This window comes from Choloepus didactylus (assembly GCF_015220235.1).
Source record: "Choloepus didactylus isolate mChoDid1 chromosome 11 unlocalized genomic scaffold, mChoDid1.pri SUPER_11_unloc1, whole genome shotgun sequence".
Classification (NCBI taxonomy): domain Eukaryota; kingdom Metazoa; phylum Chordata; class Mammalia; order Pilosa; family Megalonychidae; genus Choloepus; species Choloepus didactylus.
Window position 1 is genome coordinate 4,170,631 of NW_023637577.1, and position 64,478 is coordinate 4,235,108.

At 36.3% G+C, this 64,478-nt stretch overlaps 3 protein-coding genes across 4 annotated transcripts; all 3 read left to right on the forward strand.

Moving 5' to 3' along the window:
* Nucleotides 1-15,965: 15,965 nt before the first annotated feature.
* LOC119524404 (olfactory receptor 2T27-like) lies at nt 15,966-16,604 on the forward strand. The gene has a single exon (XM_037823028.1). It carries the CDS (start codon nt 15,966-15,968, stop codon nt 16,602-16,604), a length of 639 nt encoding a protein of 212 aa, XP_037678956.1.
* A 20,222-nt stretch (nt 16,605-36,826) lies between these two features.
* On the forward strand, nt 36,827-39,165 carry LOC119524433 (cyclin-dependent kinase 14-like). Of its 2 annotated transcripts, XM_037823099.1 has the most exons (2): nt 37,104-37,187; nt 37,277-39,165. In XM_037823099.1, the coding sequence occupies exons 1-2, from the start codon at nt 37,104-37,106 to the stop codon at nt 38,219-38,221; spliced, it is 1,029 nt and encodes a 342-aa protein (XP_037679027.1). In that variant the 3' UTR covers nt 38,222-39,165. The 2 variants fall into 2 exon arrangements, with proteins under 2 accessions (XP_037679026.1, XP_037679027.1); XM_037823098.1 differs by having other exon boundaries at nt 36,827-39,165.
* Nucleotides 39,166-56,610: 17,445 nt separating this feature from the next.
* LOC119524435 (magnesium transporter NIPA2-like) lies at nt 56,611-58,802 on the forward strand. Its single transcript, XM_037823102.1, has one exon. The coding sequence runs from the start codon at nt 56,839-56,841 to the stop codon at nt 57,916-57,918; it is 1,080 nt and encodes a 359-aa protein (XP_037679030.1). The 5' UTR covers nt 56,611-56,838; the 3' UTR covers nt 57,919-58,802.
* The last annotated feature ends 5,676 nt before the right edge of the window (nt 58,803-64,478 follow it).

Genomic DNA, 64,478 nt, shown 5'->3' on the forward strand with positions numbered 1-64,478 from the left:
TGCGATTTCCACTCATGTCTGGAGCACAAAATTCAACCTCAGATTTCTTTTGGAAAATTATGGGATTTTTTACCAAACAGGGAAGAAGATACATCATGAATGTTCAATACTGACTTTCCTAAAATGAGCACATTTGAATAATCCAATTGTGAAAGCTCTAATGAACTTATTGTCTTTTGCCCATCCTCCCTGTGTTCTGTTACTAGTGGATTATTTTTAAGTGTAGCTTATGCAAACAGTCTGAGAATCGGAGCACTGATATCTATGAGCATACGAGCATTCTCTCTTAAAAATATTATATCACAAGTAACTGCAGAAAGAGATCATGGGCTCACTCTTCTTGGCTGATTCAATATCTAATTGATACTAGACAAATCAGGCAAATTATTTTTCTATCATAGTTTATCATTTGGTTTTTTAAGTTATGGAGTTACAGTTATCTTAACTAAATAAAAATCATTAAAATTACTACATGGGTCAAATTTATTTTCACCCAATTAAATATTTACAATGATTTAAACTATTTTCATCAGTAGTATTTCATAATGTACTGCATTATTTCTTCTAAAATTGATAAATTAAGGCATGTGTTCCATTACTGAAAAGTTTCATGAATGGGAAAACTGGTAATTGTAATCCAAATCATGACATTTTCATATCTCCAAGTGTTATTATGTTACTTAATGATTACACCTTACCCAGAATATTCCTCAGAGCCTCTCCCAACTCCTTATTCCTTAGGCTGTATACAATGAAGTTAAATACAGGTTTGGGGATGGCTTAGAATACAGAGAATTTCATCTAGCTCTGACTTGTGCAAGGTTCTAGGAATATTATAGAGGAACATTGTTGGACCAAAGTAGAGAAACGCCATCATATAAAAGAATAGGCGGCCAGAGATTTACTCCACCCCTTGGAAGAATGTACATGGAGAGCAATATGAACAATGAGAATGTAGGAAGTAAGAATGAGGCCAAAGGGGATGAGGATAAATAAAATTCCCAGCACTAGCTCTACTCTCTTGTAATCTGAATGTCGTCATGTGACAGCTTCTGCTTGGAGCTCATGGAAGGAACAGTGGACTTCTCATGAGATACATCTGGGAAAATGGGTGGTATATGTGGTTTGGACTCAGGAATTCAGTATCTCTCCAAACCCAGGACACAATGACCATCTGCAGGCAAACTTCAGGATTCATAATGACCATGTAACCCAAGGGGCTACAAATAGCCACATATGAGTCTTAGGCCATCAGAGAGAGCAGAGTACATTACTTGCCTACAAAGGAAGAATGGAAATGTATTTGAGCCCTGCAGCCAGAGCAGGAAATGTCTGATGTCCCAAGAATAAGTTGGTTCACTTCTTGGGGTTAGCCATGGAAATGAGAGAGATGTCCAAGGGGGTAGTGCTGGCTGAGCAGGAAGTACATGGGGCTGTGGTACAAGGAACCCAGAGAGAGGGGGAGACAAGGACAGTGTCTCCCTGGTGGCAACAACATATCCAAGGTGAATGGTGCATATGAGCAAACCAAAGTGTCTCATTCCTGGGAAATGTGTATGGAGGGTAAGACCCATCACAGAGTTCTCATTTTCTCTCCTCATGTTTATTTTGATCTAAGGCAAGAAAGATGAGAAACATATGAATTCTGTGTATTAAAATTATTTATTAAAACAATGTCAGAAATAATGAAAAGGGAATTTTGGCTTGATTGAGAAGAAAGGGAAGGCTGACATGAAAATAGATCATACATAATTCAAATAATCAAGGAATTGGAATTCTCTTGATTGAAGTTTAATTGGAATAATTTCTATAGTGAGAGAAACATGGTGGGAAAACAATGGTGATATAAGAGTCTGTGATCAGGATGGAATATCTTTGTCTTTTTGAATTTCAGATTTCCTGAGTGATAAGATAACAACATCCACTTTATATGCATGAGTTTCTTTTTCCTTCATCTGATCATACCGATAGTTTGAAAATGTCCTTTTGAAAACAAACACCCAGACTCTAATTATATTTGTCTCACAACACTTAAAGTTATTTGTTATTATTTGCTATGATTTGGGATTTTGTGTATATTACATAATTAATAAGAAAAATGAGGTTTTACAGTTAGCACAACTCTCACAAGCATTCTTCAATATCAGTTGTCATTTCTCACAGTTCTCACCTTACTTTTGGGAAATAAGGTAATTCTGTCTAACACTGAAGCAGTTTTTTTTCCAGCACAGTCCTTGTATTCTGATTATGTTAAAAAAAACCCAGCCAATTAAAACCCCATCAGAAGCTGCTGACACATTTCCCAGATTGTGTTCTCTCCTAAAATTGCAATAACGAAAACTAGAATTCCTAATTCCACACCTTTCTAGTCAACAGACCTTACCATAACTTCAGCATTTAGTTTAGCATGTTCTAAAATATGTTTTATTTCTGTGGTTTTAAGATAATGTTGGATAAATCAATAACTGACAGCAATAAAAAGCCATAAACAATGTAGAATTAACATCTTATATTTTGTTAATTCTTAGTGATGAGAATTAGATCTCATTTGGGCATGTTCCCTTTAACTGTTCTTACAAACACTTTCCTGTAGTGCCTGCTGTTTGATCTGGGTGAAATAGAAACGAAACTAAATCATCCTGCCCAGGGTTTTCAGTGAAATTTGCTCTGATGCAATCAGTGCCTCAGTTATGCTGATAGGGATTCCTGGATAATGATTAATGGGCAGATTCAGGATGAATGTACCCACATGCAATATTCTACACTGAATCATGGCAGAGTTGATCAGCTTCTGACCAGCAAGTGCATTGCCTGGGTGCTTAAAATTATAGTGAGTGGGCACAAAGTCTATGAAGAAGTTCTTTGAACCAGGACCAAATAAACATCACAAGAAATATGTGAATGGAGAACATGAACAGGGCATCTGACATGAATGACCAATGCCAGGTTTATCCTCCAAGGAAAGTAACAGTCCTGCAGCCCACATGGCTTGGCCGTAAATGATCACGGACTGTGGTGTGGGAAGGTTTGTGCCAGCACCTCAGTCAGCCACATGGTTTTCATTTGGCACTGGAGAATTTCTTTTCAACTTCCTCATTAGTAAAATAGGAATAATTATGCATATGTAATACAACTTTTTTAAGAAAAAGCAATTTTCTGAGATGTGGTCAATAAACACAGGATAATAATACAAAATGGGTAACTACAGCATTCCCAATAAAACCAAGGGACAATTACAATGCCATTTATCATGTTGCAAACACATGTAGTATCATTCTTATGTAAATTACCAAAGTATAGATATATTAATGTAATATATGAGAATTGAGATAGGGAGATAAACACAGTGATACTTTTAGCTGATGGAATACTGTATAAAATAAAAGAAGGCATTTAATTAATAAGTTAATTCAGCATTTGGATAAATAAATGAACAAACCTCAATATTGATTTTGAGATATTAAATGTGTGGAAATGTTAAGTGGGGCACCCACCCATTATCCAAGTATAATACATTAAGGAATACAAAAATAAATTTGTTGGAAATGCCATATATCTATATATATCACCACAAAATTTTAATAAATAGCTGAAAATCCATGAATAACTGGAGAGATATATTACATCCGATGATTTGGAGCAAATTCTAATGTAAGTTCAGTATTTTAGAGATAATTACCATCTAAATTATCCTAACACATTACACATCATTTTGAAAGATAAGATTGGATAAAGTTTGATCTTTATGGTTTGGCTGTACATTTAATATCAATAATAGGCAATGATTACTTGAAGTACGGAACTGGGAAGACAAATCATATAATAGGAAAATCATCAAAGGTCATATAAAGGTATTGTGAAAAGAAATAACAGTAGATAATCAACATTGAAAAATACTCTAATTCTTTAGTTTATATAGAAGCACAATTAAAATAATGATAACCTATAGGTTTAGTTTCATATTTTCATTCTTATATTAGACAAAAATAGAAAAGAAACTTGGTAGAAAATTGCAAGCTTCACAGTGAAAATGACACTCAAATAAGCTAAAGTAATATATGATATTCACAGAATATTAAGTTCTTATGAAATGTATGAGAAATATTATCTGCCATGCAGGAATTGTAACACAGTAATATAAAAAACTGTACAGAATCTCAATTTCCATCAATGTCTAATATATTAAACTACCTCTATTATGTGGAATTTCATGCATATATTCAACAAAGTACTTAGATATGTGACACTGACATGTATTTTGTTCATTAATATTGCTGAATGAAAATTAAATCTATACAATACTAAGTAGAACAGTATCCTTTGGTGTATTGTGTGCTTTGTGGGCATGTGTGTGTCTGTGTGTGCATGTATATTAAGATGCTACAGTGGACTTTAATTTTGTCTTCTAGATTAATTCAGGCCACAAAATTGATGAAATAGAAGGCAAGACATCTGCCAACAGAAACACACACATGTATATACATAGACCTTCAGAAATATCCCCAGAATATTTCTGGTCAACAATTACTCAGCAATACTGCTGATGCCTCAATGTGTATGAGAGAAAACTAGAGCGATTTTTAAGTCATTGGATTCTCAGGTGAGCAATATTCTTGTTGAAAATGACTCTCTTCCATCCCAGCCTAGTAAGTGATGGGGGGTTGCACCACACACATGGAAAGAGGAGGTTCTAAGAAATTGATCACACATTTACTAAAAAAATATTGATTTTATCCTGGATATGTGCCTGACTCTGTGCTAAAGAGTGGTGATAGTTGATATGTATCCAATTCACATGAAGATTACAAACAATTTCTAGTGTACAGACAAAAGTTTAATACAAAATCTTTTGACAACAAAGAGGATAGAATAGCTGATACCACTTTAGGCATCTAAAATGATTCTGAATATAGTTCTGAGCAGATGTGACAGTTGAGATGTCTTTTTGTAAATTAATTATTTTTCATTGTGGTAAAATATACATAACATAAAAATCACTTTAATCCTTTTAAGTGGACATTTCTTTGGCATTGTGTACATTGACAATACTGTGCAACTTTCATCAGTATCTATTTCCAGACTATTCCACCATCCCAAACCCAAACTCATACTCATTTAGCAATACCTCCCTGTTCCCCACTTCCTTCACTCCTAATAGTCAGCCCACTATTCTGCTTTCTGTATCTATGAAGTTGTTTATTCTAAGAAATTCATGTAAGAGATATCATACACTATTTGTCCTTTTGTGTCTAGTTTATTTCACAGGATAACATCTCCAAGGTTCATCCATATTGTAACATGTACCAGCTTTTGGTATCACATTTGCACTTCATCCAGGAAAACTGCTGTGCATCTTGGGGTACTGTGTGAACAGGATGAAATTAGCCAAAATTTCTTTTAGCAATACCTGGAACACAGTGATGCCTATTCTAATGATTCTATTAGTTCCCAATTTCTGCATTTACTTAGTAAATAATATGGCACATTTTTGTACAAATTCCTCTAAATGACAAAGAGATGTCCCAAGACTCCATTGGTGAACAGTTATGGAAAGTATCAAGATATGTGACAAAGAAAAATTTATGGTGAAATGTTGTCAGTCCAGGAGATTCCAATAATGTGAGCACCAAAAATAAAACAAGCAGCCTATGCCCAATTAAAATCAAGGAAACACAACTTTAGAATAGTAGGAAAAGCTCATGACATGCTTGTTGCCCTTCAAACACATCCTCCCTGGCTCCATGTGGTGCTGCATGTACTTCCAGTATGGATCTCTGGCACATTCTGAGGAGACAGAGTAAGTCCTGTGTGTTACTGCTTTGCATGTAGTTCTGTGACAATCTAGGTTGTTTAAAAATGAAGGATTGAACCAGGACACTCATATGTAGCTTGCCATCCCAGAGCTTGATCTACACTCAGAAGTAGCTTGTGGACAACTAAATCAGTGTTAGAATCAATCTAATAGGAGTAAGATGTAAAGGATCCCTGTCTTCATGATGAGATCTCAAGACTGGAAAGCAGAGCTCCTAGCACTGGAAAGACAGTTTCACTGGGAGAAGAGGGGCATTCAGATCCCTGTAAATGGGGGAACTCCTAAGGAAATAAATGCATGCCCAGGATGAGACAGAAAAGCCCAGAGAGGCCCCTGGAATGTTTGCTGCTGGATGATCTTCTTTGTAGGATGGCTGAGATCCAAAAGGAATAACCTGCCCACACTTTGAAATTTGCAAGGATTGTAAAAGATGTTCTTTGTATTGGTATGTCGGTTTTGTTAGACTGTGTACCTCAAGAAAATCACTAGCAGGACATAAACTTAAGGAACAGAAGGCTGAGGGACTAACTTCCAGAGTTAACATATTAAAATATTACAATATATGGTGTTCAATAAAATATTACAATAAAAATGAAGAAATATTATATGATGGCTCATGCAAAGCAAGACATTAAGGCATCAGAAACAAATGAGTAAGAACAGACTTTGGACATATGAGGAAAAGACTAAAATAATCAAGTTAAATATTCTTAAAAAGCTAAAGAAAAACATGGAGAAAGAAATAAACGCTATCAGGAAAATGATATATAAACAAAAGGGTGTATCATAAAAGAGAGAAAAGCTATTAAAAGCAACCAAACAGCACTGAAGACCAAAATGACTCAAATTAAAAATTCCCTAAAAGGATTCAATAACAGATTAGAGCTGGCAAAATAAATAATCAGTGACCTCAAAGATAAGAAAATTATTATGGTTCAGGCTGAGAAGCAGGTAAGAAAAAAATGAAGAAAATGAACAGAGCCTAAAAAACCTGTGGGGAACCATTAAATATACCATCAAATATACATGTTGTGGCCATCTTAGAAGGAGGAGAAAGAGAGAAGGACAGAAGGATTACTGATTACTGGAGTCCTTTATAAGCACAGGGAAAGTCAGACAGCAAGAGACACCACAGGGAGCAGTCAGAAGACAAAATCAACTGAATCCATGGCAGAAATATGAAGGCACTGCCATGTGCATTGACAAGTCACAGAAAAGCCAGGAGTCCCAGATTGCCAGCCGGTCAGAAGATACTAACCCTGGGAGGAAGCTAGCATTCTAGCTTCTATGACTGTGAGCAAATACATTCTGGTTGTTAAGGCAACCCATTTTTTGGCATTTGTTTCAGCATCTAGGAAACCAAAACAATATCAATTCTACGCAAAGTGATTTACAGATAGAACACAATCCCAATCAAAATTCCAACAGCCTTTTTTGTGGAAACTAAAAATTCAAACATTACACGTATGCAGAAGGGCAAGGGGACTCCAAAGCCAAGATCAACATGAAAAAGAAGAATGAAGCTGGAGAACTCACACTTCCTGCTTTTAAAACTTACTTCAAAGCTACAGTAATCAAAACAGCATGGTAGTAGCATGATATTTAAAATACACATTTCTACAAAGAAGTTATACCAATAGCTAAGAATTATATTTATGTGCTGAAAAGACACTCAACATCATTAGACATTATGGCACTGAAAATCACAACCAGAATTAGATACCATTTCGCACTTACTAGAATGGCTACTAAAAAAAAGGAAAACAATGAGAATTAGACAGGATGTGGGAAAATTGTTAATGGACATGGAAAATGGTGCAGATGCTGTGGAAAAAGTTTGGCAGTATGGCTTTTGCTAAGAAAATGAAGTACAGAATTTCTGTATGACTTGGTAATCCCATATGTACGTTTATCACCAAAGGAATGAAAGTAGGGCTTTGAAGAGACATTTGCACACCAATGTTGACAGTGACATTATTCAAAATTACCAAAAGAAGGAAGCAACCAAAGTTTCCATCAACAGATGAAAGGATCAACAAATTGTGGTGTATATATGCAATGGTTTATTGCTCAGTCATAAAAAAGAATGCGTTTCTAATACAAGAACAATCTGGATGAACTTTGAAGATATCATGTTGAATGAAATAAGTGAGACATAAAATACACATATGGTATGAATTCACTAAAATGAAATAACTAGAATAAGCAAATTTTCAGAATCAGAAAAAGAAAACAAGTTACTAATTGCTGGAGAGGGGTTTACAAACGGAATTAATGACAAAATGTTCATAAAAGAGAAAGCTTTTTGTTTATTTGTTTGTAACACTAGACTATTTTGCCACATCTATTAACAAAAACTGCATCCAATTTGAATTCACATATTTATCCACAGCATCAAGAGTTCCCTAGTCTACATTCTGCACCAGAGTACAGAGAGCATCCCTCAGGGCAGCATACAAAATTTACATTTCTAGTCTCAATTTAGGAATGCCGTCATGTAAAATTAAACAGAAAAAAATAAACATAGTAATTTACAGTACCATGTATACTGGTTACATATTAAAAACAACTTTTTACAAATTGTATTATTTTATCTACACAAAAATGTTGATGAGTTAGTATTCAAGTATCTTACACATAAAGATCAATAAAATCTAGACAATCAAATATTGCGTGAGAATAGGCCAAAGAGGAAAGGGTCCCAGAAAGTCAGAGATAACAAGATAGACTGGAATGACAGCAGTCCTCATGCCTTCGGGTGCAGGAAACAGGAAATAGCCCAAGACCTGGGAATGTTTGTGAATAAAATGACTTCTGAGAAAGATTCAGAGAGGAAATCACAGCTGGTCCTCCTGCCCACCCGCTGTGCCTGTTCCAGGAAGCTGGACTGAGAGCAGGAGGGTCCTGAAGCTCACACATTGGCACCACGTCCCAAAGCCAAGAATTGGACTCTGTCTCCACGTGGGCTATCAGAGGACTGGTCCTGGGGTCTGGTTCACTCTCTTTCATGCCCCTCAAGAAACACAGTGAGATTTACTCCTAAACAGAAAACAGATTCATCACCACTCCCATATAATGGGAAGTGTGCTGCTTAGATTCATGTGTCAACTTGGCCAGGTGATGTTGCCCAGGTGTCTGGTCAAGTAAATAATGGCCTAATTCATTACTGCAAGGACATTTTGTGGCTGGTTAATGAACCAGAAGACCAGTTGATTAAAATATCAGTCAATTGATTGCATTTGGGGCTGATTACATCTACAATCAATTAGGGAGTATCTTCTGCAGTGAGAGAATCTAATCAGTTGGATTTAATCCAATCAGCTGAAAACCATAAGTGAGCCAGGAGAAGCCAGGAGACATAATTTAGAGTTTTCCCACAGGACAAGCAAGGAGAACAGTAGCTGAGAGTGCTCAGGGATGCTTGGAGATGCGGACAGAAGGAGGTTTGGAGATGCTAAGCTAATAGATGAAGGCCAGAGTTTGCCCCAGAGGCTAGGCAAAATCACACAGGTGCTTAAAGAGACAGCCACTGGAATAGAAGCTTAAAACTATGCAACCCAGGAGCAAAGGACCAGCAGACACCAGCCATATGCCTTCTTAGCTGACAGAGATGTTCTCGATGCCATTGGCCTTTCATTAGTGAAGGTATCCTTTTGTTAATGCCTTGGTTTGGAGACTTTTATGGCCTGAGAACTGTACATTTATGAATTAATAAATCCCTTTCATAAAAGCCAATCTATTTCTGGTGTGTTTCACTACCAGAAGCCTTAGCAAACCAGAACAGGAAGTTAAAGCAGGCAACAAGTGGACTCTCAGCAAGTTGGTTGAAGCTTTTATGTTTTAAAGGACCAGATAAGGAAGGAAGCAAAATAAAGAAAGTTCATGGATCACTTGGTGAAACAGTTATAGCACAAAGAAAACTCTGAACCTAAACTGTTCTCAGATTAAGTAAGAGGAAGGTGTAATAACAAACAAGAAAAGATTTAACAGAGGTCTATGATTACTGAAAGTTTATATATATATATATATATATTATATATTAGATGCTGGGGTGTTGGACTAGCTGGAAAGAGGTAAATGACATGGAGGAACTCTAACCTATAACATCCTTTGAAATTTGCTCTATAGCTGCTCTGAATTGTGCTTTGAAAGTCTTCACCTATATTGCATAATAAAGAGAGAACTGAAACTGTGCAATGGTAACCCACAACAATTTTTGAAATTACCTGTAACTGCTTGTTGAGCTGTACATTGAATGATAACATCTTTCTGTATGTATGTTATACTTTACAATAATGGGAATAGCTTCCAATGTGGAACTGTGACCCATGACCCATGACACTCTTTGAAATTTACTTTTTAACTAGTTGTTAACATTTATTTTGAAAGTTATCACTGTTCTGTATATATGTTAAAGTTCACAATAAAAATGCATTAAAAAATCCTCTCTAAGAATTCTCTTTGGAGTACTTTTGGAGTTGTTACATTTTAAGCACAATTTTTTTCTGGCCAAAAGGGGCACCCCTTACCTTGCTTCATTCACCAGAATTTAGTATCAAATTACCTTTGGTGATACCAAAAGTCCAAATCCACTCTCATGGGATGCAATTTTGCCATCACTAAGACAAAAAAAATCACAGAGTATTTGGAACTAACTTTGGTTCTTGATTGGGGAACTTGTGGTTTGGAGACTGGCTCTGAAAAGGCTTTTTTTGTGTGTTTGGTTGGTTGGTTGTTTTTGTTTTTGTTGTTGTTATTCATTTGTTTGTTTTTTACTTCTTAGCATAAAGAATACAGCAGGCATTTTCAGTTGTCAACAATGCACCAGGCAAGTGTGGAGTTAAGGAATATCTGATGAATAAATTAAATAGATGAAGGAGTTAATACCCCGAATAGAGAATCTTCCTGAAGAAAGGAAGGGGGAGGTCCCAGCACAGGTGGCAGCCCTCATTCATAGAATTCAGACCCCAGGGACTGAAAAATTGAAACAGTTTAAGTCCCCTTCCACCTCAGTATCCATCTCAAATGTGCCCCCAGCTGGGGGGAGTCTGCTGAGAAATAAAGGCACCCTAACACTTCATGCTGGTGGGAGATGTGTGTTGACAAGCACCACCTGCTGGGCAGGACAGGAAAAATGCAGAATGAAAAGTCTTCACAGGAAAGCCTGTCAATCTGCTGGGTCTCATCTCAGGGAAACTTGATACTGATTACACTCTCTTCCTGCATCCTGGGCCTCTCTTTCTTGGGAAAATCTGATTGGGATTGATCCTATCTGGGGAGGCACTCCTCACAAATTACTTCCATACAGGCAGGACAAGAACCAGAAAAACAAAAACTGAAAAATTCTAATCAGTTAAACAGAAGCTATGTCACAAGTCTAGAATAAGTTGAATGAGTGTCAAAGAACAGATAGAGAACAAGCCCAGCAAACAGGAAAACCCTTGCTAAAACAGAGAAAACAACCTCCAGCATAAACAGATCAGGGAAATCAGATGCCTAGACACCAGAAAAAACAAACACGATTCATACCAGTAAGCATGAAGATATGGCTTAGTCAAAGGAACAAATTAATGCTCAAAATGATATACAGGAGTTGAAACAATTAATTTAAAAAGGTTCAAGCAAATCTTCTAAATCAAATCCATGAGTTGAAGGAAAATGTGGCAAAAAAGAAGAATATAAAGAAGACACTGAGTTACCACACAGAAGAACTCAAAAGCTTGAATAAACAGAATTTATGGGAATGAAAGGCATAGTAGAAGAGATGAAAAACACAATGGAGACAAAAAAGCAGATCTGAAGAAGCAGAAGAAAGGATTCGTGAACTAGAGGATATTACATCTGAAATCCTACAAACAAAAGAACAGATAGGTAAAGAGCAGAAAAATATGAACAGGGACCTGGAATTTAATGACAACATGAAGCACACAAATATACATGTTATGGGTTGTACAGAAGTTATGTTCTCTGTAGCATGCTTTCTAATAAAACCTGTGCAGTCAGTCCATTTAAACAACATGGTTGCATGGAACCTAGAATGGGAAATGACATCTTGTTATTCTGTAAAGGTTAATATGATACCCCAATGTACCCCAGCATTGGGCAGAAAACAATAAAGTACTTCAAAAGTCCCCTTTAAGGGTCCGGGTAAAAAGTGGAAATTTTAAACCTCCTCACCTGGGGAACCCTGATATTCCCACAAGCATTAGAGAATCCCAATTTACTAAGTCAAACCCTTGATGTTGGGGCTTCCCCTTAGAATCTTATCCCTGCAAAGGAGAAGTTAAGAGTCACCCCCAGAGAATTTCTTTTGTTTCTCAGATGTGATATCTTTCTCTCAGCCAACTCTGCAAATAAACTCACCAGGTTCCCCCCTTCATGGGACAGCACTCCCAGGGGTGTAAGTCTCCCTGAAAATGAGGGACAGGGCTCCCAGCAATGGGCCTGGCCCTGTCATCATGGGATTGAGAATGCCTTCTTGATCAAAAGGGGGAAAGAAATGAAATAAAATATAGCTTCAGTGCCAGAGAGATCTCAAATACGGTTGAGAGATCAATCTGGAGGTTATTCTTATGCATTATATGGGTACTCCTTTTTAGTTTTTAGTGTATTTGAATAGCTAGAAGGAAATACCTGAATCTATTGAACAGTAATCCAGAAGACTTGATTATTTATGATAATTGTATAACTATATAGCTTTAATTGTGTGACCATGTGATAATAAAAACCTAGTGACAGACTCTCCCTTTACACAGTGTATGGGAAGATGAGTAATAAAGTAATGACAGAAATATATTAATAGCAGTGGGGATAAGGGGTATGGGATGGTTTGGGTGTTTTTTCATTTAATTTTTTATTGATATATTTTTTCTATATTTTGGAATAATTAAAAGGTTTGAAACTTTATCATGGTGATGAATGCACAATTATTTGATGATGCTATGAGCTACTGATTATATACTTCGGATGAATTATATGGAGTGTGAGTAATCTCAATAAAATTGCATTTAAAAATAAGAATTAGGGCTCAGACAACAGTTGCAAATTTTGCTGCAGGATGGAGTCAGTTCAGGTGTTTGTCATTATGCTTACACTGCTGTGTAAGGGCAGGGAGTCTGACTTCACTAGGAAGAACAAATAGGAAAGGAAGAGATGGAAACACCAACTGTGAATAATTCTTTTGAGAAGTCTTTCTAAGAATAGAGAGGGCCAGCAGTCAAGGGATATATTTTATTTTAAGACATGTGACATAAGAGATTTTGGGGAACCATTAAACAGAGAGAAGACATAATTGCCACAGAGGGAGAATCCAGAAGCAACATCTTTGAAGAGGTGAAAAAGGCTGGGACATAGAACTAAACTACAGGCTGTTGTGGGAGTCATTATAACTTTCCACCTCCTACCACACTACATGATTTACTTATCAAAGATGTTTCTTGTTTCTTGTCTACTCCCAATGGTACATTAAATGACTGAAACTATAATACTTTCAAAAAATTCTGGAGGTCTAGGATCAGGTTACCATTTTTATGGTTGGTTTGTCTGACAAGAATGAACATAATTCTAAAAAAGTCTATCTGTTTTTAAAATCATATTCCAGAATAGTACACCTTTTATGAACCATGTGAACTTGAAGTGATTCAATGGAGGGATTAAGATGAGCATGTCTAAAGATTTGACCACTGTCCAGTTACACATTTCCATGAATAGATGTTTGTCAAGTAGTGTAAATGAGACACTGGTTTACATTATCTGAGCATGTAAATTCAATAGAATCCCCTGCTAAAGGTGAAACAAATCATTTTTTTCCTAAGTCTCCTCAAAATTCATCTAGTTCCACTACTCAGCAAATGCTTATGTCACCACCTATAATATTCACTTTATTTGTCTGCTTTTGCTTATAACCAGACATTTCCAATAGAAAGGGAGTCAACATAATTACATTCTCTTACACTTTGAAATATTCTTTTACAAATATTATTTATTTTGAGGGTGAAAACTTTCTATAATTATCACTCTGTGGACTTAGTTTTATCTCATTTGACTCCATTTCTCATAAGAGTTTTCAGATATTTCAAGACAAATGCCAAGTTCTGAGAAATTTTAACATTTCCCCATATAAGGGGCACCCAAACAATCATTTTAGTTTAACAACTGGGATTCCTTTCTTTTTTTTTTTTATTCCAAAGCATGACTATTGAAGAGAAGCACAGGATAGTGATTTGCAATCTATTATGTAATGTAAAAATAATAAAGTATCTTTCCAAACAAGAACAAGTTGCTCATTTCTATCTCCACTTTGCTAAGGTAAATAATGTAAAAAATTTCTGGATCATAGAGATTATTGGTTTCCTTCATACCACTGAAATAGTAATTTAAAATGAATACATTAATAAATTACAGTAATTGTGAGACAACAGCTATATGAGTCAAGGAGAAAGTCTTTGGTTACTAGGAAAGAGGAGTGTGGGGAATGAGTCAAAAAAAACAAAAAAACAAATGGGAAAATGTGCATTTATCAAGAATCCTATGAGATAAACTAATCAATATTATCTAAAGACTTTGGGAGAGGAGGAAAAGTAGTTATACTATGAAATCATATTAATTAAAGTCAAGGACTGAATTCCCTTAAGATTGACCCATTATTCTTTTGGCCCTTGTGTGCCTGCATGTTTGTTTCTACATTCATGTCCTTTCCCATATTTAACCTCCAAAATATTGAAAATACAAATCACAGTTAAATCAGCTGTTATTCAGTTGAGAGAAGAAATATTACAACATAACAGCTTCTACATAAGGAAATTAGTAAGGCATAGAAGATATCCAGTGAATACCTGTGTGAAGAGCTATAGTATTCTGGGGAAAAGGCAAGAGAAAAACATTTCAAAGAAGAAGAAACTGGGCAGGAAAAATATCATTCTATCATATGGTAACAGGCTCCTGGAGAAATAACAGTATTTTCCTTCAAAAAATTGATGACAATGCATGGTTCACTCATATTTGTCTCATTTCAAATTAACAGTGAAATAAATAATGCAGTGATTTAGTTCATCCCAGAAGCAGAATCATTCCATGTAGGAAATTGTCACAATTATAGTTTTTCTCAGTTATAAATGTTCATAAGCAATGATGATTTTCAAGGCATAAATTGTTCAAATGTGGTCAGAACAAATATTTAATTTTAAGTTTAACCAATTAAAGAATTAATCAATGAATGATTTTATATCATAGAAAAATAAAAATGATTTAAATTTTTCTCAGAATGGCAATTCATTATATTTCTCTAAGGAGTGATATGTCTGAGAAATGATTATTTTCAGCAATATTTATTGAGCATCTGTGATGTGTAAGGCAACATTACAGATGAATTCTTGGGGAATGCAAAATTGAATAGAAAGTTGATCCTAAATTTAGAGAAATCACCAAATTAATTGGAAGAGAAGAACCATAGGTTGCATTTATTATGAGCTAGGCAAAGAGCTGTAGGAGAAGGGGAAAGAATATAATGTTTACTTTGACTTACTATGATGTAGTCACTGCACTGTCTCAATATGTGAACCTTATTATTACCATCATTTTAAAGACAAAGTAACTGAGAATTGAAGAAATTAAATAATTTGCTCAAGAACACAGAACTAGATTTGGTGAAACTTGGTCTAATCTGATTCAAATCCTTGATCTTTGTAATGCAAGATCTAAGCTAATTTTTAATACCTGGACTTGACACAGTCATGTAGTAGGTTTGATAAACTGATCTAGGGAGAATATCCACTAAGAAATGTCCATCACTCACACTCTAATTTGTTTCCCCAGACTATCTCAGCATTAACAGCATAATGAGCAGAGGAAATGAAACAGCAGTCATAGATTTCATTTTCCTTGGACTGTTTCCCAATTTCAGATATGTCAGCTTCCTTACCTACACCATTTTCCTGAGTTGTTTGATCACTGTCACAGGAAACTTCATCCTGATCCTCCTAATTTGTGTGGATTCCCAACTCCACACTCCCATGTACTTGCTCCTCAGTCATCTTTCTGCTATGGACTTAATTCTCATCTCCACCACCATCCCCAAGATGGTCACTGACTTCTGGGTGCAGAGGAGAACCATCTCACAGATTGGCTGTGGATACAGATGCTGCTGCATTCAGCCATGACAGGTTCTGAATGTCTCCTCTTGACCCTGATGTCCTACGATCGCTGTATCGCCATCTGCAACCCACTGAGGTACCCGGTCATCATGAATCCCAGAGTCTGTCTACAGATGACTACTCTCTCCTGGGTGGTGGGGCTCCTAAATTCCTTGTTCCCTACTGTCTATATCACACACTTTCCATTCTGTGACTCCAAGGAGATTCAGCACTTTTTCTGTGAAGTCTCAGCTATCCTGAAGCTCTCCTGTGAGGATACCTCTACCTATGAAATGATTTTGTTTGTCACGGGAATTGTGTTCCTCCTCATCCCCTTTGGATTCATTTTCACCTCCTATGGCATCATTTTCTTAACAGTCTTTCGTATGAGATCCCCGGAGGGACGGAGCAAAGCCCGCGCCACCTGCCCCTCCCACCTCACAGTGGTGAGCCTCTATTTGGGTTCGGGTGTCTTTCTGGTTATGATACCTCCAACCCGGTATTCAGCACAGCAAAGCCAGGCTGTCTCCCTTTTCTACAACACCCTCACCCCCATGTTGAAACCTGTTATTTACAGCCTGCAGAATAAAGAAGTGCTGGGGGCTCTGAGGAACACACTGAGGATGGGTGTCTGTTCTCAAATTGCAGCCAGAAGACTTTAGAATTGTGGCAGGACATTTTACCCCAGTTTTTCACACATAGGTTTGATAAAATAATAGAATACTTAGTTAAACTTTTATCTAAAACCCTGCAAATCATTGGCTCCAAAAGTGGGGAGTAAAATGATAGATACAGGATACTGTTGTTTTCAATAACCAGCAAATGTTTGACTCACAAGAACACTTAGCTAACAAATGGCGTAGTCACGGCACTAAGTCTCAAGGATTTCCTCTCTATTTTGAAATTCAGTTATGTCATGACATTTTAAGTTTATCTAGTTTACAAACCAATTGGATAGATATATATTTAGGACACATAACCATAATTCAATTCTCTACAACCCACTTAGAATTATCACTTTTAAATTTTGGCATACATATGTCTAATTAATTTTATGTTTTTGGTCATAAGTATAACCATAAATATAAATCTGCACATGTTTATCTATATATTTATGTTTGAGTGTGTGTGTGCATGTAATAAGTGAATGCATACAGGTGAAGGTTGGACAGGAGAAGAGACAAAAATTCCCATAGGAACATAATTTTTATAATCTACTTTTTCATTTATCAATATATGTGAGTATTTTCCTTAATAACCAATATTTATTCACAATATCATATTTACTATTGCATGGATTCCATTAAAATCCACTAAAATTTGCTATTAGTAGTTTTCTAAAATTTGTTCTTAACAAATGAAAAATAGATTCAAAATGGTTGATGAACTACCTGCATTCATACACCCCTCTCCCCAGTGATTAAAGTAATAGCAATGTCATAAAGCTCTTGACTAATACACAATGACCGAGAGTATAGAAAGAGACCCATCAGCTGATGGAAGAACGAGATTGAGAAGTGGCCACTGACAAATCAGGTCTTGGTATGTCAAACAATCCCAAATTTTGTGGAGAAGTCAACCTTTGAGGGAAGGGACAATTTTCTGTACAGTTCTCCAAAATTCAGGAATCCAAAACATTTTCTCTGATGTAAGGCAGGACTGCAGTGGGCTGAAAACTGATGGATTATTGATATCCCTGGAGGAAGCTAAAGTCTTCCTTATCACATCCCTCTCCATGGAACACAGAATTCCTTGAGCCAGGACTTTGTCTCTGACTGTGAAGATTCAGGGAGCAGCTTGCTAAAAATAAATGCATATGCCCAGAGAAGATGACCTCTGCACTCCGACCTTTAGGATCCACAGCCTAATGGCTGCTGCTATGCGTAAGGACTCTGAGTGAATCACACTAGTCACATGTCCATATCCCCTGAACTCCAGGGCACTTTTCTTTTTTTTTTTTTTTTTTTTTATCTTCATTTTATTGAGATATATTCACATACCACGCAGTCATACAAAACAAATCGTACTTTCGATTGTTTACAGTACCATTACATAGTTGTACATTCATCACCTAAATCAATCCCTGACACCTTCATTAGCACACACACAAAAATAACAAGAATAATAATTAGAGTGAAAAAGAGCAATTGAAGTAAAAAAGAACACTGGGTACCTTTGTCTGTTTGTTTCCTTCCCCTGTTTTTCTACTCATCCATCCATAAACTAGACAAAGTGGAGTGTGGTCCTTATGGCTTTCCCAATCCCATTGTCACCCCTCATAAGCTACATTTTTATACAACTGTCTTCGAGATTCATGGGTTCTGGGTTGTAGTTTGATAGTTTCAGGTATCCACCACCATCTACCCCAATTCTTTAGAACCTGAAAAGGGTTGTCTAAAGTGTGCATAAGAGTGCCCACCAGAGTGACCTCTCGGCTCCTTTTGGAATCTCTCTGCCACTGAAGCTTATTTCATTTCCTTTCACATCCCCCTTTTGGTCAAGAAGATGTTCTCCATCCCACGATGCCAGGTCTACATTCCTCCCCGGGAGTCATATTCCACGTTGCAGGGCACTTTTCATATCCTTGTCTTAACCGTGAAGAGACAGCAAGGACCACCAGACATTGACATACTGTGTAACATGAAATAGATTCAGATGATCAAACAGAAAAATATCATGGGGAGAAAACACATTCAGCAAATCAAAAATATTTGGATATAAAATAATCCCCCATTTAATATTATCAGAGATATAAAAATATTAAGTTGATCAAAAACAATCAAAATGAGATAGACAATAGTTTCTCAAAAGGAAATTAAGATTTTAAAAATATTAAATAGAAACATTTGAAAGTTGACATCAAAAAAAATCTTGCAGAGAAGACTAAGTCCAACAGCAAACATAAATACAGGCAGTTTGAAGGAAAAGGCAGACATCATGGAAAAACCAATCCAAGAGGGAGGCAATATGGAAAAATAGGGCATTTCAAAAAGAATAGCAAAGAAAAAACAAGTTTTTTTTTTTTTTTCCAAATATAATGCTGGAGAATTACCAAATCAAAGATCTAACCTCTATGTCATATGAACCAATTAACTGTGGAGCAGAATGAATGAGAAAAATAAACATACTTGGGTACATCACTGAAGTTTTGAAAGCCTAAAATAATGAGATCTTCTTAAATATTTCTGGACTGAATAAAATTACTTAAATGGCTAGCAACATTTTGCCAACACTGCATGTTAAAGTAAAGTGGCATAGTAGCATTAAAATTCTGACAAAGAAATGTATTTAAACAAAGAAATGTATTTAAACATAGAAACCTACACCCAGCCATACTATTATTGAAAGACAAACATAGCACAGCATATTTAAGGCATGCTATGACTTACATAATTTCTTTCTGCCTAACTGTTCATTGGAATTGTGGTCTAGCAAAATGAAAGAAAACCAATAATGAGGAAAGGAAGAGATTCAGAAGCAGTAGATTTAGATCTATAGAACTATACAGGATGTTTCAATATCATAGTCGCTAAAGTGTGCTTTGAGTGCCACCAGCTGTGCTTGGAACATGAGAATTGGAAATGTCTTTGGGGAAAAAAAGCATTTACAGAGTACCTCATATGTATGAGAGCTTAAATGAATATGGCTTTGATGAAAATAAATGATGGCAGAAAAAAAGAAGACACCAAAAACACTAGAAAAATTAAAAAAAAAGGAACAAAGAAAATAAATTCCAGCTATTTGTTTCTGCAGTAGAAAATACTTAAATAATCAAAATAACCTGAAAATTTTAACAATATAATTAATACTAAAAAGATATAAAGATATTTGCAAAAGAGAGGAGAGAATTAAAAAAGCTAATCAAAATCTATGATTATATTAAATTAGTAGATTACATGTAAAATGATAAAGGAAAAATGGCAGTATTAAACATTCTGAGAAATGGGGAGAAAACATTTAGTGGCAATAGCTCAGTGTGGAGGGTGATCACTGAAGTGTCATTAGGGATGGAAGGCACCGCTACTTTTCTTCATAGACCTCATTAGCCTTTATTGTATTAGGTTAATTTTTAGCAAATGTTTTGAGGTATAATTAACACAACAAAAATCACCATTTTAAGGGAATACTAAAATTATTTTTGGTAAATATATTGAGATGTGGAACCACCAGCACAATACATTTCTAGAAAGTTTCTCTCATTGAATAAGATCCCTCTCATATCTGTTTACGAGTAACCCTCATTCCATTCCCAGCCCCAGGCAAACACTAATCTCTGGTTTGTAGGTATAGATTTCCCTGTTCAGGACATTTAATATAATTCCGTTATTCCATTAGTATTAATTAACTTTTAATCATGTTCACATACTAATTTTATAAATTAACTATTTAAAGTATGCTGCAACATTCTTGTAGAGGCATAATTGCCCACATTTGTAATTATCTATCAGAGGGATCAAAAGAGCAATTTTAATTCTATCAAGAATTGTAGTTAGTCAAATATGTTATCAATTTGATCTGTCATTAACTGTTACAGAGATTGAAAAATATTCCTAAAATCCTTCCACAGTCACTTAAAAAATGTGTTTGGCAGTGGATCGCTGATTATCCAACATAATAAAATTTTTGTTACCTATTTGTGGGAGTATTTTATGATTGTTCTCAGAAATTGGTATTTTTATATTTTCTTTTGCAATGTTCTTTTGCTAATTATTAATAAGATATTTTAATATATTAATTATAGTGATTTTTTCATTCCGATAAATTATTTTTCCATTTAATTGGTTGATTATATCTTTATCTTCTGCAATCATTTACCATATATTTGGTTAAATGTACAATCCTTGCCTTCATGGATTATGATTTTGTCTGTATAATAAGAAACTATTCATCCTTCTGAATATTGCATATTAATACTTTAACATCATTCTTTATTTTACATTTTAAATGGAATAAATGTTGCATGTTATGTGATAGGAATCTGATACTTTATATCCATAAAGTATTGGTCAATTTTTTGAAAACCACTTATGAGATAATATATTATACAGCTCTGGACTAAAATGTCATTTTCAACAAATTATTAAAAATATTAAAATACACCCAACAATTCTCTTGGTCTATGGGATCTCTCCATATTTGTCGATGTATCTCTCCACTTTGCCATGCTATTTTGATTACTGCAGATTTGTAATGCATATTAATATGTAACTGTGGTCACTTTTGCACACATTACATTTATAATTTTTCAATTTTAATTTATCTTTACTTATAAATGAACTTTTAGGTTTTTCCAATTTCCAAAATGATTTGTGATTTTGTTTAGAACTTTGTTGATTTTATGGATTAACTTTGGATTAATTCAAATGTAAGATCTATATCTTCCTATGTAGAAACTTGGTATACTTTTCTATGTTTTCAATTTCTGATTTATTTCTCTCAGTAATCTCTTATAGATAATTTAATTCTCTGGTAAGCACTCTAATTTTATGCATCTTTGGTTAGTGTTTAAAGGAAGAAATAATAATTATTTTGAAAATTCAATAGTACTTCATAAAACTTTTTTAGATTGCATCCATTTTAAAAACTGTTTTATAATTCCCTTTTCTTGAATTCTTCCAGATTTTTCTCTGTTCCTAATATTCTATCTTTAAGTGGCAAATATCATAAACATATTTTCTGAGAATATGATTTAACTTACACATTATTAGAATTATGGCCATTAGTTATGCAGAACATATTTTGACAGAGGTAAATTAATGTACATAAGTCATTGCATTTCTTCTATTCTTCCCTATATTGTATATATTTACACAGTTTTCCTCTCTTTTTAATTTGACTTGCTGAAAGTTTGTTCACTTTCCACTTTTTTTTCTTAAGGAAAAATTCTTTGTTCCATACAGTTAAATAGTATCCTTTCTAAAAACGTGAATCACATTCTTCACCATTTATTTTCATTCCTTCTTGTGCATTAATAAAGGCAAAATTTTTATGTATGTAGACTCATACAGGTTATTAGTTCTACACAATATAATTCCTATTATACCCAAGTTTGTTTCCATTTCCAAAGTTATTTTTACCATGGCTTCATTATTTTTTTAGTTTCAACTTTTGTTACAATGTGATCATGATATATAAATTAGGCAATTCACATGTTTGGAATTTAGTGAGGTCTCTATGTCACTGTAACAGGATCCTTGAAACTGAAGCAACAGAAAGGCAACTAAAGTTATCTTAGTGACAGGACATTTACTGAGTCATGAAAACAGAATTCCCAGGGTAGACAGGATTCGGGTGCATTCTGTCCAGTATGACACAATTTCCCCGTGGGTCTCTCAGCTCTGCCTTCTTGCTTGTGCCACTCTGTTCTGAGGCTCATGAGAAGATGGCTTTCCAAAGGAGCCCTGGCTCCCATCCTTGTCCACAGCCCAAGCAAACTTTTATCCACCCTACAGGTGGATCATGTTTTTTTAAAACATTGGTCAGATGCATGCCACTTTGGTGCTCACACTACCCAATGGTTTCCCACTTTATTCAGCATTACACTAAAGACCCAAAGGACTTTTCTGACCTCAGCTCCTGCTCCTCTCTCCTCACTCATTTGTCTCCAACAACGCTGGACCCTTGAACTGTCCTCTGGGGACTCTGCACCTGTTTCCTCCTCTGAACTTCCCCTGGGGGCCATCAGGATCACCGGTTAGTGTCCTGCAAGATGCTACATAGTGTTTCCTCATCACGTGGGCTTCCTGGATAGAGTCAAGGAAAATAACTTTATAAGTTTCTGTTTTTTTAACTGATGTATTTTTCTCCACTAATGTCATCTATTAGTTAACAGTTTCCTCCTAAAGCAACTGTAGACTGTAAGAATACAGATATTATTTTTCACTTGTGTACTCATACACCCAGAATAGTGAATGGCATTCATAAGGCAATGAACAAATACTTATTGAAGAAATGAAGGAAGCACTTCTGGGCTCATATCATGCACACTCACACAGATATACACACTCGCCATTCAGAGACATTCATGTGTGTACATGTGTGTGAATTTTACTTTCTACCACAAGACCTCCAGAAACACATCCTGGTTCACACTCCTTTCAACTTGCTCATTTGTCCATTCGAAAGCCAATCTTTGTCATTGAGGAATTGGATTCCCAAAGGTAAGTTTGTTGAGACCTTGGGATTGGAGTTTCAGTCATTTTCCTCTAAAGCAGAAGGAGGAGTGAAATCCTGACCAATCTGGAATTATTTTAGGAAGGAAGAAGGGAAGAATGAATGTGGGATAAGAAATAGCTATAATTGGTCTCTGAGAATCAAACTCATGTAGTTTAAACAGCAATAAGAAATATTTAATAAGGAATATCAGACTGTATCTTTTGCTCTGTGATTTGTGTAAATGTGTGCCTAATTTCTGTGAATGAGAAAACAGAGTAGTTTGCATTGTTCTGAGCGATACTGGTTTATTCTAGCAATGAGGCCAAATTGTCCATTAACATCATCGGATGGCAGCAGAGGTCACATGACCGAGGACATCTGCTTATGTTCCCTATGCTTTTTTCTTGGCAAGCTTTTATTTTTATATTATTCCAGATTCACAAAATAGTCACAATAACAGATTTAGGAGCTAAATGTTTGCATTTGCCTTATGTATTTGAATGCAACTAAATTTTCCCAAGCCATTGAGAGTTTATTGGAGACATTGAAATTTTTTTGCTTTTTTTCCTTTTTAAATTTTTTGTTGAAATACAGTCAAAAAGCATCTCTCTATCTTTCCTCACCCTGTTGCTTTCCCAGGCAGAGGCAAAACATTAGTCACCTTGTATTCTTCGCATTTATTCAGGCATACGTCAATATCTTCTGGGGGTCTTTGTTTCATGTATTTGGTGTAATGGGCAGGCAATCACACTACCTCCTCTTTTGCTGAGAGGCTGTCTCAAAATATATCTACATGTTTTTATAAAACCTCCTTTTTCTCCAAATCCTGACTTCTTAAATATCCCCTGCTAATGAATGGTTAATATTTACAAATCCATACATGCACCACCTCCTTTAAAATAACCTATATTGTGGGCTTGCTATTGATTTTGGAATAGGACATCAATAATCTTTGCAGCTCAAAGATTTTATATTAACATATCTGTATCTATATCCTAAATATTTTATTGAATTATCCAAAATCTTTATGTGTTTGTAGCACAAAGAGAGCCTAATTTAGCTCAGTTGGCCATATTGCCTCAGCTAATTCCCTCTACCAACTCACCTCAAACCACTCTGTCCCACACTTCATCTGAACCCCACAGGTCTTCTTTCACATCCACAGGTGGTTCTGCTATTTCCACACTTTGCACTTTGTCCTGAATTGAATGCTCCAAGATACTGATGCAGTAAAATTTCCACCTTTTACATGTGTCTATCTCAGTGAAGGATTGCCTAATGATGGATATAAATAAACCCATCCACCATGGTTCTATATCCAGATAACCTGACCATTCCTGCATAGCATTTCAAAGTTTGGGATTCCTTAATGTGCAATTTTTCATTGGTTTATTGTTTGTCTTCCCCAATAGACTTATGATCCATGAGGGCATGGTTCATGTGTATTGATTATCAGTATAAACTCAGTTATAGGCACATTAAGAGCACATAGATACACATAAATATTTATTTAGGGGATAAGCAAATGATGCTGCTATATGAAGTTGGAGATTATGATAACTTGTACTTCAATAGAGCATTGAGGAGGAGAAACATGTGGACAGGAGGGATATTAACTGGGGGATATTCTTTGGTGAGAATAGGATAGATTTGCGGGCCCTCTGTTTAGAACATACATGCTCCTATGGTTTGAGGGAAAATCCACAGGCTGTGGGCCCCAGCCAGTGTTCTGAGGATTGGAAATGCCCTTCATCTCTTCCATTTCAACACATGAAGGGAGGACATCATATCTAATGTTAATAAATCTAGAGTCAACATTATTTCACCTCTTGCACAAGTGGATACTTCCTCTTGTGCATTTTGGATATTGCCTTTAATTTCTGTGCCCTTGAATTGTCATCAAGAAACATCTATAGCATAGATTTCAAATAAATGCTTATGTCTTATCTATTAACAAATGTACATATTGGGAACTTAAAAGTTATAAAGGTGTAATTTCTGGCTTCAAAATGATGTTTTAAATTTATTTGAGGGAACAAATACAGAATTCTAAACACACTAATAAAAACATGTTCAGTTCATTATACATGAATCCCAAATATCAGCAGATCCAAAATCGGGAGTTTCCTAATCACACAGTGCACCTTCTGCCTCTGTTTTGCTCTATGTGACTTAATGGCAGGATGGTCAGAGGTTGTCTGTTTTGTCCCCCAGGGGGGGTCCAGGGTAGAAGAATGATCTCAGGGCCCCTCTGAAGCTCTTTCTGTAGGTGTAGATGTAGGACAGGTTGGAGACATTATAAAAGGAGACCCACCCAGCCTCATAGCCCAGGAAGATCCCAACAATCTCAGGAAATTCTTCAAAGTAGAGTGTTACCCGAGGATTCCCAAGGGCTTGGTAGTCATTACTGCGATTCAAGCAGAGTCCAAAACCCAAACTCTGGGGAGATTTGGAGTTCGCCCCATCTGCAGACTGAATCAGTACAAACACCCAAGGTCCATTTTATCTTCCCTTTCACACTCACCTCCCAGTAGTGTCTACCTTTGAAAAAAATCTTCTGACCCAAGACACAGTCCAGGTTGTCAAACTGCTTACTACAGCTGGGCAGATCCTGAAAGATATCACCACCTGTCACACTTTTTTTGTCTTCAGCAATTTGGAGATATGGGTGAGCAGTGTCTAGATCCAGTGTAATATCCTCTGTAGAAGAAGTTCTTGTCAGTATTGGGGAATAATCAACAATATTTAACACAATCTATTGGAGCATAATCAATAACAACCAGCACCATATAGCATCTATCTGTGCTCTCCCTCAGTTTTCCTCAAAGAGAAGTTGCTCCATTCCTCAGGCCTAGCTTTTCATACTTCCTCCACTCTTGAACCCAACTGTCAATAGCTTGATACTGAGGGTTTGTCCAGAAAGTAAAAAACAAAGAGAGAAGAATCCAGATTTTTGCAATTTAAAGAGTTTGAGAAAATGGCTAATATTATTTCAACACATACTATGCACTTAGGGCTATTCAAAGCATATTTATACGTATTTAATTTTCAGTACAAAATAATAAGGTTGAGAATTTCCCTAACTTGCTGTTGAGAAAAATGTTTAGAAAGGTTTGCCCAAGTAAAATTTCTAACATGTATCAATATTTGGGGAAATGTCCAGGTGTCTCAGATTGGAAGTACGACAAAAAACACTTATATATTTCACTTTGAACGTGAACACTATGATAAATTTAAATTCTACCTTAAATTGTTTCAAGAAATTCTACCAGATTACTTGAATTAGCTATTCAAAGAATTAGTTTCATATAGAAGAACAATTTATACAGATTCATATAACGAGGAGAGGGGGCAAAATAATAATCCAGATAGTCACCTAATCAAATGTGTTTCTGTTAAAAAAAGTCTACATGGATAAACTAATTCTTTTATGGGTCAGTTTCTTATGGTGATAGCTAGAACTAAATTTTAATTGCATTAGTATAAACACAATAAGATACATCCACTAGTGTTAACATGATGTAAGAAGAAATGAAAATATGCTAGCACTCACAATACAGAATTCTGTGCCTTTTTAGTCACTGCATTTCAGCTGTTCATGGGTGCTTTCTTAAAGCCCAGTACAAGGTGTGATGTACAGACTGAAATTTTTTTCAACTGGAAAATGTGTTTCTGGTGTTCTTTAAACTATGTGAGGGTAACATTATACCAATTAGTTGCATGACCTGGGGGGAAATCTCCTAGGAATTCTGGTCTTCAGCTTCTTGATAAAATGGTATGTACTGTATGGCCTTGCTTCCTTCCAGATAAAGATAATTTATTGTAACATTAATGAAGAAGTGTGGAAGTATAATGGAGCACAAATATTTATCACCCCTACTATTAAGTGGATTCCTGATTTTGACAATTTATTAGAAGTCTAAGGTCATCCCAATGGAGAAAGTGGCCTTTGATTTGACACATCAACATGAGGGTCCCCTTACTGTGGCCCATAGACAATTAGTGTCATTGTGTCACAATCCTTGATCCTAAAGTGCATCAGCCAGCCTTTTCCCCCTGCCCCATCAGCTATGCCCCACACGCATGCCCTGACACATGCATTTCTGGTTCTGTAAAGCATATTTGATAGCACCACTTTTGGCTATTGTATTCTACTCTGCTCCAACCCAGTTTCACAGAGCAGCACCAAGTGTGATGTATGAAGTGTCATTCATGTAGAAACTGAAGAACACAGCCTTGTCTGGCATGATTGTTCACATCCATCTCCTCTGAGCTCTTGGTGGGATGGGATATTGACATGGTGCATAGAGCATGAGAATAGAAGGAGAAATCATGAGTCAGGAGATCAACCTTGCCTGAAATCTATCATCTATATGACACAAGTTTCTCCAATATCATTCACAACCACAGTTTTTCATTTGATTAAAGAAAGGGACAATTTCATGGACCTACTTGATGACACCATAGGTTATGACTGAGGAAGCCCCACAAGACAAATTCATCCAGACCTATCACAAACATGGGTCTTTTCTCTTTTGTCCTTTACTTTCCACCTGAGTCCAGCTTGGAACTCAGATCTGTCCCCTCCATATGTAGTCAGTTGCCCTCAACCATATACAAGAGTTACATTTTTAACCTAACTGAATCCTTGTACGCAGAGATTCTTCTTTGAGCTATTACCTGGATCTGGCCTTGGGCTGATCCCTGTTTCAAACTTGACTCTTACAATCTCTTTGGCAACAAACAAAATGTATCCTATCCTGAGATGCAGAAATCCTTGGACTTGATATTATTATACACATCCTAGCTTCTTATGAAGACTGTTTAAAGCCATTTGAAAAAATAGGTAAAAGGACTTTGTAAGATGTTATGTAAATTTAATGAAATAAATTAGATGAGATTTTACTTTTAAACTATGCATTACAGTGAGCATCAGGAAATGGAAGGTTTGGAGAAGAAAAGGGCTGAATGTGTGTGTGTTTGTGTGTGTGCAAGTGCACAAATTACAGGTTACCTGTCCTGGTGGCCCAGTGTGCTGGTTGAAACTAAGAATTAATACCCAGATACTCCTGCTTCTAGTTACCTGCAAAGCTTTGAGCAATTTTCAAGCCTGAAAAAAGAGAGAAAATGTTATAATTTCTAAACCAAAATTTAGCAATGGATAAAAAGGTCATAAATGAGGGGTTCAGAGGCTACTACAAGGGGAAGAGCTTGTGCAGCAATTTTCATCACTTACCCTCTTCCCCAGGAGTTTTCTCCTTTCTGAAACAATGAATAGAGTAAGAGTTTGCTCTGAAATACATTTATAGCCTATGGTCACAGAGAAACATTAGTTACCAAGATCTTCATGACGTTTGCCTGTAACACAAAACAGACTATTTCTTATTTAGGAATCATTAGCTAAAGTCATTTTCAGGGGTTTTTACATGTAAATTCACTTGGGCAAGTAAAGACCAAGGGTCAGTTTTGAGTTATGAATTTTAGAAAATCATAGTTTAAAACCTTTTGGATGACTTTGCTTCAACATAATTCAGGGGATAATAACATCAGTTTTTGACCAGTGATAGACTCTCCCATCTCTTTGTATTAAGAACATAACATTTTGCAGACTGCTGTCAGCAAGATCTAGGTATTTCAGTAGACAATACTGAAGGCACCACTGATGTTTGGAAATAATTCTGTTTCTACCCATTTGTAGAATTAAAATCTAAATGCAGTTAGTTCTGCTAAAATTCTTGTTTTAAAACTGTGAATTGGTTCCAATGTGGTTAATATATTGCAGAATAATTTGAGCATCTGGTGGATTTTGCTTTTGCTTATGTGCTGTTTTGTGCTGCAGAAAAGTTCATAGGGGCATAGGAATAATAACTTACCCCCCCCCACACACACACACATACCTAGGAAAAGGAGCCACACCCATCCATAGCTGGTGTTCTGACTTTGTTTCTGACATCAGATGAAACTTCCAGGGTGTCATGAAAACTCAGGAGCTGCCACCTATTCTGTGGCCATTGACACACAGTCCCCACCCTCCCTCCCTTTAATTTTCTCCTCTTCCATCTAGCTTATTTCATATTTTTCCTGTCTGTTCTCTGGTAAATTTCTCTGTTTATCTAGGGAGCACCATTGTCATTTAGTGGGTAGAAGCCAGAGATGCTGTTAAACATCCTCCAGTGCACATGACAGTCCCCACAACCAAGCATTGCCCTACCCAACTGTTGAGGTTGAGAAACCCATTTGCACACAACCCACTTAGACACAACCACAAGTCTCCAGCCATGTGTTCCCAATCCCTTTATTGCTCACACTGTCCAAACTCCGACTCATTCTTTGCTGTCTACAGATGAAGAAGGCAGCACAGATGAGGAGGAGGATGGTGGCTGGAACAGCAACTGCAGCAAAAACCCACATCTCCCAGATGGGGACTCTGGGATATGACTCATCTAACAAAACAGAACTCCCATAAATACATGTTGAAGTTAGCAGCCAATTTAGTAATGCTCAAAGGGCAGATCCTGTATTAACCAAGAAAATTCAAGGAGGTATCCAAGCAAGAATTCAGAGAAAATACCCCAGTGACCAGGAAAGAAATCAACAAAAAATAGGCAATCAGATATTGTGGTCTGTACTAACCCCTGTGGACTGTGCTAAATGGAAGGACTTTGATCCATTCCAACCTTATCCTAGTTACGGGAGTGGACAATGTTCCTTGCAGCAAAGGGTCTCATGAAATTAGGTTCTGCTGATGAGATGCATTTTCATAAGATTTGGAAGGGAAATACGGGACAAAAGCCTGTGTCCTGCTCTTCTGGCTATATTGCACTGGAGAAAGGTGGGACTTCTCTGCAGGATCACTCTGGTGTCCACCCCCAGCCTGTGGGCTATGGGGAGAATCCTGCTGTGACAGCAGCTGCAGTGGTGCCAGGACCACAGCTCCACATGTCTGCACCCAGCTTTCTGGGAAGGCAGAACTTTTACAGTTGTGCCAATGTTGAGTTCTTAGTGCACCATAGTGTGTGTGGCCTTATAGATGGTAACCTTACTGGCAAGGCATGTCAATATGTTTGGAATCATTCTTGGAGACCCAACACAGGCTAATAATTGTGTAGGAAAAAATTTCCTTCCATGAATCATTCATTACTTAAACTAGAGAATTTCTCCTCAAGACTTCACCCTGGCTGAAGGTTGACCATTGGGTGGAATCAGAACCTCCTTTATTTGCATTACTAGGAAACTAAAAGAAGCTCATGTAAGCTTCCCAAGGAAGGCCTTGGGAAATCAATAGGAAGAATCATGATTATTGGACCTCAGTATGTGTGTAGCAAAGGGAATAGACAAAGTTGCCCTTCATTTTTCCTGCAGTCTGTGGGATTGAATCTAATGCACATTGATGAGACAGGCTGGACGGGGTCTCACCTGCCACAGAGATCCTTGCTTCTTTCTTGAGGTCAAGAAGAGTGTTGTGAATGAAGCAGGACATGTTGCCCTGAGACTGGGTCAGCAGGATGACTGTTGTCTCCACATAGAACAGAGCATTGCCCATCCGATGCTCTGTCACAGAGAGGGGCAGTAGATCCTGACCCCTGGAGTCTGTCCACTCAACACTGGGTTCTGGATACCACCCTGAGGAAGTGCAGAGCAGCTGGATTCCATGGGACTCACCTCCTTCAAGATGAATATGAGGGGTTGAGCTTATGCCTGGGAAATTGACAATTAAATAGAGGGAGAATATTATACCAAATCATCAATTGTAAGGGCTGCAATCATTTCTGCAATACAATTTCTTAAATACATTTTATTTACCAAGTTTTATAAAGGACTACAAATCAAATTATTATAATAATATAGAAATATTTTCATACTTATAATTTAAAGGGACAGGGTTTGGGTACATTAAGCAACTTTCAATGTAATAATAGAGTATGAATCGGAACTAAACTTCATTATAGTGTCCATTATGTAAGTAAAACACAATAAATAGACATGTAAATAATAAAGTTTCACTGATATTTCAAGTTGTGTAATTCCCATGAAGGAAGTAAGCAGGGAAATTGGTTCAACCATCTTCTGCATGTTAATTTATGTAGTAAGTTCAAGGAAAACTGCTGATAAAGCTTATTTGTGCCTGACTGAATATTCAAGACAGAAAGATTGGCATTTTTTATGATTTCCATGGCTCATTCTATGCCTTCTTCATTGAGATCTCTGCTCAAAAACAACCTTTTACAACTAGGCATCTTTTATCACTTTTTAAAATTAAAATTTACTGCCATCCTCAATCCCAGTTTTTATGTTCATTTTAAAGAGCTTTTATTTTAATCCCACATGTATTACACAATGTTTATTCAGTTAATTGACAGTCTCCTCTCCTGCACTGGAATCTGTGCTTCCAGGGAGAAGGGGCTTTATCTGTCTTGTGTGCTCCAGTATTCCAGACACATAGAACAAAAGCTGGCACATAATACTCATCCCATAAATAACTGCTGAATAAGTTAGTTAATTTGCAAAGAAGACTTACAAAAATATTATGGCAATAGTAATAGTTGAGAAAGCTAGGGAAAAATAAATATCTCCCCCACTGACTGAGAAATATGGTGATGAGAGTAGTCATCCTGAGTAGGATACTTCAATGAATGAAACTATGTAGGATTTGTTAAAAGGAGAATTTTACTTGGCCATTGATATTGTTTTGTCAAATACCAGCTTTTGGAGATGCGCTGATTTATTCAGAGATGCCCCTTTGAGTATCTCTACTCTGAACTCATCCTTGACATAAAATACCTCTCTGTCAGATGTACCCAATGCCCAGAGCTTCTGTTGCTGATAGTCTTTGTCTTTCCAGGGGACCTGGAGTGCCTGGTCAGCTCCTGGAGGAGGTGCTTTCAGGATTCTCAAGCCTGTCTCTGACACCTGCAAACTAAGACTTGCTATTTGCCCAGCTGCTGAGCCTTTCTCCTTTCCTTGATTTTGTCAAAACAACAATTCACACATCTACATTTCTAACCTGGTCTTCACACCTGATTTCCAAACATTATTTCTGATCAATCATATTTTCTATCTGAGTGAATGAAACATTATTTATAAAGCTGCATAGATTCTCCAAATTCTGTCATTGAAGAAATCCTTTTGACTTAGCTTCTAAATATCTCATTCATTTAGCAATTTTATTGTCTTACTGCTATATTTTGGTTTGCATTCTTACAGTCACAGTTCTCTAAGATCTATTTTTTCTCTAAAAAAGTCATCTTTTTGATACAATAAAATTATCCTAGCATAAATTCAAATTCTACATAATCTGGCTAAATTTCTTTTTCTGCTGCAAGATATAGAGAGGTGTATACAGTATTATTCTCATCCATAAAAGGAGTAAAAAAAACTAGGAAATGGCAAATTAGTGACTTTCCTTGAGCCCATCAGAGAACAGAGACTGCAGGACCAAAAACATAGTTTCCATAAGCTGTGAAACAATTTCAAACAGTTTAATGTAGGCATAATTTGAATACTAGAAGAACAAAAGAGGGAGAATGAAGAAAAGAAATAGTTGAAGAAAAATTGGCCAGTAATATTGTAAAATTAATAATATATACCAGGGCACATATTTAAGAACCTCAGAAAACAAAAGGCAAGATGAGAACACACCTAGCACTAATATATCCAAACTGCTGATAATCAAAGACAACTGAAAAACCTCACAGTCAGTTAAAGAAAAAATAAACATACAAATTATGTAAAGTGGAAGAAAGATAAGAATTAAAGCAACTTCTTGAAAGAAATCAGGCAAAGAAGATGACAATGGAGTAATCTCTATGAAGGATTAAAAAAATGTTGACCCAGAATTCTATAATAGGTGATAATATTCTTCAGCAATGAAGAATAAATACTTTCTCAGACAAACTGAAAAAACTGCAGGATTAATTGTTAACAGTCTTACAAGAAATATTAAGATAATTTCTCAGGCATATAGCCAGAAACATAAAAAAGGGCTTCATTTATTTGTTACATAAATAAACAAAAATAAATAATAAACTTTCTTTAAAAGTGGAATAAATTAAGGTAAAATAAAATAATTTCCTGTTCTTATTTTAATGTTTCTGAAAGGTAACTGATTTTCTAAAGCATAACTAGTGACAATGCATTGTGTATTTATAGCATATATATAATTAAAATATAAGGCAACAATACTAAAAAAGATGGAAGAGAAAAATGGATAATATATAAGTGGCATGGCATTATTTAAAGGTAGTCTCTGATTCCTTTTAAATCTATGTGGTAGATACTGGGAAAGCCATTGTTTTAAAAGGCGCATAAGTCAATAGAGGAGATAAAATGGGACAATAAAAAGTGCTCAAATAACACAAGAGAAGGCAGTAAAATAGAAAAAAAATAAGAAATGGAACACAATGAAACAGCTAGCAAAATGGTAGATTCAATTCAACCATATCAATAATCACTCTAAATGTGAGTGATCTAAACATGAGTTGTAAAACATATTGACAAATTGAATAAAAATGCAAGACCCAGATTGACAATTGGATGAAAATTTAGGACTCAACTATACACCATCTATAAGAAACCTACTTTAAATATAAAAGCATAGATGGTGGTTAAATATAAAAATATGAACCAAGGTATATCATGTTGTGATGGTTTAGATCATGCATATACTTGGCCAAGTTATGGTGTCCAGTTGTTTGGTCAAGCAAGGACTGGCCTGATTGTAACTGTGAGAATATTTCATAGACTTGAATCATCAATAAGTTGATTGCATCTATGGCTGATTACATCTACAATCAACTGAGGAGACTGCCTTCAACAATGAGAGATGTTTCATCTAATCAGTTGAAGGCTTTAAAAGGAGAAGTGATGAATTCAGTAGTCAGAAGAGAGAATTTTCATCTCTACTTCAGCCAACCAGCATTTCCTGGGGAATTCACTGATAACCTTCACTGGAGTTCCCAGCTTGTGGCTGCACTACAGAATTTGGACTTGCCCACCCCATAGTCACATGAGACAATTCATATAAATATCTCAAATTTACATATATCATCTGTTGGTTCAATTTCCCTAGAGAACCATGATGACTACAAATGCAAATAGTAACCAAAAGAAAGCTAAAATACTTAGTCCATATTGAAATTTCCAACATACCTTCCACAACCACATCTTCAATGCCACTCACATACTACATTTTTAAAGCCATACTATAATACTTTCCATTTCTTAAATATAAAAATGTCTTGTCTTGCAAATGTGATTTCATTTGTCCAGAGCTCTTTAATGGTTTAATGTTTGTCTTATTTACTGCTGTCTTTTTCTAAATCTATTTATATTAACTTGGCTATTTAAATATTTCCTTAATCAATAAGCTGAATAGGAAGAGAGGATTAGACACAATTAAGCATTAGCAATGAAACAGAATAACTCATGGGGAAGAGATTGTAATACTGAAAAAGTCACAAAATAATAAATAATAGGGGAAACTTGAATAAGCAAAGGTAGAAATGGACATAAAGATTAATGAAAGGTAGAATTAAGAATAAGATAATGGTAAAGAAAAAGAAATAATGAATGAAAACACAGGATAAGGAATTGAATAATCCAATATCCTTAATAACTGCTTGCAAACCTCAACTATAACCTGCAATGGAAAATGTACCTCATTGTAGAATGTGAAGGTCTGAAACATACAGACATACTGGCCTTCATCTGATGGATGGAACTCACGGAGCCTCAAGGCAACAATGCCTTGGGTAACGTTCTCCTTCAGAAACTCAGTCATTTCATGATATTCCTTCCTTTCCAATTCCATATAGTCTTGGCCATCTTGATACATATGAATCACAAATGGGATTCAATCCTGGAACCATCTCACCTTCATGCCTTGGGCATCCATTGAGGGACTGAGGTGGCCAGAGAAGACAACTTCTTTGAATACATGAGCAATAACAGGTTGGGAAGTTCCATTCACTGTGAACTGTCCTACAAGATTATTCCAGAGATTGAGTTAGGAAGATAAGCCCAGTGTAGATAATGTATGAGTAAAAAGTAGTTCTAAAATATTTAGAAATTCAGCAATGAAACCATAATCCCTTCATTTACTCAGTGATTTACTTACCAAGCAAACTCAAGTGGCTATATATAAAGCTTTAGCTTAGAGATGAAATGTCCTATCAAATTGCTTTGCAGAATGAACACAAAGGACCCACCTCTAAGGCAAGTTTCATCAAAACTGAAATTACCAAGTATAAAGAAACAACCTCAATTTTTTGACCAATAACACTAAAACATGTCAACTACAAAAATATAAGAAGAGGAATGGCTTCATACTTATCTATGGCAACAATGAATGAAAAATTGACTTAAAGTTCTAGGTAAAATCATTTTTAAAACCCGGTGAAAGGAGGTGGGGCAAGATGGTAGCACAGAGAGGTTGGAATTTAGTTAGTCCCCTAGAACAACCAGTAAATAGCCAAGAACAACTAGAAAATAGTCTAGAACAATTGATGGGGGGAATTCTGTGATTGGACATCACACACCAGTCAGGAAGTGGTGGAATGGCTGAGATTGCAGCATAGAACAGCAAGTAAAGCTCCCCAAACTGTGAAGCTGCCACCCCTCCCCCACTGACAAAGCAGGCTGAGTTGCAAAAATTCACTGTGGGAGAAAGTAGCAGTCCCTGCTGGGAGAAAGAGAAGGTAGCTCAACCAAGCTCCAATTGTGGTTTTAATTAACAATTTTGGACTACTGAATACATGCTATGAGCACAGATAAACACAGAGCATGCAAGAAAGGAACCGAGAGATTTACCCTGGCAGAGAGGAGGCAGGGCTGATGGAAAAAAAAATACATATATAAATAAAAACATAGGCTTTTGGAGTCCGCTGAGCTCAGAATACTGGAAAAAGGCTGTGTCCCAAAAAAGGGCACACACAGTACCAGGTACCAATTGTAGTTCTTGCCTGGTGAACTAGAGGACTGGCGACTGGCTCTGAAATGGTACTTCTTGCTTTTTTCCCTTTTTTTCTCTCATTATAAGTAGCTCATTAGAGAAAGCCTCAGGCATTTTCAATTGTCAGCACTGACCCAGGGAAAGGTGGATATAAGATAGAGAGCCAAAGGAAAAACTCAAGTGCAAGAGATGATACCCTGAAGGAAGAAAAGGAGGGGGCAGAGCCCAGCTCAAGTGGTGGACCTCCCTCAGGGAACACAGACCCCAGGGCCTGGGGGGGAATAAAACATGGAAACAGCTTAAGCTTGGCTTCTGATACCCTCGGTCACTGGCCTGGACAGGATTCACTGAGAGTTAAATACCTCTTTACACTGGTGGGGAGCTGTGGGCTGACAAGTACCAACTGCTGAGCAGGACAGGAAAAGCACCAGGTATAGTGACATCACTGAAAAATCTGACAATCTTCTGGGTTTCACCCTCAGGGAAAATTGATACTGTATACACTCTCCTCCTGAGACCTGGGTTGATTTGGTTTGGGAAAATCTGATTGGGGTAATAAAGGAAACTGGATGCCTAGGCAGCAGAAAATTATAATTACACTAGGAAGAGGGAAGATATGGCCCAGTCAAAGGAACCAACATACACTTCAACTGAGATACAGGAATTGAAACAACTGATTATTAATCAAAAAAATTTAAATCAATTCAAAAATAAAATCAACGAGTTGAGGGAAGATATGGCAAAAGAGATGAAGGATATTAAGAAGACATTGGGCTCATTGAACCGCAACCGGCCGAGAAGATCGGCAAGATGAAGAAGTTGCGAAGAACTTTGTCGGAGAGTTTCAGCCGCATCGCTTTGAAGAAAGACGATACCACCTTTGATGAGATATGTGTCACAAAGATGTCAACACGGAACTGCCAGGGAATGGACTCAGTGATCAAACCCCTGGACACAATTCCTGAGGATAAAAAAGTCAGGGTTCAGAGGACACAGAGCACTTTTGACCCATTCGAAAAGCCAACTAATCAAGTGAAGAGGGTGCATTCCGAGAACAATGCTTGCATTAACTTTAAGACCTCCTCTGCGGGGAAAGAGTCGCCTAAAGTTAGACGGCACTCCAGCCCCAGCTCGCCGACAAGTCCCAAATTTGGAAAAGCTGACTCATACGAAAAACTGGAAAAGCTAGGGGAAGGATCTTATGCTACAGTATACAAAGGGAAAAGCAAGGTAAATGGGAAATTGGTAGCACTGAAGGTGATCAGACTGCAGGAAGAAGAAGGCATACCTTTCACAGCTATCAGGGAAGCTTCTCTGTTAAAAGGATTAAAACATGCTAACATAGTGCTGCTTCATGATATCATCCACACCAAGGAGACGCTGACACTTGTGTTTGAATATGTGCACACTGATTTATGTCAGTACATGGACAAACACCCTGGGGGGCTGCATCCAGACAATGTGAAGTTGTTTTTATTTCAGTTGCTGCGAGGGCTGTCTTACATCCACCAGCGGTATATTTTGCACAGAGACCTGAAACCACAGAACCTTCTGATCAGTGACACGGGGGAGTTAAAGCTGGCAGATTTCGGTCTTGCAAGAGCAAAATCCATCCCTAGCCACACATACTCCAATGAAGTGGTTACTTTGTGGTACAGACCTCCAGATGTTCTCCTGGGCTCGACAGAGTATTCTACCTGCCTTGACATGTGGGGAGTCGGCTGCATCTTTGTTGAAATGATCCAAGGGGTTGCTGCTTTTCCAGGAATGAAAGACATTCAGGATCAACTTGAACGAATATTTCTGGTCCTTGGAACGCCAAATGAGGACACATGGCCTGGAGTTCATTCTTTACCACATTTTAAGCCAGAACGCTTTACCCTGTACAGCTCTAAAAACCTTAGACAAGCGTGGAATAAGCTCAGCTATGTGAATCATGCAGAGGAACTGGCCTCCAAGCTCCTACAATGTTCCCCAAAGAACAGGCTATCAGCACAGGCAGCCTTGAGCCACCAGTATTTCAGTGACCTGCCCCCGCGGCTATGGGAACTGACTGATATGTCTTCTATTTTTACCGTCCCAAATGTAAGATTGCAACCAGAAGCTGGAGAAAGCATGCGGGCCTTTGGGAAAAACAATAGTTATGGCAAAAGTCTATCAAATAGCAAGCACTGACAAGCACAAAATTCTCAAGAGAGTGCAGGTTTTTAAAAGAAAAATGGCTGAAAGAGAAGAAACTGGTTTGATGCTTTATGAACTGGTTCACCAACCCATGGATCCTTGAAAATTGACTGTATTTTTGTAATTCAGCATTTTCAGGTCAGATGAGCTTTCAAATTATGGGGGAAAGTAGCACTGCAACTTGCATCTTCTGTCTTTTTAAAACCCAAATTAATTTCATAGGGACTGTTTAGCCAGCAGCATAACATGAGTGAAGTTTTCTCATAAATAGTGGGTGCGAGATGTGATGTGGCTAGTAAGCAAGATATCTATTACAATGCTTGGTCAAACTGTTATGAAGTTAGCAGTCACATATAGCAAGGAGTTATAATCAGTATAGGTGCTCTATCTTTCCTTTTCATTTAATGTTGATTCTTATGAATTTGAGATACAGAGAGAATCATTTCTGCCCTAAGTGCACTATATTGTATTATTAATACCAGGATAGCAGCCGAATCCCCCTAGACAGTCTTTGTGGTCTGCTGATGCTCTAAGAAGTGTCTGAGCATAAAAGGAGACTGTTTGAGTTGAAGTGGGCTGATGGTCTGGGATGACATTTGAATGCATGGAGGACAGTGTCTAAATGATAATGTCAAGAAGGGAAGGCAAAAAGAAGCTCAAAACTGTTCCCATTGTTCCACGGATGCTCATCACTCCTCCTGGGATATTCCTCACATGGGAGCTTTGTCTGGGTGGAAATGTAGAGTTAGGGGCCAGGAGGGATACAAACATGGCCCTGAGACAAAAGCCAGAACTTCAGGTCTTAGATACATTAAAATTCTAGACAGATAGCAAATGTAATGAGATCTACAACCTGAATGTATTTCAGTTTTAACAAAATTAAACATTTTAGCTAAACTATTACAAGTATATTTAACAAAATGGTTGCAATACTCTGAGATGCTTCTATGAATAAAGCTTTTAAGAACATCAAAAAAAAAAAAAAAAAAAAAAAAAGAAGACATTGGGCCAATATAAGGAAGAACTTGAAAGTTTGAAAAAACAATTGGCAGAACTTATGAGAATGAAAAGCAGAATACAAGAGATGAAAAACACAGTGGAGATATACAACAGCAGGTTTGAAGAGGCAGAAGAAAGTATTCATGAACTGGATAACAGGACATCTGAAATCCTACACAAAAAAGAATAGATAGGGAAAAGAATGGAAAAATATGAGCAAGGTCTTAGGGAACTGTGTGACAATCTGAAGCACCCAAATATGTGTCATGGGTGTCCCAGAAAGAAGAAAAGGGAAATGGTGCAGAAAGAATAATGGGGAAAATAATCACTGAAAATTTGCCACCTGTTATGGAAGATAAAATGTTACAGATCCAAGAAGTGCAGCATACCATGAAGAGAATAGATCCAAGTATACTGACTCCAAGACGTATAATAATTGCATTATCAAATGTCAAAGACAGAGAGAATTGTGAAAGTGGCAAGAGAAAAGCAAACCATCACATCTAAAGGAAGCTCAGTAAGACTATGTGCAGATTTCTCAGTAGAAACCATGAAGGAGAGAAGACAGTGGTATAATATATTTAAGATACTGAAAGACAAAATCTTCCAACCAAGATTTCTATATCTGGCAAAAGTGTCCTTCAAAAATGAGAGAGTTCAAAATATTTTCAGACAGACACTGAGAGAGTTTGTGAACAAGATACCTGCTCTACAAGAAATACTAAAGGAATAACCACAGGCAGATAGGATAAGGCAGGAGAGAGAGGTTTGGAGGAGAGTGTAGAATTGATGTCTAGCAGTAAGGGTAAAAGGGAGAGAGAGAAAAAAATAAAAGTAAAATAAGATATGACATATGAAATCCAAAGACAAAATGGTAGACAATAAACATTGCATTGAGTGAAATTAGCCAGAAAGAAAAGGATGGATACTATATGGTCTCACTAACATAGAGTAACATTGATAAGCAAAATCTGGGAGTTGAGAACACAGGATATCATAAGGTAGAAAGAGGTTATAGATCAGGCATTTGATGCTGAAGGATTACAGAAGTTTCAACAGGATAGATTGTGTAGATCCACAAATGGAATGGATAGCATTATTGTGTTTGATGGTAACACAAAATTGTAAGTATTCTCAACAAACATGACTGTGAGTATGGTTGAAAGAGGAGGCTAAGGGCATGTATGACACCAGAAGAAAAGATAGAAGATAAAGACTCAGATTACATAACTTTGCAAAACCTAGAGTGGTCAATGATGGTGATTAAATGTACAAATATAAGAAAGTTTTTAAATGAGGGAGAGCAAATGAATACCAACATTGCAAGGCATTGAAAATTGGATGGTGTAGCGGAAAATACAATCAATGGAAACTAGAGTCTGTAGTTAATGGTAACTTTGTAAGATGCTTCCATTAATTATAACAAGGAAATATACCAAAGCTAAATGTCCATAAGAGGGGAATATAAGGGAATGATATGGGATTCTCAGTGGTGGTGATGCTGTCTGACCTTTTCCTTGTATTTTATTTTTATTTTTCTTCTATCATTTGTATTTTTATTCTTCATTTTTTTCTTTCCTTTTCCTATTTATTTGAGGAAGAGATGGAAATGTCCTCATATAGATTGTGGTGGTGAATGCATTATTATGTGATTAAACTGGGAATCATTGATTGTGTACTTAGGGTGGATTGAATGGTGTGTGAATAAAACTGTTAAAAATAAGCAGAGGATACAAGTGGTGGAGAACATGTGGATAGAGAGGTGTACCTATTCCCTGTTGGTAGGGAAGTACAGTGGTGCAGCCCAGTCAGAGGGCAATATGGTGGTTCCACAGGAAGCTAACTATGGGGTTGCCATATGGTCCTGCAACCCTATTATTGGGTATATACTTGGAAGAACTGACAGCAGGGACATGAGTGGACATTGTACACTGGTGTTTATGGCAGCCATATTCATGATTTGCAATGGATGGAGATGGTCTAACTGTACATCGACTGATAAATGGAATGGTGAACTGTGGTGCACACATAAAATGGACTCCCAAGGGATGGCAAGAAGAAATGAAGCTGTGAGGTGTACACCTAGGTGAATGGACCTTGAGGACATTATGTTGAGTGAAATAAGCCAGAATTGAAAAGACAAATATTATAACACCTCACTAATATGGACTAACTCTAATATATGTACAAACCCTGAGAATTGAATCTGAGAACATAGGTTATCAGGATAAGGCTTATGGTAAAGGTTCCTAGACTGCAAGTGTTTACAGCAGTCACAATTATTCAAGAGTTGCAGTGGTTGTCTCTAAATTCTGAGATGCTGAGCTGTTTGTGTATAACCTGATTGGTCCCTGTAACTTTGGTTATTTGTGCGACATCTGAGACTCAGAGCCAGAGTTCAGCAGCTATGACTGTCAGCGTTACCCCATACAGCAAATGTTAAAAAAGCTGAAGAAGACATCAGACTTCAATTAGAGATATGAATGAAACAGAGTTGATTAAAATTAAGGTAAACCAGATTAAAGTGTGAAGGATGATATTGACTGTGTTTTAAAACTCAATTTCTGTGTGAGACCAGAGGAAGAGATCTTTGGTGCAAAATCTATACTTTCTGTAGCACACTATATAATTTAACTTGTATGGTTAGTTTATTCAAACACCATAATTACATGGAACCTTGAATGAGAAGTGAGAGCTCGTTAGTTTGTACAGGTTAACATGAAACCCCAATACATCCCAGAGTAATTTGGGCAGATAATAAGTAGTATTAGCCCTTGAGGGCCTGGGAAAAATTATGGAAATATTAAACTTCACCACCTGGGGAATTACTGATACTCTCACAAGCATTGGGGACTAACATTATAGTCAGCCAAATCCTTGATTGTGGGGCTTGCCCTTATAAAGCTTGTTACTGAAAAGGAGAGGCTAAGCCTACTTATAATGGTGTCCATGAGTCACTCTCAGAGAACCTCTTTGGTTGCTCAAATGTGGCCTCTCTCTCAAAGCCCACTAGGAAAGTAAACTCACTGCCCTCCCCTGCCACATTGGACAGGGGTCCCAGGGGTTTAAATCTCCCTGGTAATTGGGACATGACTCCCAGGGATGAGCCTGGACCTGACATCATGGGATTGAGAATGCCTTCCTGACAAAAAGAGGGAAGAGAACTGAAACAAAATAAAGTTTCATTGGCTGAGAGATCGCAAATGGGGTCAAGAGGTAATTCGGGAAGTTAATCTTATGCATTATAGATATATCCCTTTTTAGTTTTCAATGTATTAGGATAACAAGAAGGAAATACCTGCAACTGATGAACTGCAATCTGGCATCCTTGGTTCTTCAAGAAGATTTCATTACCATATAGCTTATATGGTAAGACTGTGTGATTGTGAAAACCTTGTGGCTCACACTCCCTTTATCCAGTGTATGGACAAATGAGTAGGAAAAGGGGAACAAAAGGTAAGTGAATAATGTGGGGGAGGGGAAGGAGATGTTTTGGGTGTTCTTTTTTACTTGTATTTTTATTCTTATTTTTTGAAGTAATGAAAATTCAAAAATTGTGGTGATGAATGCACAACTATGTGATGATACTGTGAACAAGTGATTGTACACTTTGGATGATTGTATGGTATGTGAATATATCTCAATAAAATTGCATTTAAAAATAAACCTGATGGAAAATCTTAAATGGTGTGTAGGAAGAATTGATGTATTCGCATATGAATCCAGTGGCTTAGGAAGTTTTCTACTGATATGCATCTTCTGAGGCAGTTGCTTGAAAAGGGATTCTAGTTTAAAATGTATGAATATTAAGCTTTGTTGGAAATGTGAAAGAAAAGTGTTTGAGAACCAACTTAGAAGACCAAGAAGTCATAGTATTACAGCTATCTGAGGACTCCAAAATGAGGTAAAAAGAGTAGAGAGTCACAAACTCAAAAAAATAATGTCTTCAAAAAGAATGGGATGGAAATCAAGCAACTGACAAAATGAATTATATGTAGTGGTAAATTAAAAGTATGTTGAAGAAAGCAAATACTTCTTCTTTCAGCAAGAAATGAGAAAGGCATTCCGAAGTTGAACAGCATGAGCAGAAGCACAGAATAAAGCCAAGTTCTGTATATGAAGAAGATTTAATATAGTATTATTGTAGTATAAGAAATATTGCTTTATAAGAAAAGAACATTTATTTGTCCTTTTCTAGGAATAGCATTGCTGTAGGAGAAGGGACACTGAGCTTTAAAGGAGAGTCAATCATGGCTCAGTCATTCATCCACCATAAACAAGACTATATAGATATAATTATTGATGATCAACTTTTAGAATGAAATTAATGACTAAACAGTGCACATGCAGAGCTTATTACAGAAAAGAAAGAATGGTTTTCAAGAATGACAATGTATAAAGAGAGACAGAGATGGAAGAAGCTGTGGGGTAGAATGAGGGAACCAAAGGGAAGGAATGAGGTGGGCAATTAAGCACTATGGAAAAATTAAATAAAAAAATAGTGATTTAATGTACAAAATAAATTCCCAAAGGAATTAAAATATTTATCAAAATTTAAGAAAGGAAGAGATGGCCTAGGTCAGTTCTGAGATTGTATACATATCAGAAAATTAATGGGTATGTCCTAAAATTTAAAAATTGTGAAATAAGAGTTAACACTAACTATTTAATGATGTGGAGATCAACAATATAAAAATGTTGTAAAATACAATATTGTAAGTATAACTAACAAAGCTGAGTCTGAGTATGGCTGAAAGAGGAAGATTAGGGTCATGTATGTCACTAAAAGGAAAGGTAGAGGATAAAAACTGGGACTGTATAACTTAGAAAAACTAGAGTGAATGATGACAGTGGTTAATTGTACAAATATAATAAAGCTTTTACATGAGTTAGAACAAATGTATATCATTATTACACAGTGTTAATAAACGGGTAGTCTATGGGAAAATGCAATTAATTCAAACCAAAGTCTATATTTAACAGTAACATTGTAATATTCTTTCACTTATTGTAAAAAAGGCACACTACCAAAGGTAATTGTCAATAATAGGGAGATATGAAGGGTTGGCATGGGATTTTTTGGGAAGAAATTGGAATGTTCTCATATGGATTGTCTTGGTGAATGTATAACTATGTGATTATACCAGAAGACACTGATTATGCAGTTAGGATAGATTGTATGGATTGTGAATAAAACTGCTTAAAAAATAAACAGAAAACTAAAAAAAAGAGGCTATACATTTACCCAAATAAACAATATAATTGACCTCATATTTGACAAACATCACCACATTTTCTGAACCAATGAGAATAATAATGGAAATTTACAATAAAAATGTAAATAGAAATCTGTCTACTTGTAATCTTTAAGTACATTACTGACATACTCTTGAATCAAAAGGTAACTCAAACATGCAATTAAAGATTAATTGGAAAGTATCAACAAGGAAAACTTCAGGATGCAGAGAAATCAAATATGGAGATAAATGCATAATCTTTATTCCAATGCAAGAAAAATAAAAGAAACTAAACTCAGGGCTCAACTCAAGAAACTAAAATTTAAATAACAATAAACCTGAGAAAAATCAAGGAAAAAGAAACAAAAATAAAAATCCATGTGTTTAATTACATAGAACTTTGACTAGGAAGTGAGACGTGGTAGGTTTGTATAGGTTAATGTGAAATAGTGACACATCCCAGAGTAATTTGGGCAGATAATAAAAAATATATTTACAGCCTCCCCCTCCCCAACTCCGAGGATCTGGGGGAAGGTGCGGATGTGTTGGACATCCTCACCTGGACTGGTGTTGATGTCACAAACATTGGGACTGGCGGTTTGATGTGCTGAGCCCTCGAGCATGGGACTTGCCCTTATGAAGCTCATTACCACAAAGGAGAGTCTAAAGTTGTATGTAATGGTGCCTAAGAGTCTCCCCCTGAGTACCTCTTTGTTGCTCAGATGTGGCCCTCTCTCTCTCTAACTGAGCCATCTCGACAGGTGAACTCGCTGCCCTCCCCCCTATGTGGGACCCAACTCTCAGGGGTGTAAATCTCCCTGGCAACGCAGAGTATGACTCCCAGGGATGAATGTGGACCCGGCATCATGGGACTGAGAGTATCTTCTTGACCAAAAGGGGGATGCAAAATGAGACGAAATAGTTTCAGCGGCTGAGAGATTCCAAATGGAGTCAAGAGGTCACTCTGGTGGACATTCTTATGCACTATATAGATAACACCTCTTAGGCTTTAATGTATTGGAATAGCTAGAAGTAAATACCTGAAACTACCAAACTCCAACCCAGCAGTCTGGACTCCTGAAGACAATTATATAATAATGTAGATTACAAGGGGTGACAGTGTGATTGTGAAGACCTTGTGGATCACACCCCCTTTATCTAGTGTATGGATGAGTGGAGGAATTGGGATAAAAACTAAAGGACAAATGGGGTGGGATGGGGGATGATTTGGGTGTTTTTTTTCACTTTTATTTTTTATTCTTGTTCTGGTTCTTTCTGATGTAAGGAAAATGTTCAGTGATAGATTGTGGTGATGAATGCATAACTATGTTATCATACTGTGGACAGTGGATTGTATATCATGGATGATTGTATGGTGTGTGAATGTATTTCAATAAAACTGAATTTAATAAAAAAAAAAAGAGAATAAAGAGACATGACAACTACAAAAAAAAAAAAAAATCCATGAGTTAAGAAACTAGTGAAAATCATTAATTATATCCCAAGACGGAGGTTTAGGCAAAAATAGTAATAAAATATCAGATTAATCACAATAACAAATGCAAATTTTCAAAATTTAAGGAACATACATAGTAGAGAATATAAAAATCTCAATGGAAGGTAAAAGCTTTATATCCACAATATAATCAGCATTATTAAATTAATAATTTAAATTAAATTAATTTAATACAATTAAATTAACCAGCATGCAAGCAAAATTGTTAAACCTGCCAAAGGGATATGTCCAGAACTTGGCAACTCATATCATTATATTGCTTTATCCTTTAAAAACGTATAAGGAACTTTTCATTCTTATGCCATTTACTCTTGCAGACAAAAGAGAAATATTTAAAACCTCCCAATCAATTTCTAAAACTCTGTTGAGAATAATATCAAAATAAAGATGGATAGTGTTAAAATTATAGTCTAATCTCATATACAATTATATATGTCAAAATTAAATGTAGTAATGGTTCAGTGCAAAAATTCCACTATAAGCAAATAGAATTTATTCCAAATTGTATAAAGTCAAGATCCATTTAAGAAGATGTCATGAAGCATCATTTTGTGCAAATGTTTTACTGTAAGAGAAGAGAGTGTATTTGACCTTTCCTAAGACTCTCAAAGTTCTAGAAGATGGGGCTTTGGAGTTTCCAGTATTAGAATGGTCAACATTAGGAAATATAATGGATCCCATCAATATTCAAACAAAAAAGGTCTCTAATATCACAGAACTTCTTACTCATTCTTCCCACTGTTTGATTCTATTCTGTTCTTGAGGCCTACTGACACCCAGTAAATCTCTATAGTTTTTTCATTCATAATTGAAATATGATTGACTTTTAGAAAACCTTGTTGCAGTTTTATATCTTCCCACAAGTGTGTAAATACCTTTATGTCCTTGTAATCCATGCCTTAACAATACCATCAAGTTCTTTCTAATTTCAAATCTCCTATTTAACCATGGAGTACCCAGCCTTACCCCTCAGAGCACCTCTTAGACTTCTGCTCCAAACAAGAGAGCTCACATTGTGGTCCAGGCTATGTTATCCATAATACACAGTAGGCACAGAGCCATGGCCTAGAAAACAGCTTAATTTCTTTTCAAATAAGATCAAAAGTTGAATATAATTGAATCTAAATTATATTTGCACTTATTTCAACAAAATTATAAATATAATTATAAATATATTTTTATGGAGAAAGGGCAACATGAAAGCAAATGTGCTTAGCTTCATGAAAATCACACTGTGGCTGTCTCTGGGGAGCAGGCTCAGCCACCCTTCCTAAGGGGCCCATCATCACCCACTCCCTTGGGTTTACTAACTGTCTCCTAAGTCTTGGGTCTGCATCTGCCTTCCTTTCCTACATCTCTTTCTTGACTTATCTCTAAAGGAAAGCTTCCTAAGAAATGTTGGGTGGGGAGTGGTAAATATTTGTTTTCTTATGTCAGGAAAAATGTTATTTTCTATCTTAATTTAAGAATTCTAGGCTATGATGCTTTTCTCACAGAATTATAAGGACTTTTAATGTGGATTCTTATTATAGATAACGTGATACATTGGCCCTTGTTGCTAATCTCTTCATCTGTCTTTGAGCACCATGCCACTTGTCAAAGTCACAGGAGTGTCTTAGAATGACCAGGTCCCATCAAGAACAAAGGAGCATATTCAACAGAAAAATGCAGACTGAGTAAATGAAAATTCCCACCAGATGTGAGGGGGAAGGAAACAATCACAGGGGAAAAGGTGGAGCTTCTTGGGAGCAGATACGAGGAAGGTTGAACAGCTGCCAGAATCTTCCAGGGGCAGAGAGCCTTCTTCCTCTGATCATACAGGGCAGCCAGCCTAATCCAAGGTGAAAGGTTTTGAAAGGTAGAAAGCACCGTATTTCCTCTTTCCTTGTCAAAATTCACACGTTGGATGCCTTCTAAGGTGTCACCAAATGGGAGCATAGTAACTGAGTCAGGGATGAAGCCTCCCTTTACTTTTAAGTCCCTGAAAGCATGCAGGGTGTGTGACCAGCACCAAATGTTCTTGAATGGCTCAGCCTATAAACAAAAGTGTAGTACAGGCCTTAGGGGTAAGGAACAAATATCCAAACAGAGAAAGTGATGGATTAGATTGTCTTTATTTCAACAAATACTAATTGAACACCTACTATATGCCAGGTATATTTCTAAGTGTTTAGGAAAAATCCAGACTGATGCATGTGTGGAGCTTATGTTTTAGTGTGTGGAGACAAGCACAAAAATAAAATATGTAAATTAAACAATATGTTAGACATTTTTAATTAATATAGAAAAACAGATTATATAAACAGAGGAAGATTGCTTAGGAGTGCCACCACAGACAGGAGACAGCCAGAAAAGGTAAAGTTGTTTGTATACAGAAGTTAGAAGGAAATGAGGAGGAGAATGCCTGATTTAAAAATAAAAATTTTGTATTATTTGATATTTTTAAAATTGATTCAAAGAAAAATCATTTATAACATGAAGAGACTTCTGGACAACTAAGATGACAGCATGAGTCACTCCAGGGTCCATTTCCCCATAGAACCTTTGAACATATATTATAAGCTGTCAGAGCCATCTTCCTCAGAGCTCTGGAGAACATTAAAGAGTCATATTAACTGGGAAAGGGCCAAACAAGTAAGCACAATTTCAGAACGGTTGGGAAATCCCATGGCACACTTACTGGCCCCTTTCCTGCTGTCTCTGACTCCATCTGGTGCTGGCCTTTGTTTCAAGTATGGATTTCTGACCATATTTCAGAGAAAGCAGTATAGCTGCAATGCACCTACTGGGGTGAATATAGATCTTTGACAGTCTATCTTGCTGAAAACTGAAGGTCTCAACCAGGACACTTGTATCTAGCTTGCCATCTCAGAACTTGCCCTACATTCAAGAGCAGTTTGTGGGCAGCTAAATCAGTGTAAGAAACAATCTAAACACAATGGCCAGGAGTAAAAGACCACTGTCTTTAAGATGAGCCCCAGGAATGGAAAGCAGAGCTCCAAGCCCTGAAAGGCAATTTCACAGGGAGAAGAATGGGCATTCAGATCCCTGTAAAGGGGAATTCCTAAGGCAATAAGTGCATACCCAGGGCAAGTCACATATACAGAAGGTAGAAGAACCTGTACATTTACTGCCTGCTGATCTTCTGGAAAAGATAACCAGTGCACAATTTGGAATTTGCAAAGACTGCAAAAGATGTTCTTTGTGTTGGTTTGATTGTTTATGTTAGCTCCTGTAACTCAGGAAAAATCTATGTCATATCACTAAATGGATATAAACTTAAGGAACAGAAAACTGAGGAATGAAGTTCCAGAGTTAAAATATTAAATATTATATGGTGGCCAGGAAAATATTATAAGAAAAGCAAATAAATAGTATATTATGGACCATGGAAAGGATAATATAAAACATCACAAACAATCCTTGAAGAAGAACAGACTTTAGGCATACATGGCAATCACTTAAAAAATCAACTTAAATATTATCAAAGAACTAAAGGAAAATAAGCAGAAAAAAATAAGCATGCCAGGAAAATGATATACAAACAAAGAAGATATCAAGAGATAAAAGTTATTAAAAACAACTAAACAGAGCTGAAGACCAAAATAACACAAATTAAAAATTCCCTAGAGGGACTCAATCACATATTAGAAATGGAAAAATAAAGAATCAATGAACTCTAAAATAAGAAAATATATAGTAATTCAGCCTGAGAAGCAGAAAGAAAAACAAGAATGAAGAAAACGAATGGAGACTAACAGACCTGTATGGAAACCATCAAATATACCAGTATATACATTAAGATAATTCCAGAAGGAGAAGAGGGAAACAAGCAATATTCAAAGGGGGTATTCAAAGAAATAATGCTGGAAAACTTCCCGTATTTAATGACAGATAACAATATCATCAATCGTATCTTGAGTGATTATAAAACCCAAATAAAGCTAAACTCAAAGAGATCCATGGTTGTACACATCATGCTCAAACTGCCAAACACCAAAGACAAAGAGAGAATCTGAAAGCTGCAAGAGAGGACCAGTATGTAATGTGCAAGGAGACACAAATAAGGTTAATTGCCAATTTCTCATCAGAGACAGTGGACCAAGAAGGCAGTGGGAGAAAATATGGTCTGTATTCTGGTGGGAGTGGACCCATTATAAATAACATATCTTTAAGATATTACTGCAGCTAAGATGTGGTCCATCTTAATCAGGTTGGGCTTGGCCCAGATTTGTGAAGTCCTTTATAAGCACAGGGAAAGTCAAATGGTAAGACGCAGGGTGCAGTCAGAAACCAAAGTCAATGGAACCCATTGGAGAAAGGATAAGACATGGCTACATGCCTTGTCATGAGCCAGGAAAACCATGAACCCCAGAGACTGCCAGACACCATAAGCTACTGATCCTGAAAGAAAGCAAGAATTCCAAATTCTGAAACCGTGAGCAAATGAATTCAGGTTGTTAAGCCAACCCACGGCAGTTTTTTGTTTTTCTGTTTTTTTTTTGTTTTTTTTTAGCATCTAGAAAAAGCAAACAATGTCAATTCTACTCACAGTGATTGACAGATTGAACACAATCCCAATAAGAATTTCAACAGCCTTCTTGCAGAAACATAAAAGCCAAATGTTAAATATATGTGGAAAGAAAATGGGCACCAAAAGCCAAAATTCTCATGAAAAAGAACAAAGTTGGAAGACTCATATTTCCTGGTTTTAAAAATTATTACAAAGCTACAGTTATCAAAACAGCACAGTACAGGTCCAAGGAGATACATATAGAGGAATGGACTCTAATACTGAGTTCAGAAATAAACCTTCACAGCTGTAGCCAGTTAATTTTGGACAAGGGTTCCAAATCCACTAATAGGGAATAAATAGTCTCTTCAACAAATGATGCTGAGAAAATTGGATATCCATATGCAAAAGGATGAAAGTAGATCCTTACTTACCTGAAACCATATACAAAAATTAACCCAAGAAGGAAAACGGATTGAAGACCTCCCTATAAGACCAAACATATATAAAACTCCCTAAGAAAAGAAAGGGAAGCAACCTCAAAGCCTTGTGTTAGATAATGGTTTCTTACACTTTACACCAAAAGCATGAACAACAAAATAAAATACAGATTAAAAAAGATTTCATAAAATTGAAACTCAATGAAACCAAAGTTGTTTTCTTTGAAAAGATTAATAAAATTGATAAACTTTTAGTTAGACTGAAAGTTTTGTTAATGGATTATGCTGATGGTACCGCCACCACATTAACACCATTGAATTACATAATTGAATCCGATTGAAAGGGGAAATTTAGGTTATATATACATATACACACACACATATATATATGTATGTATACACACACATACATACATGTATATATAGTTATATATGTTTATACATATTTATATCATTAGAATGAAAATTTAAATATACCATAAAGACAGTGACTCAATGTAAAATATGGACTATAGTTAAAAGCATAATTAACATAACATTGTTTCATCAATTTCAACAAAGTCATCACAGTAATACAAAGTATTAATACTATGAAACACTCTGACAGAAGTATATGGGGACCTGCAGTTACTGCCTGATTTTCCTATAACCCTACATCTTCTCTAATAAAAAATAAGTGGAAAGAAAAAAGCAAAAAAAGACAAAGAAAGAAAGATCTACAATCAGTTACCTAACCTCAAACTTTAAGAAACTAAAACAAAAAAAATGCAGAGGGAGGAAAATTAAAAATATTTGAGTCAATATGAATGAAATATATAAAAGAAAAACAATTGAAGACATGAATGAAGCCAAAAAATGGTTCCTTTAAAAGATCAATAAGTTTGACAAACTCTTAGACTGACAAAGAAACGAAAGAGAGGAATGCAGTTAACTAAAATCCGAAGTGAAAGAGAGGGAAGTAACACTGACCCAGTGGTAAGAAAAAGAATTTACAAAGGATGCTATGGACAATTGTATGCCAACAAATTATACAACTCAGATGAACTCACACATTTCTAGCAGTATACAAACTATCTACCCAGACTCAAGAAGAAATAGAAATCTCAACAGACCAATTACAAGAAAAGAGATTGGATCATTAAACAAAACATCCCAAAAAGTGAAGTTCTGCATCAAATTGATTCATGAGTAAATTTACCAACTATTTCAGGAAGAATAAACACCAATTCTCATCAAACTCTTCCAAATAATTGAAGATGAGGGAACCTTCCGAACTCCTTCTATGAGGCCAGTACCACCATTATATCAAAGTTATATACAGACATCACAAAGAAAAGAAAATTACATCCCAATACCCTCATCAATTTAGAGACAACAATCCAAAAGGAAATACTAATCAACTGAATCCAGCAGCATATTTAAAGAATTATATGCCATGATCCTTTGGGATTTATCCAAGGTATGAAAAGGTAGTTAAACAAAAGAAAATTAGTCAGTGTAATACAATGTTATTATAATGAAGTTTTAAAAAATAAAACATGATCACCAAAATTGATGCTGAGAAAGCATTTAAAAAAATTCAGTATCCCTTTATAATGAAACACTTAAAAATATAGGAATGGAAGGAAACTTTCTGAGCATGATAAAGGGAATACATGAAAGACCTGTTGCTAATATCAAACTTAAGGGTGAGAGACAAGAAACATTCCCTCTAATATCAGAAATAAGACAAGGATTCCCACTTTCACCATAGTTATTCAATAATGTACTGGAAGAGCTAGACAGAGAAAATAGGCAAGAAAAAGAAATAAAAGGCATACAAATTGGAAAGGAAGAAGTAAATCTTTCTCTATTTGCAGATGACATGATCCAATTTATAGAAAATTAAAAAAAAACTCATCAGAGCTATTGGAACTAATAAACATATCAGCAACCTGCTGTGGTACGGAAACAACAGGCACTACTCAGCAGTTTCTGTATACTATGAATGAACAAGCTGAAGAGGAAATCAAGGGAAATATTCCCTTTACAATACAAACTAAAACCATCAAATAGGTAGTGATTAGTTTAACCAAGGATGTTAAGGAATTGTACAATGAAAATCACAAAAATTGCTGAAAATAAAGATGACCTCTGTAATTGGTAGGATATTCTGTGTTCATGGATTGGAAGACTAAATATTTTTAATTTGTCAATTCTATTCAAAGTGTTTTGTAAGTTCAATTCAATCCCAATCAGAAATCAAACAGCTTTCTTTGCAGAAATGGGACAGCCAATCATCTTAGTTGTATGGAAGGGTAAGAGGCACCCAATAAGCAAATAATATTGAAAATGTAGGATATAGTTGGAGGACTCATGTTTCTTTATTTTAAAATTTAGTACAAAGCTACAGTAGTCAAAACAGTGTAATTCTGGCAAAAGGAGATAAATATATACTACTGGAATAGAATTGAGAATTCAGGAATAAACCTCACATCAATGCTAATGATATTTTGACAAGAGTCCACTCAATGGGGAAAGAACAGTCTCTTCAAATTGTGCTGAGTAAACTAGAAATCCCTATGCAAAAGAATGATAGTAGAACCTCACACCTTAAACAAAAATTAATTCTAAATGGATCAAAGACTTCAACTTAAGTAGCAAACTAAAATTTCTAGTATAATACTTAGGTATACATTTTCAGCATAGTTGTTAGGTAATGGTTTCTTAGAGTTTACATGAAAAGCACAAGTAACAAAAAGAACAAATTGAAATTAATAAAAAAATTAAAAGTGTGCATGAAAGGGCATTATCAAGAAATCAAAAGAACACCTAAAGAATGGGAGAAATATTTGGAAACCATGTATATAACAAGGGTTTATACTCAGAATATGTAAGAAATCTTACAAGTCAACAGCAAAAAGATAAAAACCCATTTAAAATTGGGCAAAGGACTTGAATTCACATTTCTGCAAAGCTATACAAATGGCCAATAAGAACATGAGAAGATGCTCCAAATCATTAGCCATTAGGGAAATGTAAATCAAAAACATAATGAGATGTCATTTCACACCACTAGAGATGCTACTATTAAAACATGAAAGATAAAAAATGTTGACAATGGTATGGAGAAATAAGAACTCTTGCACATTTTTGGTGGGTTTGGAAAATAGTGCATTGCTGTGATAAGGTTTGGCAGTTTCTCAAAAGTTAATGATAGAATTACCGTATGACCTATCAATCCTACTTGTAGGTGTATAGCCAAATAAATGCAAACCAGTGGCTCAAACAGATATTTCAACCCAGATGTTCATAGGGGCATTATTCATAACTGCCAAAAGGCGAAAGTTATCCAAGTGTCCATCAACAGAGTGATCAACAAAGTGTGTTATAATCACTCAATGGAATATTATTTGGTCATAAGAAGAAATGAAGTTCTGATACACGCTACAATGTGGATGAACGTAGAAGACATCATGTTGAGTGAAATTAGCCAAAAAGGAAAGGACAAATATTGAATGAGCTTACTTAAATGAAATATTTATTGTATGCAATTTGATTGAGTCAGAAATTGGAATAGAGCTTACCATGGATGGGGATAGGATTAGGCAATGGGTAGTAAATGTTTAATTGCTATAGAGTTTTTGTTTTGGTGATGGAATAGTTTGGTAATGGATGGTTGTGATGGTAGCACGATATTGTGAATGTGTTCAACACCACTGCGTTTTACACTTGTAAATAGTTAAAATGATTAAAATCAAGTTTTATATATATGTATATGTATTTGACTAGAATAAACTGGACAACACAAGAGTGAATCACAATGTGAATCACTATGGCCTATATTTACTAAAATAATAAAAATTTTTCATCAGTTGTAACAAGGGTACCAAATTAAGGCAAAATGTAATAGGAAAAATTGTATGTGGTGGGGGGTGAAGTATGTGGGAACTCTATTTTAGCCTGAAGTTTCTATATACTACAACTCATTAAGAAAAAAACAAAAAATAAAGGAAAAGTAGCATATAAAAGAAAGACTTTGCAACTGTTTGGGATTTTTCAGGCAATTTTGGAAATATAAAGCTAGAAAAATGAAATTCCTTTAATTTGTGTTGCAGGCATAATATGAGCAAAATAAAAGAGCAGCAGGTTTTTCCTGGAATCACCCTCCACTAGATATAGATAATCCTTAATTGTTATCATATTATTTATTTGAGAGTTTCACTTTCTCTGGTAATAATTTATAAAATGAAAACAGACATACCAGTGCACTGAAAATTCATAATCTGTTATTTGAGTTTTTGGAAATGCATGAAATTAATTCACCAGGCTTAGCTGATTACTATTACATCATGGAAAAACTTTCAGTATTTTTTTTCTGTTCTGTTGTTTGATTTTTCTAACATTCTGAGTGCATCTCATTAACTTTTTTTTTTCATTCTCTGTAACTCTGCATCTCTGTCTATTTTCTCCTGAAAGCAAAGTACTAGATACATGGTTTTGGACAGACTTAAAATTTTGTGGCTTTCTTTGTGCATTTGTTTGTTTATAACACTAGGATATTTTACCAAGTCTATTAGTAAAAACTATGTCTAATTAAAATTCACATTTTTGAATACTGTATCAAGAGATCCCAAATCTAGTACTGAGAGCAGTCGATAGAGACCATCCCTTAGGGAGGCACTTACATTTTACTTTTCTAGGCTTATCTTTATAGTTAGTGTCATGTAAAACTGAACAGAAGCAAAAATTAAAAATAGTAATTTATAATATCACATGTAATTTACATAGCACAAATCATCTTTTAATTTAATTTATTATTTTATCCTCACAGAAATTTGATATATTAGTATTTAAGTATTTTACAGAAAAAAAATGGCTGAAATCTAGATATTTAAATATTGTATGAACATGGATCAGAGAGAAAAGGGAAAGGAGAAGGACCCAGAAAGGCAGGCAGAGAAAGACAGACTGAAATAAGAGAAAGACAGACTGCCTTCTGGAGCCGGAAACTGGAAAAGAGCCAAAGACCAGGGAACGTTCTGTGAATGAAATGGCTCCGAGGCAGGGTTCCGGGAAGAAGCACAGCTGGTCCTTCCTCCCACTCACCTGAGCCTGGCAGGAGAAGCAGGGCTGAGAGCAGCAGGGTCCCGATGCCCACCCAGGAGGGCTGCATCCCCCAGCCCAGTATCAGACCCTGTCCTCACGTGGGCTGTCATGGGCATGTCCTGGGTTCTGGTTCAGGCTCACTCACACTCGTCCAGAAACACGGTGAACTTTGCTCCTGAAGGGAAAACTGGCTCATCACAACTCCCATACACTGGAAATGTAAAGCTGGCAACAGGTGGACGCTGAGCAAGCTGACTCGGCCTTTTATATATTAAAGGGCTAGATGAGGAAGGAAGAAAGATAAGGTGTGATTATGGATCACATGGGCTGATAGCAAAAAGAAAACTGATTCGAAACTGCTTTTCATACTTGCCTTTCTGATTCAGGGTTTCCTTTAATTAAGGACAGAAACCCACACATTCCTTTCTAAAAAAATTTTTGAAAAATTTTAAAAGTGATTATTGATTCCTCGGCTGCGGCCCTTGGGTCCCGGCGGCTGTGGCGGGGCGGAGGTCGTCCCAGACGGGCTGCCCTCGGGGCTTCCCCATGGAGGAGGCGGCGCGGACAGCTGCAGCCTCGGATGGTCGCACATCCTGCAGGACAGCGACGACGGCAGTGGCCGCGCGAGCGCAGGTCGGGGTGGCCGTGGCGGCCTGCGCGCGGGTGTGAGCCGCGGTGACCCCGCCGGCCCGAGGAGGGCGGCCGCGGGGCGGCCTGCGGACCCGATTTGAAGGCTGCATTGTCCTGCCTCCAGTACCAGCAGTTTCTCTGTTCTGTGATCAATGTGATTCACAGGAACTTCTTAAGTAGAAAACGAAATGATCCAGGGGCGTGGAAAATATGATTTTTATATTGGTCTGGGATTGGCTATGAGCTCCAGCATTTTCATTGGAGGGAGTTTCATTTTGAAAAAGAAAGGTCTCCTGCGACTTGCCAGAAAAGGCTCCATGAGAGCAGGTCAAGGCGGCCATGCGTATCTTAAAGAATGGTTGTGGTGGGCTGGACTGCTATCAGTGGGAGCTGGTGAGGTGGCCAACTTCGCTGCGTATGCGTTTGCTCCGGCCACGTTGGTGACTCCGCTGGGAGCGCTCAGTGTCCTAGTGAGTGCCATTCTTTCTTCATACTTTCTAAATGAAAGACTTAATCTTCACGGGAAAATTGGGTGTCTGTTAAGTATTCTAGGGTCTACAGTTATGGTCATTCATGCTCCAAAGGAAGAGGAGATAGAGACCTTAAATGAGATGTCTCACAAGCTGGGTGATCCAGGTTTTGTGGTCTTTGCCACCCTTGTGGTCATTGTGTCCTTGATATTAATCTTCATAGTGGGACCCCGCCATGGACAGACCAACGTTCTCGTGTATATAACAATCTGCTCTGTGATCGGAGCATTTTCGGTGTCCTGTGTCAAAGGCCTGGGCATCGCTATTAAAGAACTGCTTGCTGGAAAGCCCGTGCTGCAGCACCCGCTGGCCTGGGCCCTGCTGCTGAGCCTGGTGGTGTGTGTGAGCACACAGATCAATTACCTAAACAGGGCTCTGGACATATTCAACACCTCCATTGTGACGCCCATTTATTACGTGTTCTTCACAACATCGGTTTTAACTTGTTCAGCTATTCTTTTTAAGGAGTGGCAGAATATGCCTGTTGACGATGTCATTGGTACTTTGAGCGGCTTCCTTACCATCATTGTGGGCATATTTTTATTGCATGCCTTTAAAGATCTCAGTTTTAGTCTAGCAAGTCTGCCATTGTCTTTTCGAAAAGATGAGAAAGTAATGAATGGCAATCCCTCCAATATGTATGAAATTCTTAATAATAACGAAGAAAGCTTAACCTGTGGAGTTGAACGCACTAGTGAAAGTATCTCCCGAAGAAATGGAAACCTGGCAGCTTTTTAAAAAAGAAGAAGTTAAAAATTTAATCTATAGTTCTGCTATAAAGTGAATTTGAATATCTGAAAAAGCATAGTCCTCAAGTAAGTTTCTCTAAAGACAATCTTTTTAAAGGTTTCACTAATCGGGACCAAGATAATACTTTTCATACATTTAAACAATGGTAGCTCACTAAAATGACCTCAGTATGTGGCCGATTTCTGTTTCTAGTAACACTGTATTATTTTAGAGGTATTTTAAATTTTGAGTCCTTTACCCAAGACTAAATGCACTAGTGACAATTTTAAGTCTATAAAAATGCTTTATTTTTTCATTGGTATAAAAGTCTGAAATGTATATTTGTCATCTTCTCTGTCAATCCTGACCATTTTAAATTTTTTCAATTTAAAAAGAACAAAATTATCTGAATACAATATGCTCTGGTTTACCTTGCCTATAAAATGCCTCCTGTTTGATGAATTATTTTGATTTTGAACTGTTATTTTAAGGAAATCTTAAGTTACTAAATGAGGACAAACTCCAGACAAAAAAGATTAGGAAATTACCCCAAAGAAATATTTTTCCAGCTGTGACGTAATCACCACACATAAGATTCCATGCGCACAGTTGATGGACTACTTAGGCAGCAGTTTTGTTAAACCTGGTGCATCTTGCCTCTTTGGGAGTGGGCTCTTTTGGAGTCTGCCAGTTTTACTGTTCAGTTACTCTAATCTTGTGATGCCTGGAAACTTGATTATTTTACAGCAGCTCTTGTACTTTTCAATATATTTTCATAATGAGTTATATTTGTCATTTAGACCATTTAACAACTCTGGGAAGTAAAATGGCATCAGAAGACGAGGGTTATTTCTTGAATTTAACTCGTTACAATAAAAAGACAAATTGATAAAGTTCTTTTCTAAGTCTAAATGCTTGGAGCAAACTTAAAATGCTTGTAAAATACGATTTCTTTGTACCACGTATTTTATTTTGCTGCTTAAAGGGTTCACTTGAAACATTCTATATTTTGGTCTTAAAAAATGTTAGAGAACAGTTTTAAACATGTAAAAAAAGTAGACTAATATAACGACTTCAAAACCTGTCAACTTATAGCCATTAGTTTCTTAAAAAAAATATTGGGCCTGCCCTGTTCTGCTGCTCCTGCCCAAGATGCCAGCCTGTGGTCAGCATGGGCAGCAACCACCTGGAGGGCCCTCCCCAGCCAGGGATGCAGGCGGGAGGCTGCTGGGGATGGAGTGTGTGCCCACCTTCCCCATGTACTGTGCCTGGATGTGCTTTATAGATAAGAAGTTTTTTGCCTCCCCAAGAACCAGTTTTGGGGATGATATTGCCCCCATCGAGAACACCTGAATTAATTAATACTAAAAAAATTTAAAAATTTTTTAGCACTTGAAATTGTCTTATACATAAGTGTAAATTACCACTTTTTATTTGATTTGTAATTAAATCTTATAAAAACTCAGTAATATGAACTGTTTAATTTTGGTCATCTTAGTTTTAAAGATAATTTTCTATCATAGACTATGGTTTCAGTATGGGGCAAGCCTAATGGACCTAGGGTTGTTCATTCTCATTACCAAAGCAACATTTTTAGATAACTTTTGTAAAAAATAGTTCTATTAAACTTCATATAATTCAAGTTAACAATAAAAAAAAAAAGTGATTATTATATTTTTATTAACTAGGGAAGGGGCCAGCACCAACAATGTCATGTGGTACAGGTGGGAGCTCATGTGCAGAAGTGCAATAGTTGCCAAGTCACCCGGTTCTCAGCATCCCACAGACAGGAGGTAATTCAGTGTGCTGTGCTCCAGTAAAGGGACTGTGCATCTTTGTTCTCCTGTTTACATTTTTTTTGAGCATGCATGGATACAGCCTTCTATATCAACACAAATATTTTGGGCTTAGATGCCAAGCCAACAGCATTCAGCTGCATGCTGTCTGCCCCATAAATGGAATACCCAGGGTCTTTTCCTACATTAAGCTGAGTTTGTAAGCTGCCGCACTCCTGTGGGAAGCTGAGAGCCTCTCCGCTGAGAGAGAAGGAGCCACTCGGTGAAATAGCCCCTACCTGAGAGCCCGTCCAAGGTCATCCACCAGGCAATTCTGGTCAGTAATATACACACATCCTCTTTTATAAGCAGTTGCTCAACATTTTGGAAAGCACTGGCACTTGAGTAAGTACTGGGGATAAAAAGACAGAAAAGGCATACAGGAGCTCATAGCACAGTGAGAAACTGATGCAAATAAATAATGCTAGAAAGGGTTAAGGCTGTGATGGAGTAACATAGTATTGTTTTGGGGATCTGGAGAAGAAGCTTGTGAAATACTCAGAGAGAAGCAACACTGAGGGGATATTTGAAGGATGTAGAAGAGGGCCTGCAGTGGAAGATCAGGAGAAAGAAAATGTACAGAGAACTGAACAAAATATCAGCCTAGCTCAGCATGACCTATGGGGAAGAGTAGGGAAATGATGGTGAAATTACCACACGGGCTGAATCAAGACAGGACTTGTGGGTCAGACCACAGTGTTTTGATTTTCTTTTGGAGAAGATGGAAGCTACATAGGTGTGAAAGACCACAGGCCTGGATATATAATGACTGAGTTTGGATTTCAAAATGATTGTACTGTCCTGTGATCATAATTATAGTAACTTGGAAAGAAAGAAAAATCATTAAAGTTGAATGAATTTTCAGAGAAAGAATTTGTAAGTACTCAGAGGCTGTAAAGATGGATCATCACTGCATAAATTGAAGTTGCTAAGGAATAGGTTGAAGTGGAAAAGAATGTTTGTGTTTTCATAAAACACATTCTCTGTGGATTCTTAGGATGGATCTATCTATCCAGGATGGATCTGTCATATCTATCTACATGAATCTATCCATCTATGATGTATTTGTCTGACCATTCATCCTTAAATGGTTTGATTGGTTCTGTTAATCAGAAATATTTTGAACTATTCAACAATGATTTATAGCCTTTGATATCAAATCATTAAGCAGAACACATGTAGAACCATACAGAAAAAACTTCATATGGATAGGAGAATATCAATTAATCACCGTTGAATCAAAATGTAATTCAAGATTCAATCACATTAGAAGATTATCCTGAAATACAAATAGAAGATTTTAGGAGAAAGTATCTATCTAATTTACTATTTAATCATAATATAAGAGGAGGCTTATTTCTCAAAAATAGATTATGCCACTTGTTGAGAACACCTTAATTTGGAAAGAAATAATGATTCTTCTAAGCATGATGGAAAGCATTTGTGATTTTAGGCAAGTGCATGACATGAGATAAATTTCAATTTTAAAGTATCACTCATGCTTGCAGAGAATGAATTGTATGTGTCAAGAATTAAAATAGGGAAAACAGGGAGCTAACAAGAAAGCACTGGCAAGAAATGTTGGTACTTAGATGAGAAAAGTGATTATAATGGTTATGAAGAGAAAGGTTTGGAATTGTAATATATTTTGGTGATAGAGTCCAAAGGACATATAGGTGGCCTACAAATGGGTATCAAGATGCAAAAATGATTAGCAATTACCCCTAGGTGGTGACCCATTGAATTGCAAGGTGATGGTACATTTATTAACATTGAAAAAAAGTATTAGAGGAACAGGTTGTGCATCAATATTATGAGAAACAGGCTGTGGGTGAGTATTTATTTGTGTTTTGGCCAGTTGAAATTTGAGCTGCCTACTACTCATTTTAAAAGAGCCATCCGTAGTCGTTGGATATATTTGTCCATTAATTCAGGGAGGGTTCAGAGCTGGAAATATATATTTGTGAGTCGTTGGACGGTAGACATTTAAAGCCACAAGATTGTTTTAGAACATCTAAGGAGATCATGAAGCTACAGAGAATGAGTTTTGGAAAGAAACCTGAGGCTCTTTAATGTTGAGAGATTGTATAAAAATAGAGGCTATCAAAGGAGGCACAGAAGGTGCTGTCTGTGAGTTGGGGGGAAAGAGAACGAAAAGTGTCCCAGAAACCAAGAAACAGTGCTTCAAGAAGGAGGGCTCAGACCAGAGTAACAAATACTCCTGCAGGATGCGGTCAGTTTAGTTGTTTGTCACTATGGTGGTCAGTGGTTTAAGGGCAGGGAGTCTGACCACAGTGGAAGAAGAAATAGAAAATGAAGAGGTGGCAATACCAACTGTCAATAATTCCTTTGTGAAGTCTTTCTAAGAAGTTAATCAGAAAATAGAGCCAGGAGTCAAGGGAGATATTTTGTTTTAAGGTATGAGACATAAGTGATTGTTTTATTTTCAAATGTGATATAAGAGATAGTTGGGAATGGGTGAACAGAAAGGAGGAATGGTTGCCAAAGAGAGAGCATCCAGAAGTATCCTTGAGACAGTGAGATGGGATGGGAAGTAGAACTCAAGAACAGGTTGTTCAAGGAGTCATTGTAAATTTCCACCTTTTTACATGCTGCTTAATTTACCTAACAATGAGGTTTATTGTTTCTTGTCTAACTCCCCATGATACATGAATTGTATGAATCAATAATAGCATGAAAAGTCATTGATGTCTGGGATCAGGTCACCATGTTCATGGTTCGTTCATATCTTTGACTAGACTAAGCACTTTTTTTAAAAAATTCCATCTATAAAAATCATATTTAAAATGGACTTTTATGAACCATGTGAATTTCAGGTAATATACTGGCAGAATTAAGATGAACATGTCTACAAATATGACCATTGGTCACTTGCACTTTTCTTTGAGTGGATGTGAGTTTCTCAATAAGTGTTATTTTGACACTGGTTTATATTATCTCAGCAGGTAAATTCAACAGAATCATCTACTCAATGGGGACAAATCATTTTGTTAGAAGACTCCTCAAAATTCATCTTTTTCCACTACTAAGTAAATATTGAAATCATCACCTTTAATATTCAATTTCTCTGTTTTCACTTATAACCAGACATTTCCATGAAAAAGGCAGTAAACATAAGGATATATATTTGTCATTTGAAATATTCCATTTACAAATATTCTTATTTATTTTGAGGGTAAATTTGGTCTTTCTATAATTATCACTCTGTGGGCTTAGTTATCTCTCATTTGACTCTATTACTCACATGAATTTTCACATATTTCAAGGCAAAGACCACTTTCTGAGAAATCTTAGTATTTCATATCCTAACATTTCCCCATATAATGGGGAATAACAACATGATTTCCATGATTTTTAATTCCAAAGCATGAGTAACCAAGAAAAGTCTGTGAGAGTGACATGAAATTTAATACATAATGTAAAAACAAGTTTGTAAATATTCAAGAGAGATGAAGTTCTTCATTTCCCTCTCCTCATCGCTAAGGTAAATGATGTAAAAACAAAATACTCTAGATCATAAAGATTATTGGTTTACTTCATACCATTAAAATAAGTACTTAAATACATGCATTATTTGATAAAGTAAGGAAAGTTTTGAGACAACTACTATGTATTTTGTTTTCTACTGGAAGGGAAAGTATTTAGTTCCAGAGAGAGATGAGTGTGGGAAATGAGTCAAGAAAACCAATGAGGAAAAAGTGCATTTTTCTCCAAGTATCCCTTGAGATAAACTGACAGCTATCTCCTTTGGGAGAGGAGGAAAGTAAAAGTAATTATCCCATAAATTCATAATAATTAAAGTCAAGGGACTGAATTCCCTTAAGACAGACCCATAATTCTTTTGGTTCTTGAGTGTCTGCATGTGTATTTCTACATTAATTTCTCCCCCATAAATGAGTATTTAACCTCCAAAATATTGAAAATATAAATTCACAATTAAATCAGGAATTCCTCAGTTAAGAGAAGAAGGCTTATAATATAATAATTTCTACACAAGCATATTAGCCATGCAATGAACACCTTTGTTGAAAAGCCATAATATGCATCGGACATGGTAGAAGGTAAGATCATTTCAAAGAAGGAACTGGGCATGAAAAACTATTGAATGGTAGCATACTGCTGGAGTAATTACAATATTTTGCTTAGAAACATAGGAGAGCTAGGATTGGTTCACTCATATTTGCCTTATTCAAATTAAACCTGAAATAATTAATCAAATGATTTTGTCCATACAAGAAACAGATTCATCTCATGTAGGAAATTAAGCTCATCACAGTTTTTGACAGTTATAAATGTTTGTAAGCAGTGAGGAATTTTACTGCATAAATTGGTCAAATGTGGGGAGACAATAATAATAGATATATTTAATAAAAAGTTAACCAGTGAATTATTTTACAGGGCTATAGAGAAATATAAATAATTTAATTTTTTAAGAATATCCATTCATTATATTTCTCTAAGCAGTGAAAGATTTGTGAAATGAAAATATTCAGCAAATATTTATTGAACATCTATAATGTGTAAGGCAAGATTCTGTATGGGTCTTTGAAGAATGCAAACGAGTATAATTTTATCCTAACTTTAGAGGATTCACAAACTAAATCAGAACAGAAAAATAATAGGTTACATTAATTATGAGGGAAACAAAGAACTTGAAGAGTAGCGAAGGTATATAATGTTTATTTTGATTCACCATGACATAGTCAATGTGCT

Bases quoted from the DNA above. Each gene is read 5' to 3' on its own strand.
- LOC119524435 (XM_037823102.1), top strand. From the start codon at position 56,839: ATGATCCAGGGGCGTGGAAAATATGATTTTTATATTGGTCTGGGATTG.
- LOC119524433 (XM_037823098.1), top strand. From the start codon at position 36,857: ATGAAGAAGTTGCGAAGAACTTTGTCGGAGAGTTTCAGCCGCATCGCT.
- LOC119524404 (XM_037823028.1), top strand. From the start codon at position 15,966: ATGACAGGTTCTGAATGTCTCCTCTTGACCCTGATGTCCTACGATCGC.